Here is a 72,089-nt window from a genome sequence, read left to right as displayed (position 1 = left end):
ACCCCCAAACTTAAACTAAACATTGTCCTCAATGTTTCAAAATATGAACAAAATTATAATACAACATGTGAAGAGGATCATGTTGAGTAGAGAAAAAGGAAAGAGAATACCCGATTTCGGTGAAAGCAAGATTAGAACTCCGTTATTCAAGGAAAGAATCCAACATATGTCAGCCGAGATCATATTGGATTAGCAAAATATATACAAAAAGAACAAAAGGATTTTTAAAAATTTTATCTACTGGATTATATACAAGAAAATTTGGTTTTTAATGGGATTGGACTTTTTGGGAAAAATTTGGTTTTGTCGGGAGACATTTGGTTTTTAATGGGTTTTGAAAAGAAAAATTTGGTTTTAAAATCGGGAGCAAGGCCTTTTGGTTTTAATGGGTTGCTGGAATAAAATTTGGTTTTTTAGGGAAAAGGAAAATTTTTGGTTTTTAATGGGATAAGGAGACCAAGCCCACTGTTGGGTTTTGCAAAGCCCAGCTACGTTTTTGAAAAAAAAAAGGCCCACTGCTGGTGAGTAAAGCTCACTGTTGGTTTTTGGAATTTTGAAATTTTGGCCCACTCGAACTTTGGTTCAGGCCCACAGTTCAGAAACAAGCCCAGGTAACAATTTGAAATTTGGGCTCTTAAATAGCCAAAGGTCGAGGCCCAACTGGGCTTTGAAAACGTTTTCTGTTTTTGGGTCAAGCCCACAGTGCAAATGTTTAGTTTTCAAATGGATGTTAAGCCCACAGTCCCAAAAATTCAGTTGGGCTTTGGCTAGCTACTAACTAAAATATGAGGCCCAACTTCAAAAGTTCAGTTTTTTTTTTAATTAAAACAACAGGCCCAAATCAATCTAAAACCACAAGCCCACAAGAAATTAAACAAACAAGCCCACAAGAAATTAATTACAAACCCAACAGAAAATATAAGCCCAAATGTTGGGTTTAATATTACAAGCCCACAAGAAAAATGGAAGCCCACAGTTTGGGTTCTTTTAATGGGTTTAGGCTTACCTGTGAAGCACAGCCCAGCTGTTCAGTTTGGTTGCAAAAGCCCATCCTAAGCTCTTGTTGAAGCCCAGTTGGGCTTTGGTCTTTCTTCTTTGGCTTGTATTACAGACCAGTTTGGCTTGGGTTCTAGCTGCAGCTTTGGTTCAGCAAGTTTCAGCCTTAGCAGCACAGCAACAGGTGCAGAAGGCAGCAACAACAGGCAACAACAGGGGAAAGTAACAGCCTCAGTTCCACCAGTTCACCAGCAACAGCAGAGGCAGTGCAAGCAGCAGCAGCACCAGGAGGGGCAACAGCTTCAGCAACATCAGGGAGAAGAAGAAAGTAGAAGCACAGCTGCAGCAACAACAACAAGAGCACCAGAGGCTCAGCACCAATTAGTAGCACCAATTAGTAGCAACAACAGCAAGAGCACCAGAGGCTCAGCACCAATTAGCATCAGCACCAGCAGCAGCACAGGTTCAGCAGTACCTGTCACTCAACCAAGTTCTTAGTTCCAGAAGTTTCAATAACTTGAGACCAAGATATGCAACTGCTACAAGATAAACATGGCCAGAGATGCTTTCACTACACAACAGGTTACAGAGCTACTAAGATGCAAGAAAACAGATGATGCAGGATGAATATGCAAATGCAAGATGAAAATGCTCATAAGTTATGCAAATTATGCAATGATATGCAAGTATGACATGACAGTATGCAATGCATCTAAGTTACACTAAGTTACACTACACAACAACTAAGTTACACAAAAAAAAAAAACAGCAAAGTAAGATAAAAAGAACAACAACCACACAACGCCAAGTCCCCGGCAACGGCGCCAAAAACTTGGTGGCTCTCTAAAAGAGTCACAGAAATGATACCTGCAAGTGCACAGGGTCTGTTGTAGTGAGTGTGCAAGGCAGGGTCGAACCACAGAGACTTGGGTGTGAATTGAAGTAATGAAGCAAGTGACAGTTAACAAGAAAAATGAAATTCAGTGGCAGTGAATAAGAAACATTGAAACAAAGATAAACAAACCAAGGCTGTTAGCCAAGGGCAGTGATAAAGAAACAAAGGCAGGTCCTCCAGCTATGTTCTTGTCCCTTGTTAGTTATCAGTCAGCTTCTAGGCTTTCTGAATAACTAGATGACAGTTACGGTTCAAAGCTGGCTGTTCATCTAAGGGTTGGTCTAGAAAGGAGGCTAAAGGCACTAAGATGAATTCTAAACCTTGTGATAGTTGGGGCTCTCACACTGCAACTACCCGCAGATAAGCTTGCTTAGTGTTTTAACAACCTATAAGGATATTCAATCCTAGAAAATTCAAGCACAACAAGATCAAAGCATGGATAGGATAAAAACAATTGAAATGCACAACATCATTTAAAACAAAAACTAACCCTTGAGGCACTGGCTATTCCAGTACTCTTGGGTGAAGCACTGGCTAGTCCAGGCCTACCCCAATTACATCACCAAGACATCTATTTATAGTTACAATCAATTCCCCCAAAACAGGACCAAAACAGTCCCCATTAGGGTTTGGTGAAAATCAAAATTAAATCACAATAATCCTACCTAATGTTGATAACAACCCTAATAGACTATCCCATACTTCAATTTAACATTCAATTGATTTCCCCCAAAAATTTCCCAAATCAGAAAAATTAGGGTTTTAGAAATTAAAATTAGAAATTTACCTAATCTCTGACTCCAATCAAACTTCGACCCATGCTTAGAATTAGTCTTCTCTTGCTTCCCATACCTTCAATTTGCCTCTAGATCGACCTAATTTACCTATTTCACACTTTAGGGTTTCGGTTGAAAATGTGTGGAATAAGTAAAGTAGACGGACTAGGGAGAGGGGAACAATGATGGGTTATCATTGTTTGACACTATGGTAATTATGGTGGTGATGGCGGAGCAGTTGGGATAGCAGGTGCAGGAGATGGTGGCGGACATGGAGGTTGCAGAGGAGGTGAGGGGAGAAAGAGAAGATGGAGTCGATGGAAAAGAGTGAGGGGGGTGTTTGGTTGGGTAGGAATAGGGTTAGGTACTAGGATGTTGAGCGGATGTATCAGAATTCGATGTCCAGTGAGTTAAAGCGTTGGATCGACACATCTGGATCGAATCTATCGGCTGAGATGGCAATGCTTGCAGCGACCGTAGGATTGTAAGACACAACAAAACTGATGGCTCCAGATGGAGTTAGGTGCTGTAGTGTTAGACAGGAGCTTCAAAGTTTGATGCACTGTGATGAAGCGACCGTTGGATGATGGAATGGATCCAATCTGACGGTTAAGAGGGGAAACGGGTTTGGGTATTGATTTTAGGCTTAGAAAATGGTTTTGGGTTTAGGAAATGTGTTTGGGCTTAAACAATCTTGAGCCCACTTCTTCTTTAAGAACAATTTCTTCCTTTGTGAGCCCATTTTCATCCTTCCGGTCTTGTACACAACATTCTTTGCGGTTTCCTTGTGTAATTCCTCCCGGCTTTTCACCACTTTTCTGCTCTTTTCCGCTCCGCTATTCATCCAAACTTTATTTATTACCTAAAAATGCAAAATTAGTTAATAAAAATATTTATTCTTGAAAACAAAGAAAATACAGAATATGGGATAAAATGTAGAATTAATGCACAAAAGATGAGTTAAATGCCAAGAAAAATATATAGAAATATGCACTTTTTAGGACTCATCACTAAACTTACAACCTTTGGGATCATTTGAGTACTTGGAAGTGACGAAGATTTCGAGGAATGTTGAAGATTAGATATGTGGAATAGGAGCTACTAAAGTTTCATTATCCTTTTTGTATTCCATATGTATTGATAGTTTTGTCACTAAAATTGACAAGGGGGAGATTGTTAGAGCACTGCTCGGTCAAACTCGCATGCGTTGCTATCTCAAGCATGTTTGTCAATATTAGTGATCAAAACTATAAGTCTTGATTTCTAGTCTCTTATAGCTAAGTCTCGGACTAGGATAGTAAGTGTAGTTGAGCTCAAGGACTTCATGACGATTCATCATACAAGAAGAAGATATACTCAAGGAACCGGTGGAACTTCTCGACAAAAAGGTATGTGGAGACTTGAACTTATCTGTCACTCAAAAGTCTATCTATTCTATCTCCTACTCTTTGAGACAAAAGTCATATGCTATATATATAGACTAGATCATACACATTTGGTATTTCGAGCCGAGTATACCTCGCCTATCTATATCTCGAAATATGTGTTGGTAAGCTTTTCGCTTCGACCAAGTTTATCTTTACCTAGTGACGAAAGTCATGAATGTTTCAATCACTTTGAAAAAAATTTTGACGAGAAATAGTGTAACAACTATATAATGGCCTCTAAGAATGTTTCAATGATTGGAATGAGAGTTTAGATTACATAACCAATGGATTCCTTGAACCGAAGTTTTCGAACTTTGTTGATCAAGAGAACCGGAAGTATGGCAAGTGCCAAGTCCACAAACTCAGTCCGCGAACTGCCGAAGTTCTCAAACCCGAGAATTTCTGCTGGAGTTGACAAACTACTTGCATGAGCCAATTCCGCAAACCGGCGTAGTTCTCGAACCCGAGAATTTCTGCTGGAGTTTGTAAACTCTATCCGATGTCTTAAGTCCGCGAACCTAGTCTGCGAACTTGGGAAGGTTATATATCTAAAGATGATTTCTAAACTTAATCTTAAAAGACTAAGGAATGCATTTGCAAACCGTGGCTATTAAAGTTCATGAACCGATTCAAGTGAATCAAATCATCTTTGCTTCAATTGTGTCTTGTGTAGTTAAATAAGATTTCCCTGCAATTGAACAACTCTCTTAACTAGTTCATTTGAGTCAATTGAACTAGTTATGGTGAAGACGAACATGGTTGGTATGAAACACTATATGGTTAACAAACCTAGAAGCGTACAATCATTTGTGTATGACAAGCTAAGTTTTTAATCTAACGGTTGAGAAATATTAGCTTGAATCTAAATCAGGTTTTCATCTAACGGTGAATATTGATTGTTTTGTAACTAAGGCAAAACCCATATTTGAAAGGCTATATAAAGGAGACATCTAGTATTGTGCAAAACTAACCCCCACACCTTACCTGTGATACTAGTTTTCGTGCTAGAGTCGTTTCTCCTTTAACCTTTGGTTTTCTTCTTCTAAAACCAGGTTAACGACTTAAATACTTCATTGGGATTGTGAAGCCAGACCGATACTACTTTTATCGTAGTTGTGTGATCTGATCTTGCATCTTCTATCGTAACAGTACAATCATATTGATTGGTTTGAGATCATGAGATTTCTCCGATAGGAAAGATATAAAAAGTAATCACAAACACCTTCGTCTCATCGTTTGTGATTCCACGACATCTCGTTTCGCTACCATACGATTAAAATTGTTTTGAAGTGATTGATTAATCTAGGTTGTTCTTCGGGAATATAAGACCGGAATATTAATTGGTTCATGTTCACCTTGATTATTATCAAAAGACGAAACAAAAACTTTTAGGGTTTTTATGTGGGAGACAGATTGATCCTTTGATAGACTTGTCTGTGTGAGACAGATTTGTTTATTGTTAAAGCCTGCGATTTCGGGTCGTCGCAACTCTTAGTTGTGGGTGAGATCATCTAAGGGAATCAAGTGCACAGTATCCTGCTGGGATCAGAGGCGTAGGGAGTACAAATGTACCTTGGATCAGTGGGAGACTGATTGGGGTTCAACTATAGTCCAATACGAAGTTAGCTTGGAGTAGGCTAGTGTATGTAGCGGCTTAATACAGTGTGTATTCAATCTGGAATAGGTCCCGGGTTTTTTTTTGCATTTGCGGTTTCCTCGTTAACAAAATTCTGGTGTCTATGTTATTTCTATTTCCGCATTATATTTGTTTATATAATTGAAATAATACGGGTTGTGCGTTTGAATCAATCAATTGGAAATCCGACCTTTGGTTGTTGATTGATATTGATTGATCCTTGGACATTGGTCTTTGGTACCTTCCAAGTTGTTCCTTGTGTTTGATTATAGACTCGCTGATTTCTATTATCTTAAGTGAATCAAAACAAGAGAGAGATATTAACTCCTTGAGATACTTTTACCTAGATTGAGTCTGACTGTCTAGTTGATTATCTAGAAAGTGTTTCGGAGTTAGTCCATACAGATTGCTAAGCGAAATATTGGGTGGTGTTGTTAGACCCCCGCTTTTTCACCGATCCTAGTAAGAGGTGCAACCGATCACAAAAGTGGAATCGATCCTTGTAAGAGGTGCAACAAGTTTTTAGTAATTGGGGAACCGATCCTATGAACATGTGCAACAAATACAAGTTAGATACCATATATATGTGGGAACCGATCCTAGTACCTATTCAACCAAGTTTTGGTAACTAGCGTGACTAATTCTAGTACCCACATGGAGGTAAAACCGAAATTTGTTTTGATAGAACCGTGAAACCCAGATTTGTGATTTGATAGGATAATCAAGCACATAGTTCTTGGAAGTCAGATGAACCAATTCTAAACTTGTTTGGAAGTGTGGTAAATCGGTTCCAAGATTATAAATATGAAAAAATATTTACAAAGTAAAGATGTCGACATACTTTGAACATGTGAAGTAACGCTTATCTTTTATTGTTCAAAGATATTCCTTAATAGCTAAAAGAGAATCCCGGATCAAAATAAATTGAGAATCTTTTAATTAAGGTTTTTAGTTTTATATGCTTTTAATTTCCAGCAATTAAAATGCATATCTTTAGAAAATAGAAATTGGTAATGTGCATTTACTAATTGGAGATTTCTACTGAGATTTCGGTCAATATTTGCACAAAGCAATTCCAGGAATTATGGAAACCGAATTTGGAAATATATTGCATATATCTTAAGAATATTTTCGGTTTTGTAAATTCCTTGGTGTCCAAACTTCCTTGGTCTATAAATATTGAAGTTTGCATTTCGAGCAAACTAATCCTGAGAGCCAGCAAAAAACCTTGTTGTGTTGATACTGGTGGAGCCGTCTATTCGGAGAGGAAAGTAACCTAATTAGGCGAAATCTCTTACAACCGCTCATTTTAAAGACTTCTTTGGGATTGGGAACCTCTAAGAGTACCGTTGGTGGGAAACTAGATAATTGCAGTTTATTATTAGTTTTCGATTGATTTGATTGACTAACGTTTGTTGAACTTTGATTGCACCTAGTTTTTGTATGCTTGAGAATCTTCTCTTATGATATAAGATTCACTCAAACTAGATCGAAGTTTCGACGGGGATCTTTAGACTGTTTGTAGTTCTAAAGACGTCTTGTGATGATCCATTGTTAACAGACTTTCGTTCTGTGTGTGATTGATCATAAGAGATTCAAGTTGATTGTGTGCAGGTGTTTATTGAAGATTTAACAAGATTTGAAGACAAAGAAGATTTCTGATTTGGGTTCATAATCTGTGGTGTGAACAAAACTTGATCGGCTGGGGATCCAACTATAATCGGTTTATCTTTTTGATAACCTTGATTGATTAGTTGAGTAGATCGGAATCAATACAAGTCGTTGGGATTCAAAGTATTGATTGCAAAATATTGAAAATTGCTTTGGTAGTTGTTATTGGATATATGGAGGAGACTTTTGTCATACTCATATCACGTTGTCTGAAAAGAGTTGTTACCGAACATATTTGTTGTTCCTTTACTGTTTGGAATACGAACCAAAGGAATTGTTCCAAGTGCGTGACTTATTGCAAGTTGGAGGCGCAGGGATACAAAAGGAACTAGGTGAACTATAAGTTTAGTTGCTTGGTCTCAACTATACGAAGTTGGTTTAGATTTTGTATAGCGGCTTAATCCTGAGAGTATTCAATTCTGGACAATGTCCGGGGATTTTTCTGCATTTGTGGTTTCCTCGTTAACAAAATCTTGATGTGTCTTTTACTTTTCTATTACCGCAATTATAATTGTTTTATTATAATTAGAAGTAAAATACACAAACTTTAATTCCTATTTACTTGATAGCATTCTTATTGTGTTTGGTTAAGTCCGAACCTTTTATCAAGTAAACATACTTCGTTGTTGTATTGTCTCGATCTTGTATCCATAGTCAATCACACAAGTTATCTTATTGTCGTATTGTCTCGAACTCGTATCCATAGACGATCACACGAAGTGTGAACCGATTAGTTGTATTGTCTCGACTCTGTCCATAGGCAATCACTTTTGGAGAAAGGAATTATAGGGGGAAAAGTTTTAGATTGAGGTATATTTGGGTACCCTCGTCTTTTCAGTGTGAGATCAATGGTGATCAAGGATTGTGAATCTGTTGTGGGTTTCTGCAAGTTTTCTGTGAATTGTTGAGTTCTAATAAGTTCTGGTCGATTGATGAAATTCTTGAGAGTGATTGCTCGAAAAATTGTCTTGTTTCAATCGTCGATTCAGAGACTTATTTATATTGTCATAATAGTAGACACATTGATCTCCAGTAAGTGTGACAGTTGCTCGAGTGAAAGAGTGGGAAAGTGGGAAATCGTGGTTTAACCAGTTCCAGGTCGTGCGGAGAATTGGTTGATTGTCCACCCACTACTTTGCTAACTCCCTCAATTGCTTGCACGATTTTGTCACATTTCTCATCGTGGATGAACACATGTGTTGTAGGCCGCCAGACCAAAACCCTAATTGATATCCCCCATGTGACGTGATGGATGTCTCACGAACGTGGGAACTGCAAGGCAGACGTGTATTTGATTAGTCAGTCATTGACTTGATTAGACGATGGGTCTAGGTATTGTTCAGTCGAGCATGATTGCTGAATGCTATAGGATTCATGAATTGAACATGTCTACTGAGACGTATAGTTCTTGAATGAATGATGTTGATAGTATGAGTAATTGCTCTGAGCAAATATTGATCGTATGATGAATTGTTGAATATTGATAGTTGGATCAATATTCAAGCAACTGAGCAAGTATTGCTCACGCGATAAATTATTGAATATTGATAGTTATATCAATATTCAAGAAATTGAGCAAGTATTTCTCATTCGATAAATTACTGAATATTTATAGTTGGATCAATATTCGAGAAATTGAGCAAGTATTGCTCTTTCGATGAATTATTGGTAGCGTGACCAAATAATATATTAATTAAAATATTGTTAGCTGACCGAATATTGTATAATTAATTCAGACGTTGATTGCTGGATCAATATAAAATTATTAGTGTTTGAATTTTCTTAGAATTATGATTTACATAGAAATTGTTCGAAACCCTAATTTTTGACCAATTACTGGTCGATTGATGATTTACTGAAAAATGGGTCATTGAGTGAAGGAGGGACCGACCACTTGGGATGATGGTCGACCAATTAGCGCCCCAAGTGCTCGTGTGAGCGTGCACTGAAGTCCTCTGTTGACCAGTTGGTGAAAGAACGATCAAACGCTGGTTTAATTATTTATTAGAATAGTGCTCGTATGAGAATTAGGTAATAAAACCTAGTTATGAAGAGATGAGGGACCAACCAAGAGGGCATGAAACCGACCTTTGGTGGTGGTGGGACAAGCTGACGGTCGTTTGAGCGAGCCCCAAGTTGGTTGGAAAGAGTTTGGACCCAATATGAGCAATTAGCAAATTAGGTCAAAATTATGAAGATGTGTGGGACCGGATCATTGTAAGCCTTAGGGCCGTCCTTGGTCGGTCATGATAGCATTCCCATGTCACCATATTGTCCGTGTCTCAGTCGTGAGAGTTTTGGTATTTTCTGGTGAGCGTTTGAACAATATTTTGGATTTTCAGAAGAGTTTGATCTTGACTGAAACTCTCAATTTTGCTCGAATGAGCGAGCAGAACTTCGCTCGTGCGACCGGTATTTTGAGAATACTAAAATAACAATGTTTTAATATTTCACATGAGTATCCTAGTCGGTCAAGTGACTATTTGAATTTTTGTATTTTCCAGGGTTTGAGCAATATTTGAGAAAATATTGAAAAACTAGGGTTTTCGCTCAAACGATGGAGTTTCATGAGATGATGGAAATAATAATATTAGAAAATAAGGGATCATGAGGTGTGGGACCGGCCACGACTAGGGCATGGCAGGCCGGCTAGATGGCCCGTTCCCGTGACACCTTTCCCTATTGTTTTCGATGAAAGTATGGAAAAACTAAGAGTTTCGCTCAAACGAGGAAGTTTCGATCAAATGAGGGAGTTTGCTCAAATGAAAGAGTCTCCATGAGATGAGGGAAATAAATTAAAACAAAATAAAATAATGAGAGAGGAGACCGGCCACGGCGGCATGGCCGACCGGCCGGTGGGCCCGGTCCCACGCCTCTTGCTTATTTTATTTAACATTATTTTTCTCCATAAGTTGCTCGTTTGTCCATGTTTTCGATCGTTTGTTCGTGCGTTCATTCGTGCAATATTGTCAAGTACACTTGCACCATTTTCTCGGGACTTACTCGAAGGTGGCTCAGACGCCCGGACAGTGGATATTTATTACTAATTCATGGAATTTAGTCTGGAAGAATCCATGAAACGGGGTAATAAAATAGATTGATTATCTATTACTAATTCATGGAATTTAGTCGGGAATAATCCATGAAACGGAGTAATGAGAAAAAAAAATTGTTATCTATTACTAATCTATGGAATCAGTCGGGGATCAGCCATGGAATGGAGTAATGAGATAAAATAGATTATTTTCTAAGAATTCAGTTGGCGAATGACACTAGAATTAATCTATTTGTAGAATCGAGATATGAGATAGTGGAAGAATCATATTCGTTCTGAGGGGGTGTCTAGTCAGGGAACAAAGAACGGCGTGACGTCCTGAAGGTGTTAAGCTCTCTAACAAACATATGTCTAGAGAACCTCCCAATTATCAAGATTTTATACACGGTCTCTCTACGTAGTCAGGGAACAACGTGCGGCATGACGTCTTGAAGGCGTTAAGCTCTCTAACAATCATTATGTCTAGAGAAACGCCTAATCATTTTGATTCTATGTAGAGGTGGGTTTCTCTATGTAGTCAGGGAACAACGTGCGACGTGACCTCCTGAAGGCGTTAAGATCTCTAACAAACATTATGTATAGGGAACCGCCAATCATTAAGATTATACGTAGAGGTGATGATGAAATGTGTGAAGCATCGAACGCTCCGCCGGGGAGGCCTTACGAGAAACATATTCATCATAACTTTGAGAGGAGCGCTCACTCAGTCAGATATCGTGAAACGATTCACGGATCATAAAATATGAATCGTCACATGCGTTCCTGAAGCCGGGTCATAAACATGCAGTATCATAATTTTATAATTTTAGCCCTTTCCGAAAATCCACCATCAACATGGGTATAAACAAACAAAGTAACGACTCTAAGTGACCTAGCTAGATGGAGTCGTCAATGTTTATGACACCACCCTGACGATTTTTTATAACCTGGAAAAGTTGCAGGTTTGCGTCGTCATTGGTGGTTTTAATAAAATGACGACTCTGTCGAGTCTTTTGGGTATACACCCCCGACAATAACAACCCTTACACTGAGTTGTTCCATAATGTGGATGATTCGACCACTTAGAGCAACAAACAGACAAATCGAAGAGTATAAGATGTTTACCTAATTGTTTTGAGCTTCGGGTTCTTCATTTTGAGGGTTGGTTCCTTCATTTTGAGCAACAGGATCTTCATTTACACCATTATTCAAGGCTTCCTCTACTAACATATCTTCATCATATATCCAATCCATAAGAGAATATAAGATTCTCTTGTCATCAATACAGTCATGTTTTTTATTTGAACCTTCACCAACATCATTTCCTCCACTTGAATCACTCATTTCTAAAAACCTTAAGTTTTACCCCTAAAACTCCTCTTCTTTTTCACAACACACAAAAAACACAACTTTTTCCCCCAAATTTTAATTCTTAAATCTGATTTTAACCTAACCAAAAATTAACTTAACTTAACTAATTATTAACACTTATCACTTAGGGGTAGTTTAGCCGTTAAAAAAAATTGGATAAGAGGTAACAAAATTTAGGTTTGGGTGTGTTGATGGGGAAAGACGATTCGTTGATTTTTTAGGGAACGGAGAGACGACCGTGTGAAGGAGGCTCCTCAACCGAGCGAACTGCCTAACCTCAAACAGATGCACTCCATGGGAGTGCTTTGAGTTCGAGAGATCAATCTGTATGACTCCGGCCTAAACCAAGATAATGGCCATTCCAGAGTCAATTCGGTCACAAAGAGGGAAGAGGGTTGATCTGCATGAGGGAAGCTGAGAAGTGTGTGAGATCAATAGTGATCAAGGATTATGAATGTGTTTAAGGTTTCTGCAATTTTTCTGTGAACTGTTGAGTTCGAATAAGTTCTGGTCGATTGATGAAATTCTTGAGAGTGATTGCTCGAAAAATTGTCTTGTTTCAATCGTGGATTCAGAAACTTATTTATATTGCTAGAATAGTATACACGTTGATCTCCAGTAAGTGTGACGGTTGCTCGAGTGAAAGAGTGGAAAAGTGGGAAATCGTGGTTTAACCAGTTTTAGGTCGTGCGGAGACTTGGTTGATTGTCCACCCACTACTTTGCTAACTCCTTAAACTGCTTGCACGACTTACTCACATTTCTCATCGTGGATGAACACACGTGTTGTAGGCCGCCAAACCAAAACCCTAATTGATATCTCCCATGTGACGTGATTGATGTCTCACGAACGTGGAGTCTGCAAAGCAGACGTGTATTTGATTAGTCAGTCATTGACTTGATTAGACGTTGGGTCTAAGTATTGTTTAGTAGAGCATGATTGCTGAATGCTCTAGGATTCATGAATTGAACATGTCTGTTGGGACATATAGTTCTCGAATGAATGAAATGAATGATGTTGATATTACTCATCTGAGAAAATGTTGTCGGATGAATTATTGAATATTGATAGTTGAATCAGTGTTCGAGCATCGGTAAATTAGTGAATATTGATAGCTGGATCAATATTCGAGCAATTGAGCAAGTATTGCTCATTCGATAAATTACTGAATATTGATAGTTGGATCAATATTCGAACAATTGAGCAAGTATTGCTCAGTCGATAAATTACTGAATATTGTTAGTTTGATCAATATTCGAACAATTGAGCAAGTACTGCTCATTCGATAAATTACTGAATATTGATATCTGGATCAATATTCGAGCAATTGAGCAATTATTGCTCATTCGATGAATTATTGGTAGCGTGACCAGAAAATATATTAATTAAAATATTGGTAGATGGACCGAATATTGTATAATTAATTCAGACATTGATTGCTGGATCAACATAAATCTATTAGTTTTTGAATTTGCTCAGAATTATGATTTACAGAGCAATTGTTCGAAACCCTAATTTTTGATCAATTGTTGGTCAATTGATGATTTACGGAAAAATGGGTCATTGAGTGAAGGAGGGACCGACCACATGGGATGATGGTCAACCATATGACGGCCAAGTGCTCGAGTGAGCGTGCACCAAAGTCCTTTGTTGACCAGTTGGTGAAAGAACGATCAAACGCTGGTTTAATCATTTATTAGAATAGTGCTCGTGTGAGCGTTAGGTAATAAAACCTAGTTATGGAGAGATGAGGTACCGACCAAGAGGGCATGAAACCGGCCCTTGGTGGTCGTGGGACCAGCTGACGGTCGTTTGAGCGAGCCCCAAGTTGGTTGGAAAGAGTTTGGACCCAATATGAGCTACTGATAGCAAATTAGGTCAAAATTATGAAAATGTGGCACATTTTAAGCCTCAGGGCCGGCCTTGGTCGGTCAGGGCAACATGCCCGTATTACCATATTGTATGTGTCTCAGTCGTGAGAGTTCTGGTATTTTCTGGTGTGCGTTTGAGCAATATGTTGGATTTTCAGAAGAGTTTGATCTATGACTGAAATTCTTGATTTTGCTCGAATGAGCAAGTAGAACTTTGCTCGTTTGATCAATATTTTGAGAATATTAAAATAACAATGTTTTAATATTTTTTCATGAGTAGCCTAGTCGGTCATGTGACCATTTGACTTTTGGATTTTTCATGGTTTGACCAATATTTGAGAAAATATGTAAAAAACCGGGGTTTTTTGCTCAAACAGAGGAGTTTCATGAGATGAGGGAAATAATAATCATGAAAACAAGGGATTCCAAAGTGTGGGACCGGACACGGATAGGTAGCCCGGTCCCGTGACACCTTCCCCTCTTTTTTATTATTTTTCATCATTTAATGGAAAATATGGAGAAACCGTGAGTTTTGCTCAAACAAGGAAATTTGCTCGAATGAAGGAGTCTTTATGGGATCATGAAAATAACAAAATAAGGAAAACTAAAGGAAGAGGCGTGGGGGACCGGCCATGGAGGCATGACCAGCCATCCGGTGGGCCCGGTCCCTAGGCGCGTCTTTTTATTTTTTAATATTATCTTCTCTCTCCGATTTTGCGCAGGTTTCCTCGTTTGTCCATATTTTGAATGCTCGTTCGTGCATCATAGTTGAGTACACTTGCACCATTTTCTTGGGGCTTACTCGGTGATAGTACAGACGCCCGATTGTTGAGTATTTATTACTAATTCACGAAATTTAATTGGGAATGACTCATGAAACAGAGTGATAAATTGAATTGAGTATCCATTACAAATCCATGGAGTTCAGCCGGGGAATTCAAGGAACGGAGTAATGAGATATAATAGATTATTTTTCTAGGAATTCAGTTGGCGAATGACACTAGAATTAATCTATTTGCAGAATCGAGATATGAGATAATTGAAGCATCATATTCGTTCTGAGGAGTGTATAGCTAGGGAACAACGAACGGCATGACATCCTGAAGGAGTTAAGCTCTCTAACAAACAATTATGTCTAGAGAACCGCCCAATCACCAAGATTCCATACACGGTCTCTCTACGTAGTCAGGGAACAACGTACAGCGTGACGTCCTGAAGGCGTTAAGCTCTCTAATAAACAATTATGTCTAGAGAACCACCCAATCATTTGATTCTTTGTAGAGGTGGGTCTCAATACGTAATCAGGGAACAACGTGCATGGTGACGTCCTGAAGGCGTTAAGCTCTCTAACAAACAATTATGTCTAGGGAACCGCCCAATCATTAAGATTCTACGTAGAGGTGATGATGAAATGTGTGAAGCATCGAACGCTAAGTCGGGGAGGCCTTTCGAGAAACATATTCATCATATCTCTAAGAGGAATGTTCACTCAGTCAGAGATCGTGAAACGGTTCACGGATCATAAAATATGAATTGTCACATACATTCCTGAGTCAGGAACATGCAGTATCATGATTTTACGATTTTAACCCCTGTCGAAAATCCACCATCTATATTAAGTCCCCTGCTTAATAAGGGACAGTCATGTTCCATAGTAAGCATTGGATGGTGATTTCCAGTGGACGAGATAAGTAGTCGGAACTTAGTCGTACAAAGGCATCTTAGAATCCCTTATTAGCTCCAATGGTGTCATGTACGAGCAAATGCCTGAATGAGGGACCTGGAAGTATGATAGATAGAGCGTCATCCCGTTATCACGGAGTGATGAAGCAATGCTGATTTGGACGATCAGACATCCGGTTTTGGCCGGTTTAGCATTTACGGGCCTGGCCCAAAAGGAAATCCTTGTTTTAGGAACAGACGTTCGTTAGTTTAAGAAACAAACAAAATAGACCTGAGTCTAATGATAAAAAATTTGTCTATGAGCTTTTACGAAAACCAAAATTCTTATTTTTAAATATGTGAGATTTCAAAAAATAGAATAAACTCTAGTTTCAAAGGTGGATGCTCGTACGAGAGAAAAGTTTTTTTTTTTTTGAATAGACGTGCGTATGTTAGTAATAAAATATTTGTTTATGAGGTTTCATGATATTTTTTTATCTTCGAGCTTTCAGAAATCTTTGAAAATATACTCTCGTTTCAAAGACAGATGCTCGCGCGAGGGAGCAAATTTACGTGAGTTTAACGTTAAATACATATATTTTGTAAAACCAATGTTTTGATTTTGAGCAACTGTTGAAAATAAAAAATTACACATGGTGAAATAATGCTTGTATGTGAGTTTTCACAATTGTAGAATGGACATCTGTCCGATTTTTGAAAAAACAGTGGATGTTAAAATTCACGTGGGTTCACGGTTTTATGAAAATCAAGTCATGATTTTGAATAATAAATTTTGCTTATCTTTGCAGGTTTGAGGGAACGAGCAAGTTTTCAAAATTCTGACGTTATAATCACTACATCTAGTGAAATTGTAAATAGGTAAGAGTTGGATTGTTACCATTTTTGTTACACGTTTGTTATTGGTATATCCATGACTCCATGTCTTTCTCCTCAGATAGTGGTGACTTCTGGTTACAACCACTCTTCTGGCTCTTCCGGGGAACGCTCCAACAATATCAAGTTGAAGATGAAGACTTCTACAGATGCTCATGCCAAGGTGAATCAACCTTTCAGAGACGTTGGAAAGCTGACAAATTGTATGTCTCTCGATCATATGGGAGTCGTCCATGCTAATATATATGCTTTCTTGGTATTAGCAGATGCGGAGGAAAAGCAGAGACGTGATGAAATATCACAGAAGAAATTAGCTGAAGATGAAAAGCTCATATCTCATCAGCAGAAGCATCGCCAACTTCAGAAAGTGAGGCTCTCGGCTGAAGATGAAGTTCGTCTTTCCGTTGATGGTGTAGCTCCCGATTCAGATGTGGATGAATGAAGAATTTGTCATAATTCGTCATCAGAAATTCAGAAGTTAGGTCTTCATTGAAATTGCTGTAGAATCTTCGTCCGATGTCGGATATTTGTGATCTACCCATGTTTCATCAACCTCAGAAAGTTTCCAAGATTTATCAAAGAATATTTTTGGCTTTTGACCACGTTTAAGGGCCGAAATTGACGAAACAGTAAACTTTCAGGAGGTTTTCAGAAAATTTTCAACTGTCATGTAGTCCAAGGTTTTGGCCACATCTTTTTGCTCGTTCATCCAATTGTTGTCAATTTTGGATATGTTGTAGAGGACATCCATACGAAGAGAATGACACATTACTCGACCTTATATTCTTCATCAATTTCTCCCATCTCGCTTCTTTGTGCAGGATAGTGTAAAATCGTCTCAGACGAGCTTGTTGTAAAACTCCCTTGTTGTGTCTTAGATCATTTGCTTGTGTCTTGAACGCTCGATGAAGGATTTCAATGCCATTGCTTAATTTGAAATCTGAAACCCTTGGTTGATACATGAGACCGGTGATTTTAGTACCATTTTTTGTTTCTATCAGTCGTAGAAACTCACTTCTGAAACCTTGGTCACGGGACCATAACTGAGGTTGCTCTCAAGAGAGGATGATGTAATGACCATGGTTGTATGTCTCGGTTATAGCATTCGTCTAATGATGAATGATTAGCATAAGCAAGCTTGGTGTCAGTCACGAATTGGACTGTGAAACTGACCGTGATGATCAGTGGATCGTCAGTCCCCAGTATTTAGTTAAATCTCTTTTTTCGTTTTCCCTTCTTTTGGCAGGACCTAGATAGAGGACCCAGGTACAAAAACTTTATGTAAGGACCTAGGTGATCGAAGTTGGAGGTACCTTGATGAAGTACTTAGCGGAACCTGGTGGACATCGATCGACTGTGGAGGTTATGAATCCCATCTAAGAGTTGCTTCTTGCATGTTGTATGCTTTGGAAACTGTAGGAACCCCATACGACGTCGGAATTCAATGCTTGCCCCAACATTTGAAGCTAAGAGACTGATTCATCATATGAGAAAAGAATAACTCAATTTGGAGGTGCATAGGTCAGCCAACGAAGTGTGCACATCTGTAATTTCTAATCCCGTACAAGACTTTCAGATTTCAAAGACCTGACAGTAAAGGCCATATCTTTCATCTCATATGTTGTAGTGATCTACACTACAAATGAATAATCAGGCTCAATCTATAGGATCTACACTGTCAGATTGAAGGTTAAAACCCCCAAAGAAGAACACAAAACCAAACAACAATTTCTATTTTGATAATCTCCAAGAGAAGTACAGTCTCAATACATATTAGGGCGATAGAATGACACATGTGCCAGATGCATATGAACATTACTAACTACACCTAGGGTGCCCATATATATGGTTGCCCTATAGACATGGGACATGAAAAATACCAACCCCTCAAAGACATCCTTGTCCTCAAGGATGAGACTAGAGTTGAATTGATTTTCTCCAATTGCGTTGCACTTGTCGATCCCCATCTGTTGAATAAAGCTCCTAGTAATATGGAAAAAGCCCGCTGAAGAGTGCATATCACCTTTGCCTGTATACGTACAGTCATACACCAGAGAAACTCCACAAAAGTTAGTTGATTTAGTCGATTCCTGGTTTCCTACTAACACATAGCACACATTCTTCTCTGTTGGAGGTATATTACTGTCGGCTTCATACTTGTACTTAATAACCCAGGTGATGCAGACAATTGCACAAGAACCAAATATCTGAAACAAAACTTCGCTCCTTTTTGCGGATATGTTGATATCAGTAGTGCAGCTTTTCAGCAGCTTGTAGTGTTGATTGTGAACTACAGAGAATTGCAAATACAGTTGTAGACAATGGAAAATCCAGATTCTCATGTTCAAATTTCTGTCAACACCCTTACTTTGCATACGTAAGCATAATTTCCTAGCACTGCAAGCACTAACTAAGATATATGACCACTTCACAATAACTGAATATAAGCTGATTGATCCTGTGAATCTTTTATCAGAGAAAACTCTTGCAACGGAATACACAAGCTCCTTTAATTCAATCTCCATTTGCAATATGCAAACCTTACTTAGACAATCCAAAACAACCCCAGCAGTCCTTGTAGGAATAATTGCCATTTGCGCTATCCTTCCACATAATAACACTTTCTTAGAACGTCATTTGTGTCGAAATACGAAACCTAGCAACTGACTGCAACATAGAAAGCATTGAAAACTATTTAGATTATAGTTCAGAAATGTTGTACTCATCTTTTCCTTGACCTGCAATGGCCCAACATAGAAAACTCCCCCTTGGGTCGAGTTGTTGCAGGCTTATTGAAAAAGTATGTATCCCCTTTCGGTTGCATGATGACCTGCCTAGTCAGTGTAATCAGCATAGTTACAGCCCCTCGCTTGCTAATTGACCTGATCGCACTTACATCTCTAGTTGTTGTCACTTGCAGCACCCACATCCTACTTTTCTTAGTATCGAAAACCTTTAGCAGAATGCATTCAACTACCACAAGAACTGATATGTTCTCACCGACAGTTCCCATAACCCATGGACCTGTAGAAAACAACTGGAATTCCCACTTCAAGTAGATCATCAACTTTAATTCAAAATTTTCTTCAGCAGTAGCACTTGGAATTCCCCACCACTGACTGTGACAAGCTAGATAATGGACAAAATAAAAGTTGGGAAAGACAAGCCCAAGTGGGTACTGAACTTCCTTTACATTTTTTTGTTGAACTTGAGTGATCTGACAAAGATATTTCAACTCCTACAAGAGAAAATGTAGAACATCACTTTCACCATGCCTATCAACTGTAATCCTTAATGACTTCATATCTAGAGTCTTCCAATATGCAAGTAACCCACATCTCAGCTGCACAATAACCATCAACCTTGCTATCTCAGCAATGAATGACTTACAATATTCATGATAGTTTTGAGGAATCTTCGCAAAAACTGTAGTTGCATCTACTACATTACTACCTGCAATCACACAGACTAACCCATAATCAATTCTTAACAATCTTCCTCGATCAAATAGTGTCCTAGTAAGAACCCGGCTACCACGACAATATTCCACTCTTCTTTCACAGATTTCCACTCCTCTAAATTCCCTCTTGAACTTCAAGAGGTAACGATATATCTTGGAAACTAAGGAAAGCGCTACAAGAGAATAGACATGGAACTCTACAGGATCACTATCTGAAATTAAGACTTTAAGCAACTTGGTAGAAAATCGATAAAAACAAACATCACCGCCAGGCCCTAGCTGCAGCAGTTGATAAACATAAGCATCAAGATACACATGAGAGAAAACAACTGAAATATTCAATGAAAGTGGCTTTATGCATTGAACCCTGAGATCGAGAATGCAGCAGCAAGGATAACAGAGAAAATTTTCGCTCTTTGGTTTCCACTTCCATACGAGGAGCATAGTAAGGCTGACATTATTCTCGAGCTCGTAAGCATCACTACTGTCCCCATTGGCAACCAACAAATTCGAAGACGCAATTATCGAACTTGAATAGGACTTAAGCTCCGAAATCCGCTCATACAAAGATTCATCACTGTATCCATCCATCCAATTTGACATAAAAATAACAGTGACCTGAGAAGTAGTCGTATCAACCCAAGATTCAAAAGCATCAGCAAAATAAAAATACCTTGTATTATCCAACACCTTTCCTCGATCAAATATGTTGATAATGAATAGTTATTCATCACTGTATTCATTATCACCTTGAGATATTTTTACAAGCATTGCAGCCGCACCAATTACAGATCTACTTGCATTCAATTGAAACAGCTCATAATTATTGCTTTCCCTGAAGTTCAGTAATCTCTGAGATAAATCTGAACTTGCTGCAACTAACACTTCCGAATAGGAATTCCATAAACCAGTCCCATACATGTTACCACAATCAAACAATATACAACCATAATCAAAACTAGGTAAAATAGCACACAAAAACGCACTTGAATTCGTACTCAACAGTTTCAAACAGTACTCATGAGTTGAATTTAACTTTGAAACAAGGTCATCAGTGTATTTATCCTGTAAGTTAGACCTATCCAACTCTCTTCCTCTATCAAATATCATTCGAGTATAATTAGCACTAGATGAAACATCACCAATAGTTAGTATACAAGGAATTGCTTCACTGAACATCAATTCTGAGTATCCATGTTCATAACCCAACTCATTAACATATTTGCCACCATAATCATCCATTAGAATTAAAAATGACCCATGAATTTGAACTAAACAAGAAGTAAGCATATCAACAATGAACTTAGAACTGCTTCTAACATAATAAGGATACCTTTCAACAGATAAACAATCTTTACCATGATCAAATAGAACTCGAGAATAATCAGAAAGAAGAGAAAAACATCCCTTACAGTTCAGTTTGTTGTGGTGGCTACTGAGTTTTTTCAAGTGCTCGAAAAAACCCACCTCAATTCCAATTTGAGAATCCTTAATAATAATCCAATTACCTAATTCATTTATGCGATTAGCTTCTTCTGGCTCTAAACTTATTAAATCCTCTTTTTCTTCAAAGAAAAACGAAGGAATCAACTTGCAGTCGACATAATCATTTTCTTCTTCTGCTGCTGATGGAAATGAAGAGCTCTATGTCAGATCCTTTACTGAATCTGAATCATCGGAAGTTACTTCTACAACATCATCAATTTCTTCCTCCATTGTCTTCAATTCTTCATCTGAACTTGAATCAATTGGAGCTCCTTCAAGCTTTTCATCAATTAATTTCTCAATCAGCGTCACGTTCTTCAACACAGATACAATTAATTCAAAGTTTTCCCAATAATTTGATTTTGAATTCTCATCAACAGATTGACTCAAATATATCTCACGCTCCAGCAATAGCAGGTTCTTTGTTTCTGCTGCTAAATTTTTCTTGTATCTGGCTAGAAGCACATGAGATGGTTTATTTTTAAAGCCCTTGTAATTACTTCTTGAATTTGAATTTGAAGAACAATAGATAATTGCTCAGTTAAAGCCTTAAATTTATTTCCATCATCCATGATCAATCCAAGGAAAGACCGTCTCTGATACCACTTGTAGTGATCTACACTACAAATGAATAATCAGGCTCAATCTACAGGATTTACACTGTGAGATTGAAGGGTAAAACCCCAAAAGAAGAACACAAAACCAAACAAAAATTTATATTTCGATAATCTCCAAGAGAAGTACAGTCTCAATACATATTAGGGCGATAGAATGGCACATGTGCCAGATGCATATGAACATTACTAACTACATCCAGGGTGCCCTTATATATGGGTGCCCTATAGACATGGGACATGACATATGTCCATTTGATGCGCCCTTTTGGTATGTTGTATAAGAGACATATAAGAACATCTTTTGTTGAGGAAGCATCGTCCCATTCCTCATCGATTGGTACGTTTTTGTAAACCCATGGCCTGAAGTGTGTTGTATCTCATTTGTAGAGGTGATAAGAACGTCTTGTAGAAGACTTTGGCTTGTACCCTCCCATCGTGCAAGCTTTGGGAAGACTTTCGTGTGAACATGTTATCATGTCTACACAACTTCATATGAATCAATCATTAGTGCTTGGAGAAGTCTTCTTCATCGGTAACACTTCAGAGAATGGCTAGTTGATGAAGCCATGTCATGAGGATGTTGCTCATGAGACCATTGTTGATTCTGAGACCATGGACGGAGTTGCTCCAGAGACCGAAAAGGATAGAACCGTGATTATCGACATAGCCTGTTGAAAAGACGAGGGTACCCAAATGTACCTCAATCTATAACTTTTCACCTATAAGTCCTTTCTCCGAAAGTGATTGTCTATGGACTGAGTCGAGACAATACAACTAATCGGTTCACACTTCGTGTGATTGTCTATGGATACGAGATCAAGAAAATACGAAAACAAGATAACTTGTCTGATTGACTATGGATACAAGATCGAGACAATACAACAACGAAGTATGTTTGCTTGATAATAGGTTCGGACTTAACCAAACACAATAGGATTGCTATCAAGTAAATAGGAATTAACGTTTGTGTAATTTACTTTAAATTATAATAACAACAATTATAATTGCGTAAAATAAAAGTAAATGCCACAGCAAGATTTTGTTAACGAGGAAACCGCAAATGCAGAAAACCCCCGGGACCTTGTCCAGAATTGAATACTCTCAGGATTAAGCCTCTATACAAAATCAAACAAACTTCGTATAGTTGAGACCAAGCAACTAAACCTATAGTTCACCTAGTTCCGTATGTATCCATGCGCCTCCAACTTGCAATAAGTCACGCACTTGGAACAATTCCTTTGGTTTGTATTCCAAACAGTAAAGGAACAAAAAATATGTTCGGTAAAAACTCTTTTCAAACAACGCGATATGAGTTTGACAAAAGGCTCTTCCGTTTATCCCAATAAACTCCTTTGTCAGGTCCTTAGATCTATCTTTTCAACAACTACCAAAGTAATTGTTAAGACTATGCAATCAATACTTTGAATCACAAAGAATTGTATTGATACCGATCTAATCAACTAATCAATCAAATCTATCACAAAGATAAACCGATTATAGTTGGATCCCTTTCCAGCCGAAACAAGTTTTGTGCACACCAAAGATTATGAACCCAAATATCTTCTTTGATCTTTAATAAACACCTGCACACAATCAACTTGAATCTCTTATGATCAATCACACACAGAACGGAGTCTGTTAACAATGGATTATCACAAGACGTCTTTAGATCTACAAACAGTCTAAAGATCCCCGTCGAAACTTCGATCTAGTTTGAGTGAATCTTATATCAAAAGAGAAGATTCTCAAGCATAAACAAACTAGGTGCAATCAAAGTTCAACCGCTGTTAGTCAATCAAATCAATCGAAAACTAATAATAAATTACAATTATCTAGTTTCCCACCAACGGTACTCGTAGAGCTTCCCAATCCCAAAAAAGTCTTTAAAACGAGCGGTTGTAAGAGATTTCGCCTAATTAGGGTACTTTCCTCTCCAAATAGAAGGCTCCACCAGTAAGAACACAACTACGTAATTTTACTGGCTTTGAGGATTAGTTTGCTTGAAATGCAAACTTCAGTATTTATAGAAAAGGAAGTTTGGACACCAAGGAATTTCCAAAACCGAATATTCTCAAAGATATGCAATAAGGGAAAAAACGATTTTCATAATTCCTGGAAATGCTTTGTCCAAATGTTGACCGAAATATCAGTAGAAAATCTCCAACTAATATATGCACATTACTAATTTTTATTTTCTAAAGATATGCATTTTAATTGCTGGAAATTAAAAGCATATAAAATTAAAAACCTTAATTAAAAGATTCTCAATTTATTTCGATCCGGGATTCTCCTTTAGCTATTAAGGAATATCTTTGAACAATAAAAGATAAGAGTTACTGCACATGTTCAAAGTATGTCGACATCTTCACTTTGTAAATCCTTTTTGATATTTACAATCTTGGAACCGATTTGCCACACTTCCAAACAAGTTTAGAATTGGTTCATCCGATTTCCAAGAACTATGTGATTGATTATCCTATCAAATCACCATTAATGGGTTTCAAGGTTCTACCTCGACATAGAGTTTCGGTTCTACCTCCAAGTGGGTACCAGGATCGGTTACACTAGTTACCATAAAATGGCTAACTAAGTACTAGGATCAGTTACACTAGTTACCATAAAATGGCTAGTATTTAGTCACACCAATTTCAATATATCGAGCTTACCATCTCAGGTGATTACTAAAGATCGGTTTCACTAATAAAAGTCATACCAATACAAAAGTCAGGCCTTATACTAACTAGTTACCATAAAATGGCTAGTATTTAGTTTTACCAAGATACATAAACAAGTTATGAGCGGTTATACTAAACACACATATTGGTAATTCAAAAGATTTGAAATGAATAACAATACCAATAAGCCTAGCGATTTCCCTTTCGATTCACAAAACAAGTTTATGAATTTACTTCCTTTAAACGAATGTAAAAAATTATTTCCTAGGACAAAATCTTCACCCATACCCATACATAATCACAATAGCATTCATACGATTATGTCGATGTCTTATATACGAAGTTGAAAAGATAGACGTTATACTTCGTATTGTAATTCTAAAAACTATGTCTAACTAGAGTACAATATTCATAGCTTCGCAGTTATGTTTTCAATATGCACGACTTCAAAGATACGTTAGGAATGAAACAGTTCAAGTCAAATATTACGAACCTCAAGAGGAAGGATAATGTTGTCGTTGTAGCTCTTTACTTCTTCACATTCTTCAAGTCTTCACGCAATACTTGTATGTCTCATATACTAGTAACTTTCTAGCTGACCTATACGAAGTTGACTCTAGCATATAATCAAACGACTCTTTAAATGAGTTTTGGTTCACTAAAATATGACAACCAAACTTGACATACCAACGCTTGGTGGGTTCAACCGATCTATGCTCTAACAATCTCCCCCTTTGTTAATTCTAGTGACAAAACTCTTACATCATATGTGTTAGAGCATTGCTCGGTCGAACTCGCATGCGTTGCTATCTCAAGCATGTTTATCAAGTTTAGTTGTCAAAACTATATGTCTTAATTTCTAGACTACTTATAGCTAAGTCTCGGTTTATGACAGTTTAGTGTAGTTGAGCTCTAGAACTACTCAAGGAACCAGCGGAACTTCGTCCGACTAAAAGGTATGTGGAGACTTGAACTTATCTATCACTCAAAATTCTATCTATTCTATCTCCTACTCTTGAGACAAAGTCGTATAAGTATGATAGTTTTCATACATACACATTTGCTATTTAGAGACGAGTTTACTCGCCTATCTTTTTCTCGAAATATGTGTTGGTAAGCTTTGGCTTTAACCACTTTTCATCTTAACCCGTGACGAAAGTCATGATGAAATTTCAATCTTGAAAATATCTTTGATGACGATAATTGTGAATAACGACTATTATAACGTTATAGAAGAATGTTTCAATGATTGAAATGTAGAGTTGAGATTACGTAACCAACTATGGATATAAGCATATATCGTGTGTTCGCACATTAGTGTATAAATCCACGTGCCGGAAACCAAGTGTGTGCATACGGTATTGGTGGAGGAGACAGGTTGGGTACGCGTACCAGCGGAAGTTTTCGAACCGAAAATTTCTGTTGAGTTTGTAAGTTTGCAAACTGTTAAACCAGTCACCTTAGGTACGCAGACCCGTACGCGTACCCGCGGAAGTTTTCGACCGAAAATTTCTACTGAGTTTCTAAACTCAAATCCAGTACTATGGTACACGTAACCGTACGCCTACCCAAGCTGGTTATATTTCTCAAATCGGAAGTTCATGAACTTAAACAATAAATCAATAAGGAATGCAATCTTTGTAAACTGTGGCTATATTGTTCATGAATTGATTCACGTGAATCAAACCGATGTTGTTTCAATTGTGTATATTCATAAAGACCTAAGCAACTGAACAACTCTTCAACTAGTTCTTATGAGTCATTTCAACTAGTTATGTGAAGAAGATGAATACGGTTAATATGAAAGTACTCATATGGCTAACCATTGGTTAACTATTTGTGAACCAACTAAGTGTACACGTTTAGGTACGGTTACTCAAACCTAAATGAAATACACTTCATTTGTGTGTGACAAGCTAAATTTTTATCTAACGGTTGAAAGATATTAGCTTGGTTAAATCAAGTTTTTCATCTAACGGTGAATATTGAATGCTTTGTTACCAAGGTAACTAAGATTTCAAACCCTGATTTGAAAACTATATAAAGGAGACATCTAGCAATTGAAAAAACTAATCCCCACACCTCCTGTGTGATACTAGTTGGTTTTGCTAGAGTCGGTTCTCCTTTAACATTAGGTTTCTTCTCGAGACCTTGTAGGTTAACGACTAAAAGACTTCATTGGGATTGTGAAGCCAGACGAAACTACTTCTCTTGTAGTTGAGCGATCTGATTTTGCCATTTTATATCGTACGAGTTCAATTGAATAATTGACTAGAGATTATATCTCTGATAGGGCAAGATAAAAAGAAATCACAAACATCTTCGTCTCATCGTTTGTGATTCCACAATATCTAGTTTCGCTACCATACGATTTAGATTATTGTGAGCTGATTGATAATCCTAGGATGTTCTTCGGGAATATAATTCCGGGTTATCGATTGGTTCCTGTTCACCTTGATTTTATCAAAAGACGGAACAAAACTCTTAGGTTTATCTGTGGGAGACAGATTTATCTATCATCACAGAGTTTTCTGTATGATAAAGATTTGTTTATTAAAGTCTTCGACTTTGGGTCGTGGCAACTCTTGGTTGTGGGTGAGATCATCTAAGGGAATCAAGTGTGTAGTATCCTGCTGGGATCAGAGACGTAAGGAGCACAATTGTACCTTGAATCAGTGTGATATTGATTAGGGTTAAACTACAGTCCAGAACGAAGTTAGTTTGTAGTAGGCTAGTGTCTGTAGCGGCTTAATACAGTGTGGTGTTCAGTCTGGACTAGGTCCCGGGGTTTTTCTGCATTTGCGGTTTCCTCGTTAACAAAATTTATGGTGTCTGTGTTATTTCTATTCCGCATTATATTTTGTTATATAATTGAAATATCACAGGTTGTGCATTAAGATCATTCAATTAGAATATCCAACCTTTGGTTGTTGATTTAAATTGATTGACACTTGGATATTGGTCTTTGGTGCCATCCAAGTTTATCTCTCTAGTATTTGATAAAGACTCGCAGATTTCCATTTGCTTGAGTAAAGATCAAATCGAGAGATTGAGATATTAACTCTTTGATATACTTTTATCTGGATTGAGTCTGACCATCTAATTGATTCTCTAGAAAGTATATTGGAGTTAGTCCATACAGATTGTTAATCGAAATATTGGGTGAGGTTGTTAGACCCCCACTTTTTCAATTGGTATCAGAGCAGGCAAACACATTTAAGACCTGAAAAGTCTGTGTTTGTAGCGATCTGACTCTATGGACAGAGGTGCTATCTGTATTAACGTACCACCAGTCTTCGATGGCTCAAACTACTTATGGTGGAAAATTGTTATGCGAGCTTTTCTTCAAGCACGTGATTTTCAATTATGGGTATATGTAGTTAATGGCTATGATGCTCCCGTTGTGGCAATAGGTAACGCTACTGTTCCAAAGAATATTGGCGAATACGATGTTGCTGAGATACTTGCTGCAAAGCAAAACTCCGACGGTTTGAATTCCATCATACATGCCATTACCCCAAATCTTCAGCACCATGTGTCAAATTGCACTAGGTCTAAAGATGGGTGGGATATCTTAGAAACCGTATTCGAAGGAAATACCAGCGAAAAGGAAGCCAGGCTTCAAAACCTAAATTCTGATTGGGAAAACCTTCGTATGGCAGATGAAGATTCATTTGATGAGTTTAATCACAAAGTGTCTGAAATTGTTAATGCATCTTTTGCATTGGGTAAGACTATTCCTGAAAAGGACATTGTGATGAAAATTCTCAGACTGCCATCTAGATACGATTCTAAGAAGCATGTCATCGTTGAAGGAAATAACCTTGATACTCTCTCCAAAAATACTCTAGTTGGGAAGTTAAAGATCTTTGATCATGAACACTCGTCCAAATCCAAGGATGTTGCGTTCAAAGCACTAAAAGACACAAAATTACTTGATAAGAGTAAAACTATGTATATCTCTGAAGATGATCACTCTGAGACGGATTCATCAGATGAAGATCTTGACATCAATCTCGATGATCACAAGACAGTTTAGGGATCTTCCGTTGAAGAGAAGTAAACGGTTCTCCAGAGATAAGCCAAAGGCATCAATCAAACCTCATAATCGTATTCCTCCTAAAAACAGGGACGCTGATGAAACTGATGACGAGGATATGCCTCAGTGCTTTAAGTATAAGGGTTTTGGTCATTTTGCAAACGAATGCCCAAATTGTAGAACATACACAGGGAACAAAGGTCTTGCTGCGATGCTTGATGAGATGTCTGACAATTATGATTCTGATGAAGACAAAAAATCAAGTGTTGCTCTTCTATGTGAAAACATTGATTTTGATAATTGTATCAATACATACATCAATCTTGATAATCTTTTAGAAAAGAACCCAATCAAGATAGAAGAATCAATTGACCCTTCTTTTGGAAACTCTATGTTTAATGTTTCAGGATCTACTTTGTGCCTAGCAGCTTGCACTTTACAGGCGCCTGAATCATCTTATGCTTTGACATGCTACTATTGTTCTCTAAAGGGTCATGAACTTTCAAAATGTTTCAAGTACAAACACAAGATGATATATGTCAACAAGCTTCAACAAAGAGCAGATCGTCTAGCTACCAAGCTTAAATTAGCGGAGAAAACAACTGAGGTATGTAAGATCTTATCTTCATCGAAGAAATTAGTTTCCAAAGATATATTTAGACCAATAGAGAAGAAAACATGGTCTAAACATAAGGAAAAGCAGGGTTCCATGAATTCCAACCAAAAGGGTCATGGTGGACAAATTGTTGTTCACCACAACAAAACTTGATTGTGTTGTCATGTGCATCTTGTCTCATGTGCATGTTCAAAAGAGACAAGATCTTGCACACCATGGGCTTTAAAAATTTAGTTTTGTTTTTAGCTTTGTGTTGTTTGGTTTTTGGAATTCCTCCATACCACTGTTGATATCGGAAAGGACCGTTTTTCCAAAAGAAGAGGGTTATTATCGACAATTCTACTCTTTATAGGGTTGTGAGTTGGACGTTTACAAACCTGTTTAAAGGTTTCGAAACCCTACATTCCTTTTTCCTTCTCTGATACTCTTTATATCTTAAGACTGCTTGTTGAGATTGTGAATTCCTCTCACAAAAAATCGATTGCATAAGGGTACTCCAAGCATCATGTCTTATGATGGAAAAGATATCAATATGATTGTTAAGCCATCAATCACCAAGGAAAAAGAGAAATCTCCTTTGTCTCCAAATTTGAAAAGAAAAAAAAGGAATGAGAGGAAGCTAAGAGCAGTTCCTTCTAATTCTCAGAAGTTTTCTGATGTTCTTGAAGAGTTGAAGCTGGCAAGAAAAGAGATTCAACAAATAAAGGCTTGTGTTTTAAGATCGTTAGAAATTCAGAAGGCCTTGGTTCGACATCATCATCCAAGACGGTTTATTGGTATTGAATCCTTCCTCCATGAACCATACGTACCAATGGCTGTTGACGACAAGGAGTTCGGGGACGATAAGGAATTTTTCAAAGATCTTAATGTCTAGTAAAACTTCTTAAGAGAATTTTTATTCTTGTTTTGTTTAAGAAGGATAACTAGGGTTTGGAATAACCATTATTGTGAGTACACATAGTTATGCCCAACGTTTTCATCTTGCAATGTTTTTAGATTTATTTATTTAAATTCTAAAGTGATTTGGAAAATGATGTTTGCAGTATTAATCTTTATGATTTTATATATTGCAATATGTTATGGGATATGTGTGTCCGTGAACTATTATTGTCCCATACGATGTCAAAAGTTATCTCTTTCATATGTCGATATGCATGTATTGATACAAGATCGATGAACTTTTGACAAACAAAAGTTAAGCCTATTATGTCAATTCTTTGATGGAAGATAGGTTAAAATCTTTTGTTTACAAAGATTATGTCTATTATATGTCTATTATATGTCGTTATGCAAATAGTGATGAAGATAGAATGGATAACACTCGATCTTTAATCTTTTGTCCACTTCAACTCACTTTAGCGACTTAAACCGGTTTTTATTTCCTTCTCCATGAGCGGCTAAATCTTGAAGTTTACCGGAGCTATGCAGGCCTTAGGGCCGCTAATCCATTGTTAGTTACCGGAATCTCTCTTGTAATGGATATGGGTACAGTTCGTGTTTGATTTGAAGATGAATCTTTCCCAATCGTTTGTCGGTGCTTGCTCTATTGGTTCCATCTATCTTTAGATCTGGCCTTCATCCCTTTGCATCTGCTGGTTATTGTTTTGAACCCCCTTCGGTATCAATCTTTTCTATCCCTGTTTAATTGATTCATCCCCTATTCTGATTCTCATCCTTAATTCTTAATTTAAAAAAAAATAAAAAAAAAATATCAGTAACGAAAAATTCTTATTGTTGGCCAGTTTGTTCCGTTGTTTACCATATCCTCAATTTCATATGGTGAGTTTTTGCTTGTTGGCCGTATGATTAATATCATGTTTACCCTTTATCAATTCTTAACCTCTTTGTCTTGATTTCAAGCTTTAAATCCATTTTTAATTCCATCCAAATACATCTTCCTTTTTTTGTTTGTAGTGAACATATTTGTGGTAAAGTCAGTTGGTTGTGTTTCTCCGGTATCACCATGTTTCTCTGGGTGATGGTTCTATGTTGACTTTTCCTACAACATCTCATCAAATTTTATCATTGTTATTTAATTTTTGTGCTTTTTGCATCATCCTAGTATATTCCTTGCTTTTGAATTTTACCAAGGGGGTTGTGGGTGTTGAGATGGTTGGGAATATTGTGCTGTTTTTAGGGTCTGTAGTCTATTGAACCAATTTCTTTGAGTGTTGTTCATTTCTTATATCTATTGCAAGCATTGGGATCAAAATCTCTTCGATTCATGGTTGCTTATTTCCTTGCTTTTTATACCCATGTCCATTTCCCTATCTTCCGGTTAACTACTATGTTTTGGTGGTTACTAATGGTTTTGCATAGCCCTGGTAAGCATTTCCATTTAAATTCTGTTAGCAGTTAGCTTTTCGATTATTTTTCTTAATTTTCAAAGTTAGAAATTCCAATTTGTGTTGATCTGCTCATATTATAAACTCCATGTCTTGATATATATCCCAGTCACTCCCTTGTTTGTTTTAGTTTATTTATGTTTCTCTCTCAGTCCAAGAACTGTTTACCCGATCCTAGTGTAGATTTCAATCTATTTTTTAATTTTTTCTCTTGTGATCTCTAACTGTTTTTTGAGAGTTTTTAGATGTTTCTATCTTAGCTGTTTCTATCTCTCTGTCCTGCTTGTCATTCTTTGGTTCTGTTTTGGTGGTTGGTTGATCTTTTTCTTTCCACTCCAACCTGGTTCTAAAATAGTGTCTTATATCTTCCTATTTTCTTCAGTTTTCCCTGACTTTTTCGACTGGTTTTCACAATAAAACTTCTTTCATGGAATGTCCAAGGAATTGAAACTCCATTGACTAGAGATCATCTAACCCAACTATGCCAGGATCATAAATCAGACGTAATTTTTCTTTTTGAAACAAAGGCCCAACTAGACAAAATGGAATTTTTCTTAAAGAATTCCAATTTTCATGACTGGTTTATTGTTCCATCTGTGGGATTAGCCAAGGGGTTAGTCATTGCTTGGCATAATAACTTGCAAATGAAATTATTATCTGAAAATTTCAATGTTTGCCATTTAGAATAAAAAATAGGAGATACATTTATAGAAATGGTTTGTGTATATGGCGCAGTGGAAGCTGATGAAAAACTTTACCAGTGGTCTTATATTTCAGATTTAGCGAAAGCAATTAAAAATCCATGGTTTTTAATTGGAGACCTAAATATCATCCTAGACCCGGGCGAGAAGCAAGGTGGAAACAACACAAGCTCGGGTAATAAAGCTTTTGTGACAAACGTAATAGACTCGATGGGTTTACAAGATGCGGGTTATGAAGGTGCACCATTCACTTGGTCAAATAATAGGAGTGGAAAAGCAAACATTTGCGAGAGAATTGACAGAGCACTTGAATCTTTCCAGTGGATTCAATTATTCCCGGATACAAAGGTAAGACATCTATCCAGAGTAGGGTCAGATCACACACCAATTTTATTTGACTCAAATCCGGAACCCAAGAAACTACAAAAGCCTTTTAGATGTATGCGATCCTGGTTAAAACACCCTACGTTAACTTTAGTTGTTGAGGCTTCTTGGAAACTAAAATCCAGTACCTCCTCAAACTTAACCCAACAACTAAAATCCTTATCCTCGGATTTAGCCCATTGGAATTATGAAGTTTTCGGTAATATCCACAAAAATATAAAAAGATTGATTACCAGGATAGAGAATATTCACAATTCGGGAAATATTTCTACCAAAATAACAATTCTCAAGGATTTACAAGCGGAGCTTGGGAAATGGTATGAAATCAAAAATGATTATTACCACCGGCTCTCTCGTGATAAGTTTTTCAAGGAATATGATCAAAATACTGAGTATTTCCATGCTTCAGCTCCCAGTAGGAAAAAAATCAATGCAATCCACACCCTCAGAGAACCCTCAGGTCTTTGGATCTCAAATAGAGAACAACTAAATTCCGTTCTTATAAACCATTTCACCCAGATTGGAACCTCAAATATGAGTAATTATAATGTCGATTTGTCGGAAATAATTACACCTTATATCTCCAATGAAGAAAACATTACCTTAACTCACATTCCATCTCGAGAAGAAATTTGGTCTACCCTATCCAATATGAATCCTTGGGGTGCTCCTGGCCCGTATGGTTTTCAACCGGGCTTCTTAAAAGCAAATTGGGAAATTTCAGAGCCTGATATCACCTACACGATCCAGGAGGAGTTTTTTAAAACGGGAGTTTTGTACCAGGATTTAAATCACTCTTTCATTATCCTTATCCCAAAAACCACCACTCCTCAAACTCCGGGCGATTTTAGATCCATCAGCCTCAGTAATACAGTCTACAAACTTATCTCAAAAATTCTCGCAAATAGACTAAAGCCCATTTTAAACAAAATCATTTCCCCAAACCAATCCTCTTTTCTACCAAGAAGACAAATCAACATCATCATTGCTAATGAGTTAATTCACTCGATGAAAACATCAAAGAAAAAGAAAGGTTTCTTACCGCTAAAATTAGATCTTTCTAAAGCGTTTGATAGGGTTGAGTGGACATTTATAAAAAAGGCGTTATCCTCGTTCGGTTTTAGCGATACCTGGGTCAACCTAATTTCTCACTGCATCTCCACTACTTCGTTCTCAATCCTCCTAAATGGCTCCCCAGGTCCAATTTTCACTACCTCAAGAGGTCTCAGACAAGGAGACCCTCTATCCCCCTATCTTTTCCTCATTAGCATGGAGATCCTTTCCAGACTTTCAGAAAAAGCTACCTTAGAGAAAAAAAATTCTGGGCTAAAAATAAACAAAAATGCCCCAACCATCTCGCACCTTTTCTTTGCCGATGATTGTTTCTTATTCACCAAAGCCGACCTGGGAGAAGCAAAAAATCTTCTAGATATCCTATCCTCATTCGGGGAGATCACTGGCCAAATGGTAAACCTCTAAAAATCCGGAATTTACTTCATCCCAAAAATCCATCCCAAACATGGGAAAATAATAACAAAAATTCTAAAAGTTCCCTTGATGACAAAAAAAGATAGATATCTTGGAACACCTCTTTTCTTCGACAGAAATAGAAAAGAAAATTTTGAACCTCTCCTACAAAGATATTACAACATCCTTCAGGGTTGGAAGGAAAAATTGCTATCTCAAGCGGGAAGAACAGTTTTAATACAAGCTACTCTTCAATCTTACCCCACTTACCAAATGCAAATGTTAGCTCTTCCCAAAGAAACTTTGGATAAACTAGACAGAATTCAGAGAGATTTTTGATGGAAAAAAGACGATTCCAAGAAGAAAGGTAGATATATAAGGGCGTGGAATAATATGTGTCAACCTAAATCTCAAGGAGGATTGGGCATCAAGAACCCACACAAGTTTAATATAGCTCTGCTCACAAAGCTATCTAGTAGATTAATAATTGAAAAAGAACAATTATGGGTAAAACTTTTAGAAGCGAAATACTTCGATAACGGAAACCCAATGGAACCAACTAGAAACTATGAGCTTTCTTGGATATGGACAAGCATTTAAAAAGGTCTGAATATTATCAAAGGAAATTACACTTGGCAAGTGAAAAATGGAGATCAGGTGAAGATTTGGGAAGATAATTGGATACCCAATGAAGGTATCTTGAACCAACCAATTGATAAAGAAGAACCCTTACCACAGAAAGTCAAAGAGCTATTAAATGCAAAAGGAGAGAGGAACTGTGATTTAGTAACTAACTTATTCACCCCCGAAATAAAGGAAAAGATTCTGACAATTCACCCTAGAATAGAAGATTCGGATAAAATTAGATGGAAACACCATGATTCGGGGGTCTTCTCGGCAAAAAATATATACAATTTTTTGATAAATCAAGGCCAGGATAATGAGAACGACAAGGATTTACCCTGGAGATCTTTATGGAAAATACAAATTATCCCAAGAATTAGACTATTCATATGGAAGTTAATTCAAAATGCCTTACCCACAAAAAGTAGACTGGCAGCACACAATTCGGAAATCTCGCCAATTTTCCCCATGTGCAATTCTCAAGAGGTGGAAACGGAAATATATCTTTTCAAAAATTTCCCCTTCGCGAGGGCCATATGCTTTGGGTGTTCTCTATATACAGCAAATACGTAAATTTTCACAGCTTCGATTGAGGAATGGGTTAAAACTTGGATTGAAGACCCAAATTTCTCACAATTCAAGGAAAAATTGCTACTATTACGTGGTTTATTTGGAAATACAGGTGTGAGGTAGTTTTTCAACAAACAAACCCAGATCCCATAAGACTGATTGAACAAATCAAGAATTATATGAAAGAGGCAAGCACAAACGACAGTCTTTTAACTAAAAAAGGAAATAAGACTACTAGATCCTCTTGGTCGGACTTCAATTCAGATTGGATAATATTTTTTGATGCTGCTTTTCAAAAGGAGGATTTTTCTATGGGGTACGCTTTCATACTTTACTCAACTGACCAAGAAGCGTTCATGCATATATCAGTGGGTTCAGAGTTGGCTTTCACAGCCGTTCATGTAGAAGCAAAGGCGCTCCTAAGAGCTTTGAAATGGTTAGAATAAAATCTCCTCTCAAGTGTTACAATAGCTATAAATTGCAAAATCTTGGCTGATTCTATCAACAAATCTAGTGAGGTCACTTCTTGGGTCACTGAGAATACTGTTGAAGACATTATGCAAATTCTAAAAAGACTTTCTCAAGCAAAAATCAGGCACATAATTAGGGACCATAATGCAGCGGCGGACTCAATAGCTAAAGAAGCGAGGATTTCTAGATCCCAACACATGACTAGCCACATTCACCAGAAGGTCAAAAAGGAGAGTATCATCTCTAATATATTTGCAAAAAATGAAATTGTAGAGTTATTGTACAATATCTTTTAGTCTTAGTATAATTTCATTTTCCATCAAAAAAAAAAAAAGATGAAGATAGAATGAATCTTTGTATATTCCGCAGTATTGATCTTCCCTGATCCATATTTTATGTATATATTGTGCGGCTCCATAAGTCTTCTTATGTGAGCATTTCCAACTAAACAAATCATAGATTCGTTTATGATTAATTTGGTTGTGTATCCCGATTAAATTAATCATGGGTTTTCTTGTGATTAGTTTAATTAAGAATCTTTGGATACAAAATCATTTTGTGGTTTTTTTGGTATTCAAAGAAATCCTTCTTTTCTTGTAAAAGTAAGGTCGCTCTTGTTGTTCTTTCGGGAATGACATCAAATGGGGGAGAGTTCTTTTGAACTTGCGCTTAATTTCCATATCTTTTTGGGGAGTGCGGCTGTGAAATATTTTAGGGGTTATCTTGTATCTTTATAAACTCCTTGATGAATGCATTTAGCTTTGGCTTTATGATTGCATCTAAACAAGTTGATATGTACCTTTCTTTGGTCTTGAAGCATCTCCGTGGAAATTTTATTAGGATCATGTTTTCGTACCTTTGCCAATTTTATTGACAAAAAGGGGGTGAATTAATATGTAGTTCACACTACAAATACATATGGTTTACGTGTTTTACGGATCATTATGTAAGGGGAAGTGGTTTTCATGTTGAGATGAAATTATTGACTAAGGGGGAGTGATACATATAACCATAGTATTGTTGTCGAAGTTGTGATATAAGAACTTTGACACTGTGTGATAATACTATGACACTATATAACAATGATCGAGAGCTTTTGTTTTCTCATTGTTATGGATACGGATCTTCAACAACTATGATGTTGAATTGAACATCTATGGAATCATGGGAGTACTTGGAAAAGACGAAGTTTTCGGGTAATGTTAAAGCACCAAGGAGATCAAGCATGTGGACGAGAAGCTACAAAGTTTTATTTATTTTGTAATCCATATGTATTGATAGTTTTGCCACTAAAATTGACAAAGAGGGAGATTGTTAGAGCATTGCTCGGTCGAACTCGCATGCGTTGCTATCTCAAGCATGTTTGTCAAGTTTAGTTGTCAAAACTATATGTCTTGATTTCTAGACTACTTATAAATAAGTCTCGTTTTAGGACAATTTAGTATAGTTGATCTCCAGAATCCATGGCGATCATCTTACGAAGACGAAGAACTACTCAAGGAACCAGTGGAACTTCATCCCACTAAAAGGTATGTGGAGACTTGAACATATCTATCACTCAAAAGTCTATCTACTCTATCTCCTACTCTTGAGACAAAGTCGTATAAGTATGATAATTTTCATGCATACACATTTGTTATTTCGATCCGAGTTTACTCGCCAATCTTTTTCTCGAAATATGTGTTGGTAAGATTTCTCTTTAACCACTTTTCATCTTAACCCGTGACGAAAGTCATGATGACGTTTCAATCTTGAAAATAGCTTTGATGACGATAGTTGTGAATAACGACTATTATAACATTATAGAAGAATGTTTCAATGATTGAAATGTAGAGTTGAGATTATGTAATCAACTATAGATATAAGCATATATCGTGTGTTCGCACATTAGCGTATAAATCCATGTGCCGGAAACCAAGTGTGTCCATATGTGTGCATACGATATTGGTGAAGGAGACAGGTTGGGTACGCGTACCAGCGGAAGTTTTCGAACCGAAAATTTCTGCTGTGTTTGTAAATTTGCAGACTGTTAAACCAGTCATCTTAGGTACGCATACCCGTACGCGTACCTATGGAAGTTTTCGATCAAAAATTTCTACTGAGTTTCTAAACTCAAATCCGGTAGCTATGGTACACGTAACCGTACGCGTACACAAGCTGGTTATATTTCTCAAATCGGAATTTCATGAACTTAAACAATAAATCAATAAGAAATGCAATCTTTGCAAACCGTGGCTATATTTTTCATGAATTGATTCAAGTGAATCAAACCGATTTTGTTTCAATTGTGTCTATTCATAAAGACCTAAGCAATTGAACTACTCTTCAACTAGTTCTTATGAGTCATTTCAACTAGTTATGTGAAGAATATGAATAAGGTTAATATGAAAGTACTCATATGGATAACCATTGGTTAACTATTTGTGAACCAACTAAGTGTACACGTTTAGGTACGGTTACTCAAACCTAAATGAAATACATTTCATTTGTGTGTGACAAGCTAAGTTTTGATCTAATGGTTGAAAGATATTAGCTTGGTTAAATCAGGTTTTTCATCTAACAGTGAATATTGAATGCTTTGTTACCAAGGTAACTAAGATTACAAACTCTGATTTGAAAACTATATAAAGGAGACATCTAGCAACTGGAAAAACTAATCCCCACACCTCCTGTGTGATACTAGCTGGTTTTGATAGAGTCGGTTCTCCTTTAACCTTAGGCTTCTTCTCGAGACCTTGTAGGTTAGCAACTAAAAGACTTCATTGGAATTGTGAAGCCAGCCGAAACTACTTCTCTTGTAGTTGAGCGATCTGATCTTGCCATTTTCTATCGTACGATTTCAATTGAATAATTGACTTGAGATTATATCTCCGATAGGGCAAGATAAAAAGAAATCAGAAACATCTTCGTCTCATCGTTTTGTGATTCCACAATATCTAGTTTCGCTACCATATGATTTAGATTACTGTGAGGTGATTGATAATTCTAGGATTTTCTTCGGGAATATAAGTTCGGGTTATCAATTGGTTCCTGTTCACCTTGATTTTATCAAAAGACAAAACAAAACTCTTAGATTTATCTGTGGGAGACAGATTTATCTATCATCATAGACTTTTCTGTGTGATACAAATTTGTTTATTAAAGTCTTCGACTTTGGGTCGTAACAACTCTTGGTTGTGGGTGAGATCATCTAAGGGAATCAAGTGTGTAGTATCCTGCTGGGATCAGAGACGTAAGGAGCACAACTGTACCTTGAATCAGTGTGATATTGATTAGGGTTCAACTACAGTCCAGACCGAAGTTAGTTTGTAGTAGGCTAGTGTCTGTAGCGGCTTAATACAGTGTGGTGTTCAATCTGGACTAGGTCCCGGGGTTTTTCTGCATTTGCGGTTTCCTCGTTAACAAAATTTCTGGTGTCTGTGTTATTTATATTCCGCATTATATTTTGTTATATAATTGAAATATCACAGGTTGTGTGTTAAGATCAATCAATTAGAATATCCAACCTTTGGTTATTGATTTAAATTGATTGACATTTGGATATTGGTCTTTGGTACCATCCAAGTTTATCTCTCTAGTATTTGATAAAGACTCGCAGATTTCCATTTGCTTGAGTAAAGATCAAATCGAGAGATTGAGATATTAACTCTTTGATATACTTTTATATAGATTGAGTCTGACTGTCTAGTTGATTCTCTAGAAAGTATATTGGAGTTAGTCCATACAGATTGCTAATCGAAATATTGGATGATGTTTTTAGACCCCCGCTTTTTCAATATGTATAAAAAAATTACAAGAATTCATTACACATACGCTTGATTCCCAAATTCAACAGCACAATAACCTGTATACATTCAATCCTTAAATGTCGTTGTTGACATTATAATAACAAAGCTTATACTCCCCCTAAAGGTAAGATAGGTAGATTTTCAATCTGCACGTCTTTTTTATTCCATTTGTAGTTAAGATAACCACAAGTATCAATATGATATGCTACTCCCCCTTAGTCTATGCTTTACTCTTTCGTTAGATATAACGTTTAAGCACCATTGTCCTTTCCCTTAGTTATACCAAATCAATATCAAATCACTTGTTTACTCCATATATTTCTCCCCCTTTTTGTCACAAAATGACAAAGATACGATAAAATAAATGACAAACCGAAAGGATCTTACAAATTTCAAAAGACTTGCAACCTATAAGAGTTAAGCACGAGGGTTCCACACACCATTTTAGATAATCAATATCATAACCGAAACTACAAGTAATTTTGTTTTGATATGTTACCAAGGAAACAATTTCCCGAAGCAATTTTCCCTAATAGTTTAGCAAATCAAAAATTTACTAAGCACCTTAGTTCTTTTGCTAAACCGATTGTACAAATACAATCGCTTATCCGATAAGACCAAAATAAAGATCAGAATTAACTCTATTTTTCTTATCAGGCTCTAGTTATTCTCATCAATAACTTAGACCTTTCACTTTTAAACAAGAAAAGTACTAGGTTAGTTAACTAGCATTTCTTGTTAAGGCATTCGATTAGTCTTGAATAACTGAAACCTTCACTTTGATAAGTCTAACTAAGTTCAGAATTAACTTAGTTTCTCTTATCAGGAATCCAATTGGACTAAACAATTGATCCCGAAAAATCTTTTGTTAAGCCATAAACAATCCATACAAACCAAATAAATTAACTTGCATAATTATTTACCTCAACCGGAAGCAATTGAAACAACATAGACATTAAAGCACCGTAATTGCACCGAAATTTTGTAAGCCTAAACAATTGATACCAAACATTAAAGTAAGATAATAATAGTTTTTCTTAACCGGAAACAATTGAATCACACACACATCCATACACAAATAATGGAATAAACATCAATTGTACCGAAATTTCGTTAAGCAAAAGCAATAAATATATGCAATAAAATCAGGCTTTTCTTAAACAGGAAAACGATTAACTAACAAATTCGTTACTTCAAATTCAGCATCCTCTTCACCCAGAATGATATATCATTAAGCGCAAGTTCATGTTAGAACTCTCCCACGTTTTGTTGTCATTCTCTCGCAAAACAAAAGAACAACAACAAAGAGCAACCTTTATCAGAGAAAACCATTTTTGACTATTGCAATGCAAAATTTGAAACCCCGAAACACATATGCTTTTATGATAAACCAAATGATTCAACATATTGTGACTTTTTCACATATTGTTTCAAGCAGAACCCCTCATGATCCTTTGATAAAGCTGTTGATGGTGGATTTTAGTTCAGGGCTAAAATTGTAAAAGCCAAAATTATGCGCTGACATCCTGCAAAGGATAGAGCCAATGATAAGTGATGAATACTTCTCCACTTTACTAATTCACCTAAAATGGAGCATGTAGCAACAATCCCATATACCTTGTGAATTTATAACATTATTAATGTATGACCAGCCTTGTATTTCCTGTACTGTTCCACTCTCATCATTGGTGCGGCATGACGACTGAGTGTGGCTCTCAGCAGAGCAACATGAATCTCCAAGCATTAAATAAGGAGGCATGTACGAAATACACGTACAGGATATAACTCTCGGAGTGTTATACTATCCCGATCGAGCATCTGGACTGTCCGTATCAGTCTCAGAAACGATCACGACCATCCAACTTCACCAGCATGATTGGATGGCTTAGATCGGATCTATAACCCCCAGGAAGGTATTGGAGTATTCACCACCGACCCAATGCGGACCCTGCATGGTCGGCCTCCCCAAAAGGGTAGCATAGCTTGCTAATACGTCCAGCCAAATCAGCGTGGACGTGAAACCCTAATTTAGGGTTTTCGGCACATTACATGTGTCGCAAAACAGTCTCAACCATCCATCTTCGCAGGCATAGACGGAGGGTGTAGATGTAGATTCAAAGGGCCCAGAGCATGTTAACACAAACACCGTGCGCCCTCCTACATACATGACCGACCGGTCAGGACCAAAGATGGTTGGTCGTCTCAATTCGTGCGCCCAAACAAGGCATGACGCACGACCGGCAAAACCCTAATTAGGGTTTGTATCGATCACGAGCGTCCATTTTCACCTGATCGAATGAAGGGTCTAGGAGTCGATTAAGCAGGTCCAGTGAGTATGAACACGATCACTGTGGGCCCACCTATCTCCACACCCGATCGGCCAAGGCATACCATGCCCAGTCATCTCGATTCGCACGCCCAAACTAGGCGTGGTCACACCTGCCAATTGCAAACTAATCTCGACCACTCAACTTTGTCGGACAAATTGAGTGGCTTAGATCACGTTTCTATGGGATAGTAAGGTATAGGCGTGTACACCAGCCCGTCGTCTACATACCAGACTAATCGGCCAAGACCGACCAGGCTTGGTTGCCTCGAAACGTGCGCCCAAAGTTGGCATGACGCGCGGCCTTTGCGGCACAAAATATATGTCGCAAATCAATCCTAGCCGATCCTCTTTGCTGGAAAAATTGAGCGATCTAGATTACACTTTCACGAGACAATGAGGTATGGGCATGTACGTCGGCATGCCGTCTACAAGCATGCCCAATCGGCCTTGCCAAAATCGTGTCCCAAGCTTGGATTCGACCAAGCTGAAGAGTGATGCTTGCTCACCTCTTCATAAAACCTAATTCCCCCAACGGTCGCAGATGAGTGTCTAAAAGATCATCTCGTCCGTTCAACTTCATCTGCTTGGTTATACAGCCCTGGTCAGGAGTTAGCTAGTTAATGAGGTGTCGTGGTGATTACCATCCACCACTCTACCACACCATGTGGTCGGCCAAGGGAGGACTTGCTTGCGTAGCCTCCAAACCATCACATGAAGTAGGCTGGACATGAAGCTATTTTAAGACGCTCAAACATCGATGCTTCATACATGCTGAGTATATTCGATGCATTACTTGCATAGAATACACACGATACTTCACAAGTATCGACTTCCTAAATAACTTAGTTATTTAATCTAGCATCACATGCTGCTTTCTGTGGGTCCCACGCCACACACTCGAGACATTAATCATGTCACAAACTGGGGGATACGTACTGGGGTATTGGTCTGGCGGTTTACAGCATGCAGCGCACAACGCGCCATCACAAGGACGTGTCAGGAAGTCATGGACGGTTAGTGATGATGGGATAAGTGGGCAAGACTGATCGTGTAACACTAACACACGCAACTCCACTACTCCATCACTCCACTTTCTCCACTTCCCATGAGAGACGTGGGTTAGGATCAATGACTTGTATAAATAGGTTCTCCTCCCTATTTTCAAACAGGAAGACAAGACAACAGAAACAAGTGTTGATACAACCGTATTCAAACACCGGAACTGATAGCTTACATTCTACAAGCCAGATCAGCTTTCTAATACAAGTCATACACAGCCAACACCTTCACAATCTCAACACCTTCTTCTCTTCCCTCCCTAAGATCAACCCCATCTCCTTCACTTTGTGACCGAAGCAAGTCTGGAACGACCATTTCTTGGTTTAGGCCGGAGTTGTACAGATTGATTTCTCGAATCACAAGCACTCCCGTGCAGTGCATTTGTTTAGGGTTTAGATTCATTTCTCATCCACACACCCCAAATTACCAAAACCGGCAGAAATAGTTTTCACCCATAAACAAAAGCCTACCAACATGGGCTAGAACTCAATCCCGCTAAATCAAAAAGTCACCCAAACCATAAGGGTTCACACCATATGAGATCGAATAAGGTTATGAAAACCGAAATTAGACATCCCATAAACTCAAATGCAATACACCATAAATATTCAACAGAAAATCAAGTATTTCAATTACCTCAATCTTGTAGGAAATTGAATTACGAAACCAACACAAAAGAATGAGGTTATTCCGAGTTCGGACGAAGAAGTTATGGGCAAAACAGTTTTACACTCTTTCGTATGAACCAATCATAGCACCAAATTGTTTTTGACATAACTTTTGCACACAATGTCCGAATTTAGTGATTTTTGGCTCGTTTCAACCGTAAAAACAAGAGCTACACATATATGATCGGTAGATATCAACATCATAAACTCAAAATTACCGTTTCTATAACAAGCTCAAATATAGATAGATAAGATATGAGTATAGAAGAAAAGCAATCTTCCTAAAGATGTTAATTAGTCATATAATAACCGAGAGATCATGTGCTCAGTTTTTCATGTGCTTCCTCACCTTTCAAAAGATTGAGCACCAAGGTGAGCATGCACATTCTAACACAACTAGGTTGTATTGAGTTGAGCCTTGTCTTGTTCTTCACGAGTGACTAAGACAGAATCATCATTCTTGACCTCTTGCTTGGTTTGTTTTTTCTTGTTCCATCTCTTGTTTTTCTTATTTGACTTGTGATGAGGAGTGTCATTATCACAGCGTTCACTAGTACAAGAGATTTAAGACATGATGTCTCTCTTTAGTCTTTCAAGAAAACTCTTGTAATTATTGTCACCAACAATTAACAACAGAGAGTCATTCTTGTGACTAAATTTTGGTCCCTTTTTGGCTATGGAGGATTGTGGGACCCATTTAGAGGAGGGTTTCGCAGGAGCAGCTTTGTCCTTTATACCATTAGGATGATTGTCATTTTGAATACTTTGCGAAACAACTTTTCTCCAATTTGGAACATCAGATATTGTCTTAGCATTGACAAAATCATCTCTCTTTCTATATTATGGTCTTTTATAAGATGACCTTGTCGAGCGATAGGAAGAATTTGAACTATCATTATAATAATTCTTTTTCCTAAACTTTGGACAATATCTATCCGAGTTCCTTTGGGGAGCAATCTTTGCCAATTCGTTTGATACAAAAGAAAGTATATCTTCCATCTTACGAATCTTGCATCCCCATTCCACATTCCCTTTATTACCACAATAACAACAAAGCTTAGTAACATACGAAGTACGAGTTTTAATGTTACCTTTTTGTGGATCCACTTGCTTTGGAGCTTGACGATTTTTCTTTTTCTTCTTCTTCTTATTTTTGTTCAACATTGTTGCTTTCTTAATATTAGCAGAAGTGCCTTCTTTGGTTTCCGCACTTGAAGAGTCTGGTTGAATATGATTCTTAGGCTTGACTGGTTTCACTTCTTTACAAGAAATATGAGCATCTTTTACATCAGTGGAAGCCTCTGGTTGAGAAGAACTAGTAGCTTTAACAAATTTTACCTCTTGCTAATATTTGAAGCATCTATTCTCTTATATCCCAATCCTCGTGTATCACGATGGTTTCTACTTGCTTCTAACATTGAGGTTAAATTACTTGAGCTATCATTGAACTTTTTAAGGTCCAAATTTTCTTCTTCCAACGTCTTGATTTTATCAAGAGCACCGGCTAGATCAGCCTCAAGGTGTTTTTCTCGAGAGAGATATGCACATTATTTCTCTTCAAAATTTACTTGTTGAGAGTTAATCCTTGCTTCAGATTCAGCAAGTTTCTTTTCCAACAAATAGACTTTTACAATAGCAGCATTACGATCTTTCTCTGAAAGTTCCGTTCGAGAAAGACTAGCACTTAATTTGTCCTCAAGATTTTATATATTTTGAGAATTATTTTCAACATTTGAGGAGGAAAGATCAATAACAAGTTGATCATTCTTGGCTTGCAGACATCTTACATCGTCTAGAAGCTTTCCTTCTCTTTCTAATACATGAATTAGTTCGGTTGAACACGAAAGAAATTTTTCGTATAATTCTTTTGACTGAGATGTTTCTATATTCGAAGAAACAATGTTTTTCTTGTCATCAAGAGTTAATACAGAACTCTTAGTATCTTGTATTACGTTAACAGAATCAGTCATTAGATTCAATTCTTATAGGTTGGATCGCACCAAACACAGATTGTTAGATCTTTTCGTGTTTTCCTTCTCTGATACCAATTGAAAAGACGAGGGTACCCAAATATACCTCAATCTAAAACTTTTCCACCTATAAGTCCTTTCTCCGAAAGTGATTGTGAAAAAGTGGGGGTACAACAACCACACCCAATATCTCGCTTAGCAATCTGTATGGAAAAACTCCAATATACTTTCAAGAGAATCAATTACACTCAATCTTAATAAAGTATATCAAAGAGTTATATCTCTATTTCTTGATTCAATTATTTCTCAAGAAAATAGAAATCTGCGAGTCTAATTGAATATAAGAGAAATCACTTAAACGGTACCAAAGACCAATGTTCAAGTATCGATCAACAACCAGAGGCCATATTTCCAATTGATTGATTCAAACGCACAACCTGTGATATTTCAATTATATAACAAAATATAATGCGGAATAGAAATAACACAGACACCAGAATTTTTTTAACGAGGAAACCGCAAATGTAGAAAACCCCAGGGACCTAGTCTAGATTGAACACACACTGTATTAAGCCGTTACAGACACTAGCCTACTACAAACTAACTTCGGTCTGGACTGTAGTTGAAACCCAATCAATCTCACACTGATCCAAGGTACAGTTATGCTCCTACGTCTCTGATCCCAGCAGGATACTATGCACTTGATTCTCTTAGCTGATCTCACCCACAACTAAGAGTTTCTACGACCCAAGGTCGAATACTTTAATAAACAAATCTGTATCACACAGAAAAGTCTACAGGAATACATAAATCTGTCTCCCACAAAAATACCTACAAATTTTTGTTCCGTCTTTTGATAAATCAAGGTGAATAGGAACCAATTGATAAACCGGACTTATATTCCCGAAGAACAACCTAGTATTATCAATCACCTCACAATAATATTAATCGACGCGGTGAAAGAAGATATTGTGGAATCACAAACGATGAGACGAATATGTTTGTGATTACTTTTATATCTTGCCTATCGGAGATATAAATCTCAAGCCAATCGTTATGATTGTACTCAAAACGATAGAAGATGCAACATCAGATCACACAACTACAAGAAACTAGTATCGGTCTGGATTCACATTCCCAATGAAATCTTTAAGTTGTTAGCCTGGTTTACAAGAAGAAACCTAAGGTTAAAGGAGAATCGACTCTAGCTAATACAACTAGTATCACACAGGAGGTGTGGGGATTATGTTTCCCGGTTTCTAGAGTTCTCCCTTATATAGTCTTTCAAATCAGGGTTTGCAATCAATGTTAGCTTGGTAACAAAGCATTCAATATTCACCGTTAGATGAAAACCTGATTTAGATTCAAGCTAATATCTTTCAACCGTTGGATCGAAAACTTAGCTTGTTACACACAAATGAAATGCACGATTTTAGGTTTGTGTAACCGTACCCAAACATGTACATTTTTTGGTTCAACAATAGTTAACCAAATGGTTAGCCATATGAGCACTTTCATATCAACCATATTCTTCTTCACCATAACTAGTTCAAATGACTCAAATGAACTAGTTAGAGAGTTGTTCAATTGCAAGGAAATATTATGTAACTATACAAGACACAATCGAAGCAAAAAAGATTTGATTCACTCGAATCGGTTCATGAAATTTACAGCCACGGTTTGCATTTAGCATTCCTTAGTTAATATAAATAAGTTCCCAAACAATCGTCTTTAGATATAACCAACTTAAGTTCGCAGACTTAGTTCGCGGACTTAAGTTCCCGGAAGAAGTTCTCAAACTCCATCAGATATTCTCGGGTCGAGAACTTCCGCCAGTTCGCGTACTGGGTTCACAGACTGAGTTCGCGGACTGAGTTCACGGCTCTTGTTCCGGTTCTCTTGATCAACAAAGTTCGCAAACTTCGGTTTAAGGAAAAGGAACTTATACATATATGTGTTGCCACACAATGCTTATATCCGACATTGGTTATACAATCTAAACTCTCATTTCAATCATTGAAACATTGTTAGAGGACGTTATATAGTTGTTATTCACAAACCATTTTTCGTCAAAGTAATTTTCAAAGTGATTGAAACATATCATGACTTTCTTCACTAGGTAAAGATGAACTTGGCCAAAGCGAAAGCTTACCAACACATATTTCGAGAAATAGATAGGCGAGATAAACTCGGCTCGAAATAGCAAATGTGTATAATAAAAGTCTATATATCTAAACGACTTTTGTCTCAAGATAGGAGATAGAGTAGATAGACTTTTGAGTGATAGATAAGTTCAAGTCTCCATATACCTTTTAGTCGATGAAGTTCCACCAGTTCCTTGAGTAGTCCTTCGTCTTGTATGATGATTTCCATGGAGTTCTTGAGCTCAACTACACTTTTTATCCTAATCCGAGACTTAGCTATAGTAGACTAGAAATCAAGACTTATAGTTTTGATCACTAACATTGACAAACATGCTTGAGATTGCAACGCATGCGAGTTCGACCGAGCAATGCTCTAACAATCTCCCCCTTTGTCAATTTTAGTGACAAAACTATCAATACATATGAAATACAAAAATAAATGAATTAACTTTTGTACCTCTTATTCCACATGCCTAATCTTCAACATTACTCGAAATCTTCGTCACTTCCAAGTACTCCAATGATTCCAAAGGTTGTAAGTTCAGCATCATCGTTGTTGAAAATCAGTAGCTATAACAACGAGAAAACAAGAGTTCTCAATCATTGTTATACAGTGTCATAGTATCATTATATAGCATCAAAGTTCAATTGTATCACAACTTCAACAACAATACTACGGTGATATGTATCACTCCCCCTTAGTCAATACTCCATCTCACATGGAAACCACTCCCCCTTACATAATGATCCGAAAACCATATGTATTTGTAGTGTGAACTACATATTAATTCTCCCCCTTTTTGTCAATAAAATTGGCAAAAAGGTACGAAAACGGGATCCTAATGCAATATCATGACCAAAAGAAAGCATATATCATCTTGTTTAGATGCAATCATAAAGCCGAAGCTAAATGCATTCATCAAGGAGTTTATAAAGATACAAGATAATCCCTATAATATTCCACAGCCGCACTCCCCACAAAGATTTGGCAATTAAGCACAAGTTCAATTAAGAACTCTCCCCCATAATATGTCATTCCCGAAAGAACAACAGGAGCGACTTTAATTTGAAAAGAAAAGAAGGATTTCTTTAGACATGACAAATTACATACAAGTATGAATTTGAATCCAAAAATACTCAATTAAATTAACCACAAGAGAACCCATGATTAATTTAATCGGAAATGCTCAACATTAGTGAACTTATGGAGACTCAAAAATACTCAATTATATTAATCACAAGTGAACCCATAATTAATCTAATCGGAATACACAACTAAATTAACCACAAAAATTAATTAATTTAATTGGTCATGCTCGACATAAGAAAACTTACGGAGCAACAACTAAATAACCAAACGAGGATGATTAATTTAGTTGATCATGCTCGACATAAAATACCTCACGGAGCAACAACTAAGCTAAGAATAACTTTGTCGATTGTGCTCAACATAAGACACTTTATGGAACAACATAGTATATGCACAAAAATTGTAGACCGGAGGTCGACCAAATACTGTGGAATAATCAAGGATTCATTCTATTTTCCATCACCATTTGCACAATGACATACAATAGACATAATCCTTGTAAACAAAAGATTTTAACCTATCATCCATCAATAATTGACATAATAGGCTTAACTTTTGTATTTTTCAAAAGTTCATTCCTTCTTTTATCAACACATGCATATCGACATATAAAGGACTCAACTTTTGACAAGGTATGGGACAAACACAATTCACGGATGCAAACATTCATATCCCATAAGAAATTGCAATATATAAAACCATAAAGATTAATACTGCATAAAAAAATCATCTTCCAAACAATTTTAGAATTTAAACCAATAAATCTAAAAACATGAAGATGAAAACGTTGGACATAGCTATGTGTAATCACAATAATGGTTATTCCAAACTCTAGTTATTCTTCTAATCAAAACAAGAAAAATAGAAGATTTACTAGGCATTATAGAGCTTTCTCAAAGCATCTATAGAGAATTCCTTCTCATTATTGAAGATACTATTGATTACAGGATCATTCAATTCCTCTAGGTCTTCAGAAATGTCAGTTAACTCACTAAGTTCTCTTTTTAGTTCACCCAAGGTGTTCTTGGTTAGAGACAACATTTGTTCATAGTGAGTTATCTTTTCCAAAGAGGAAGCGATTTGAGATTTTAAATCATTTCTCTTGTTGATGAAATCTTTCACCATGCCTCTAAAATCATTAATATAACAAACAGACAAGAGACAGTTAGAGGAAGAACCTTCTTCAATGATTGATGTCTTCGCTTTCTTTACTCTTGAGGAAGAGATTCCTTCACAAAGATACACATTAACTGCTTCAACTGCATCCTTTTCTGAGATTCCTCTAGTCACAGGAGCCATGAGATTGTATCTTTTGAACAGAAATGAGAAAGAGAGGACACAAAAAGAAAATGGATTTATGAATCCTAAACCCTAGAAAACATTGAATAAGTCTTTCAGGATTAGTTACCCACCTTCCATCCATTTAGGAGAATATTTTCTTAACAAATATAAGAAAAGGATTTACAAAAACAACAATTTGAGCCATTTTTAGTGCAAACCTCATTTTTCCCAAGATAAAAATGAGGATGCGGACGTCACCAGCATTAGTTGGTGACAGAGTGAGCCATATGCTCACACCTCTTATTTTTTCGTGGCTTATCACTGGTTGTCGTGTAAACAGATTTCTTACCTCTTCTAGATCTGGATTTTTTTAAAAGGAGCTTGGTTATCCTGATCCAGATTCATTTTCTGCATGTTCTTTTGAAGTTCGGTGATTCTCAAATTGCTCCTTTTGAATCTCCAATAAGTATTCTGATCATGCTTCGAATGTCCACAAAAGGAACAAGTTAATGAGGATTTTTCGTCTTTGTGTGACTCTTCCTGTTTAACACAACAATCAACAGTCGTTGTTTCTTAATTAGTCGGAGTGGACAACTTGAACTTTGAGTTTTGCTTTTGAACCCCAAACCATTTAGTGTTTCCAAAGGATCTCTTACCAAATAACATTGTTGCAATTTTGTCAGAGCTTCCAGATAACCTTTGCAGGTCATACTTGAGAGTGTTAATCTCTTCTTCCTTTAGAGACATGGTTTTGGCGAACTTTTCATTAAGACGCTCTATCTCAATATTTTTCGCCTGGAGTGATGATTCAATTTTCTTCAATGAGGCCTTTAAGTGAAGGTTCTCTTGAAGAATCTCTTTATTCAAGATATCAAGAAACTCTGTGTCATACTCAAGTTCTGAATCCGAAATTGAAGTGGAGAGAGAATCTGTAGTAGACTCATCTGAGACATCCAAAGTAGACTTGTCTCCCATTGAATCATCTGAAGCATTAACTGAAGATGGATATTCATCACATCTATTTCTTATCTTTATCAAATCCTTGACCTTTCTGATTATCAGTGATTTATCAAAATCAACATGATTGGAGCAACATTCATCAGCCCAAGACAAGTGAGAGGATGCACTTGTTTTGGTCACAGCACTGAACGTGAACGTTCTTCCTGTGTCAAGATCAAGAACTTTTAACTTTCCTATCAGAGTGTTTCTGGAAAGTGTATCAAGGTTATTTCCCTCAACGATGGCATGCTTCTTAGAATCGTATCTAAATGGCAGCGATATGAGAATTTTCATTACAAAGTCCTTTTCAGGAATAGTCTTACCCAATGCAAAAGATGCATTAACAATTTCATACATTTTGTGATTAAACTCATCAAATGTTTCTTCATCTGCCATACGAAGGTTTTTCCAATTGGAATTAAGGTTTTGAAGCCTAGCTTCCATTTCACTGGTATTACCTTCGAATACGGTTTCTAATATATCCCACGCTTCTTTAGACTTAGTGCAATTTGACACATGGTGCTGAAGATTCGGGGTAATGGCATGTATAATGGCATTCAAACCGTCGGAATTTTTCTTTGTAGCAAGTATCTCGGCAGGGTTGTATTCACCAATATCCTTGGGAACGTTTACATTTCCAAATGCCACAACGGGAGCATTATAGCCATTAAAAACATATACCCATGATTGAAAATCACGTGCTTGAAGAAAAGATCGCATATCAATTTTCCACCATAAGTAATTAGAGCCATCGAAGACTGGTGGTACATTGATGAGGATTTTTCGTCTTTGTGTGACTCTTCCTGTTTAACACAACAATCAACAGTCGTTGTTTCTTAATTAGTCGGAGTGGACAACTTTGAACTTTGAGTTTTGCTTTTGAACCCCAAACCATTTAGTGTTTCCAAAGGATCTCTGACCAAATAACATTGTTGCAATTTTTTCAGAGCTTCCAGATAACCTTTGCAGGTCATACTTGAGAGTGTTAATCTCTTCTTCCTTTAGAGACATGGTTTTGGCGAACTTTTCATTAAGACGCTCTATCTCAATATTTTTCGCCTGGAGTGATGATTCAATTTTCTTTAATGAGGCCTTTAAGTGAAGGTTCTCTTGAAGAATCTCTTTATTCAAGAGATCAAGAAACTCTGTGTCATACTCAAGTTCTGAATCCGAAATTGAAGTGGAGAGAGAATCTGTAGTAGACTCATCTGGGACATCCAAAGTAGACTTGTCTTCCATTGAATCATCTGAAGCATTAACTGAAGATGGATATTCATCACACCTATTTATTATCTTTATCAAATCCTTGACCTTTCTGATTATCAGTGATTTATCAAAATCAACATGATTGGAGCAACATTCATCATCCCAAGACAAGTGAGAGGATGCACTTGTTTTGGTCACAGCATTGAACGTGATCGTTCTTCCTGTGTCAAGATCAAGAATTTTTAACTTTCCTATCAGAGTGTTTCTGGAAAGTGTATCAAGGTTATTTCCCTCAACGATGGCATGCTTGTTAGAATCGTATCTAAATGGCAGCGATATGAGAATTTTCATTACAAAGTCCTTTTCAGGAATAGTCTTACCCAATGCAAAAGATGCATTAACAATTTCATACATTTTGTGATTAAACTCATCAAATGTTTCTTCATCTGCCATACGAAGGTTTTTCCAATTGGAATTAAGGTTTTGAAGCCTAGCTTCCATTTCACTGGTATTACCTTCGAATACGGTTTCTAATATATCCCACGCTTCTTTAGACTTAGTGCAATTTGACACATGGTGCTGAAGATTCGGGGTAATGGCATGTATAATGGCATTCAAACCGTCGGAATTTTTCTTTGTAGCAAGTATCTCGGCAGGGCTGTATTCACCAATATCCTTGGGAACGTTTACATTTCCAACTGCCACAACGGGAGCATTATAGCCATTAAAAACATATACCCATGATTGAAAATCACGTTCTTGAAGAAAAGATCGCATATCAATTTTCCACCATAAGTAATTAGAGCCATCGAAGACTGGTGGTACATTGATAGAGATAGCATCTCTGTCCATAGAGTCAGATCGCTACAAACACAGACTTATAAGGTCTTGAACGTGTTTGCCTGCTCTAATACCAATTAAAAAAGTGGGGGTACAACAACTACACCAAATATTTCGCTTAGAAATATGTATGGACAAACTCCAATATACTTTCAAGAGAATCAACTAAACTCAATCTTAATAAAGTATATCAAAGAGTTATATCTCTATTTCTTGATTCAATTCTTTCTCAAACAAATAGAAATCTGCGAGTATAATTAAATACAAGAGAAATCACTTGAATGGTATCAAAGACCAATGTTCAAGTATCAATCAATTTCAATCAACAACCAAAGGTCGGGATTCCAATTGATTGATTCAAACGCACAACCTGTGATATTTCAATTATATAACAAAATATAATGTGGAATATAAATAACACAGACACCAGAATTTTGTTAACGAGGAAACCCCAAATGCAGAAAAACCCCGGGACCAAGTCCAGATTGAACACACCTTGTATTAAGCCGCTACAGACACTAGCCTACTACAAACTATCTTCGGTCTAGACTGTAGTTGAACCCCAATAAATCTCACACTGATCCAAGGTACAATTATGCTCCTACGTCTCTAATCCTAGCAGGATATTACGCAATTGATTCCCTTAGCTGATCTCACCCACAACTAAGAGTTGCTACGACCCAAAGTCGAAGACTTTAATAAACAAATCTGTATCACATGGAAAAGTCTACAGGAATAGATAAATCTGTCTCCCACATAAATACCTACAAGTTTTTGTTCCGTCTTTTGATAAATCAAGGTGAACAGGAACCAATTGATAAACCAGACTTATATTCCCGAAGAACAGCCTAGTATTATCAATCACCTCAATGAAGTCTTTAAGTCGTTAACCTGGTTTACAAGAAGAAACCTAAGGTTAAAGGAGAATCGACTCTAGCTAATACAACTAGTATCACACAGGAGGTGTGGGGATTAGGTTTCCCAGTTGCTAGAGTTCTCCCTTATATAGTCTTTCAAATCAGGGTTTGCAATCAGTGTTAGCTTGGTAACAAAGCATTCAATATTCACCGTTAGATGAAAACCTGATTTAGATTCAAACTAATATCTTTCAACCGTTGGATCGAAAACTTATCTTGTTACACACAAATGAAATGCACGATTTTAGGTTTGTGTAACCGTACCCAAACATGTACATTTGTTGGTTCAACAATAGTTAACCAAATGGTTAGCCATATGAGCACTTTCATATCAACCATATTCTTCTTCACCATAACTAGTTCAAATGACCCAGATGAACTAGTTAGAGAGTTGTTCAATTGCAAGGAAATATTATGTAACTATATAAGACACAATCGAAGCAAAAACGATTTGATTCACTCGAATCGGTTCATGAACTTTATAGCCACGGTTTGCATTTAGCATTCCTTTGTTAATATAAATAAGTTCCCAAACAATCGTCTTTAGATATAACCAACTTAAGTTCGCAGACTTAGTTCGTGGACCTAAGTTCCCAGAAGGAGTTCTCAAACTCCAGCAGATATTCTCAGGTCGAGAACTTCCGCCAGTTCGCGGACTGGGTTCGCGGACTGAGTTCACGGCTCTTGTTCCGGTTCTCTTGATCAACAAAGTTCGCAAACTTCGGTTCAGTAAAAAGGACTTATGCATATATGTGTTTCCACACAATGTTTATATCCAACATTGGTTATATAATCTAAACTCTCGTTTCAATCATCAAAACATTCTTAGAGGACGTTATATTGTTGTTATTCACAAACCATTTTTCGTCAAAGCAATTTTCAAAGTGATTGAAACATATCATGACTTTCGTCACTAGGTAAAGATGAACTTGGCCAAAGCGAAAGCTTACCAACACATATTTTTCGAGAAATATATAGGCGAGATAAACTTGGCTCGAAATAGCAAATGTGTATAATCAAAGTATATATAAGAAAACGACTTTTATCTCAAGATAAGAGATAAAGTAGATAGACTTTTGAGTGATAGATAAGTTCAAGTCTCCACATACCTTTTAGTTGATGATGTTCCACCAGTTCCTTGAGTAGTCCTTCGTCTTGTATGATGATTTCCATGGAGTTATTGAGCTCAACTACACTTTATATCCTAGTCCAAGACTTGGCTATAGTAGACTAGAAATCAAGACTTATAATTTTGATCACTAACATTGACAAACATTCTTGAGATAGCAACTCATGCTAGTTCGACCGAGCAATGCTTTAACAAATTGTCTAAGGACTGAGTCGAGACAATACAACTAATCGGTTCACACTTCGTATGATCGTCTATGGATACGAGATCGAGACAATACGACAACAAGATAACTTGCGTGATTGACTATGGATACAAGATCAAGACAATACAACAATGAAGTATGATTACTTGATAATAGGTTCGGAGTTAACCAAACACAATAGGATTGCTATCAAGTAATTAGGAATTAAAGTTTGTGTATTTTACTTCTAATTATAATAAAAAACAATTATAATTGCGGAAATAGAAAAGTAAAAGACACAGCAAGATTTTGTTAACGAGAAAACCGCAAATGCAGAAAAACCGCGGGACCTTGTACAGAATTGAATACTCTCAGGATTAAGCCGTTATACAAAATCTAAACCAACTTCTTATAGTTGAGACCAAACAACTAAACCTATAGTTCATCTAGTTCCGTTTGTATCCCTGCGCCTCCAACTTGCAATAAGTCACGCACTTGAAACAATTCCTTTGGTTCGTATTCCAAACAGTAAAGGAACAACAAATCTGTTCGGTAACAACTCTTTTCAAACAACGTGATATGAGTTTGAAAAAAGGCTCTTCTGTTCATCTCAATAAACTCATTTGTCAGGTTCTTAGATCAATCTATTTAACAACTACCGAAGTAATTGTCTAGACTCTTCAATCAATACTTTGAATCACAAAGAACTGTATTGATGCCGATCTACTCAACTAATCAATCAAGGTTATCACAAAGATAAACCGATTATAGTTGGATCCCCAGCCGATCAAGTTTTGTGCACACCAAAGATTATGAACTCAAATAAGAAATCTTCCTTATCTTCAAATCTTCTTAGATCTTCAATAAACACCTGCACACAATCAACTTGAATATCTTGTGATCAATCACACACAGAACGGAGTCTGTTAACAATGGATTATCACTAGACGTCTTTAGATCTATAGTCTAAAGATCCACGTCGAAACTTTGATCTAGTTTGAGTGAATATTATATCAGAAAAGAAGATTCTCAAGCATAAACAAATTAGGTGTAATCAAAGTTCAACAACTGTTAGTCAATTAAATCAATCGAAAACTAATAATAAACTGCAATTATCTAGTTTTCCACCAACGATACTCGTAGAGCTTCCCAATCCCAAAGAAATCTTTAAAATGAACGGTCGTAAGAGATTTCGCCTAATTAGGGTACTTTCCTCTCCGAATAGACGACTCCACCAGTAACAACACAACTAAGTAGTTTTGCTAGCTCTGAGAATTAGTTTGCTCGAAATGCAAACTTCAATATTTATAAATCAAGGAAGTTTGGACACTAAGGAATTTCCATAACCGAATATTCTCAAAGATATGCAATAAAAACAAAAACGGTTTTCATAATTCCTGGAAATGCACTGTCCAAATATTGACTGAAATCTCAACAGAAAATCTCCAATTAATAAATGCACATTACCAATTTTTATTTCTAAAGACATGCATTTAATTGCTGGAAATTAAAAGCATATAAAACTAAAAGCCTTAATTAAAAGATTCCCAATTTATTTCGATCCGGGATTCTCCTTTAGTTATTAAGGAATATATTTGAATAATAAAAGATAAGAATTATTGCACATGTTCAAAGTATGTCGACATCTTTACTTTGTATATCCTTTTTCATATTTACAATCTTGGAACCGATTTGCCACACTTCCAAACGAGTTTAGAATTGATTCATCTGACTTCCAAGAACTATGTGATTGATTATCCTATCAAATCACCATTAATGGGTTTCACGGTTCTACCAAAACAAGTATCGGTTCTACCTCCTTGTGGGTACTAGGATCGGTCACACTAGCTTTCCAAAAATTGGTTGACTAGGTATTAGGATCGGTTACCACATAATTATGGTATTTATTTGTAATCTGTTGCACAAGTCATAGGATCGATTACCAATTAGTAAGACTTGTTGTACCTCTTATAAGGATCGATTCCACATACTTATTATCGGTTGCACCTCTTACTAGGATCGATCCCCCAATGTTTAGAGTTGGTCATACCAATTACAATATATCGATCATACCATCTCGGGTGATTACTTAATATCGGTTTCACTAATAAAAGTCATACCAATACAAAATTCAGGCCTTGTGAATAGTTTTACCAAGATACATTAACAAGTTATGAGCGGTTATACCAAACACATATATTGGTAATCCAAAGATTTGTAATGAATAACAATACCAATAAACCTAGTGATTTCCCGTTCGATTCATAAAACAAGTTTATGAATTGTACTTCCTTTAAACGAATGTAAAACATTGTTTCCTATGACGAAATCTTCAGCCATACCCATACATAATCATAATAGCATTCATACGATTATGTCGACGTCTTATATACGAAGTTCAAAAGATAGACGTTATACTTCGTATTGTGATTCCTTAATATTATGTCTAACTAGAGTATAATCATTCACAACTTCGCAGTTATGTTTTCAATATGCACGACTTAAAAGATACGTTAGGAATGAAACAGTTCAAGTCAAATATTACTAACCTCAAGAGGAAGGATGATGTCGTCGACGTAGCTCTTTACTTCTTCACATTCTTCAAGTCTTCACGTAATACTTGTAAGTCTCATATCCTGGTAACTTTCTAGCTAACCTATACGAAGTTTACTCTAGTGAATAATCAAGCGACTCTTTAAATGAGTTTTGATTCATTAAAATATGACAACCAAACTTGACATACCAATGCTTGGTGGGTTTAACCGAGCTATGCTCTAACAAAACTAACCCCACCCACTTAATAGACCTGCGGTAAAATGAACTAACACTTCATAATGGTTCACCTGAAAGCAAAAAAAGTTACACAAAAAAGGATTCAGTAGGCACTTAAGTCGCGAAGTTACTGAAAAATACTCCACATACAGTCTAGTAGCATATTCAAGGATATCTATACTGTAGTTCATTGGTAATTCACATACCACAAGAATTAAAAAACATTAATTGGAGCCTCCTCTAGCTAAACCATCAACTATGGTTGTCTAGACATAATGCACTACCTGAGGAAAAATACTCATAATCTCATCACTTTCTTTCTTAATCACTTCAAATAGATCCGACACTGCTATATATATCATTACTGGATTTCACAAATTACACCATTTATGAATCATAATACGAAAAGTGTCTCATACTAGATGATGTATATAACCATTTTTTTCATGAAGTATTAGTAACAAGCAATCCAAAGTGCTGCATGAACTAAACCTATAAAGCTGGGACATTATTCGAGACTTCAAACTGATAACTAAATTGTTTATAACAAAGCTACTAAACTAGTATAAGTTTCCAAGTCATTCAAGTTAGTTTTCAAACCAAGAACCAAGACAAGAAGATGCCATCGAAACCATCCGGATTACACAATAGAAGTTAATAAATCTGAAATATATAAAGAAAGCAATAGAGAACGGTTATTCCATTTCGTTTTCTTTCAGGCTTTTTAAGCAATTGATGTGCAGTATCTGATGCTTCGGTAGATGATCTTACACATTTCAAGTTGATAATATCGAAGAAGCACCTTTCTCAGATTGAGCTTCGTGATTAGCGACCTTAATAATTTGAACAACAAGGATTGAAACCCATACAAATCATAGAAGTCCAAGTTCCTCCTATTGGACATTCTGAAGCATCGGTACATGTATAACACGAAAGCTTAGTTATCCATTTTTAATACCAGTACAAATTTAAAATACAAGATTCCTTGTATATGCTACTAACCTCTGCGTCACCAGATTCATTTGACTGCTTTTCCGTGCCATTGGTTGGGCCACTTGGTAGAGGCTTGTATTCAACTGAATCGTTGTCGTTTCCTTTATCAAACAAAGAAGGTTACATGAATCAATTAATTAAGAACTAAATGCCCAAATATTCTTTCATTCATTTTATAAAAACATAGCAATCAGACATCACAACTCACCATATTGATTCCATGCTTCTACACCCTTGAGAAATACTTGGTGGATTGTACCTACAGACCAACAAATTCAATTGAGGAATACTTCCAACCAAACCAATGTAAAGCAACAAAAGATGGTACAAAGCAAACTTTATATATGAAAAGAATAATTAGAAGGACAGTAACTATATCCAGTCGGCAAATACTGCGTTAAAAGATACTCTATGAATTCTGAGCATAAGGAAGTGCCAAGTTGTAATCAATAACAGGCATATCAAGTACGAGATGCGTTAACTTAAGATTGTAGCATACAGTTGACCCAGCTGGACCCATGATCATACCTGAACAAACAACAAAATAATTTTAACTAAACCACTTCAAATCTTAATCAAATAACTTTAGTAAATCATATCCAATATAATAACAAAAACAGAAAAATGACAAAAACAGAAGATGCTTGATCACAATAACAAATCTAAAATTACATAAATTAAGTAACTAAAGTAATACAAACAAGACATATCTTGTGAGGAGGATCATTATCAGGTTCGAATCAAGTTTAATAGCTCAACCATACAGCCCAAGCAACGATATAAAGCCAGTGGTAGGCATATAAGAGTCGAGTTTCGAAGACAATATATCCTTCCCTTGTAAAATATATTGAACTCTGTGTCAGTATTCCACAGAGCCTCCAAGATAGTATATCCTTCAAAACTAGGCAGATCTCCATCCATGCACCTTTGATAGATCAAAACAAGACAAGAAGAAATGTTAACAAAGAGAGTTGTGGTCTTTTGGAAAGCAGGTGCAACCATAATGTTAAAACAGATAGGTTACAGGAAGTTAAGACATTGGACAATGGAGTTTTAGAAACTAAATTACCATATGATCAGCCCATGATCTCAAATGTCTTAATAAAATATCAATTTCCCCATACTTGCTCAACTCCTCAATCGGATCCTCATAAAAATCCTACAGTTTAAATAAAAATCTCTCAACATCAGAATTACAAATCCAAACCCACAAAATAAGCAATCTTAATACATCTATAAATTACAACAACTTATAAATCCTAATAAGCTTATCACATAAACCTTTGTTGTTAACCTCAGGGAACTTAAATCTCTTTTGTACATTAAAAATTCAGTCATCTAACCCTTCGTCCTTTTTCTGCTACAAATTCAAACAACCAAAAAAAAAGAAAAAGATGTATACCAAAAATACTAGTCAAAACACATAACAATTCGAACTCAGGCAAAAAATAATATAACAATAAATCATGATAATGAAAATCTATTCCCCAGATTCGTGAACTTGACCTCTTCTTCGGTTAGAAATTTGAGCTCTCTGGATTAATTGGACTGATGCTAAAAAGGAACACAATCACCAACGAATTCCATAAGATCGGCAAAAGATATTCCTTCCTCCGCCTTCTTCAGTTTTCAAGACCAATGAGTCTAGATGTGAATATTTCAAAGAGGGAAAAGAATTATAAATGAATTCATAATTACCGAAACAAAGGCAGTAGATTTATCGATTGGAAAAACCCAAATACGCAATTTTTTAGGTTATGGACATAAAACCCAAATTGGAAACACAAAATAAAAAAAAAACTAGCATCCAAATTGAAAAAACAAAAATTGAATACAAATGAAACCCTAGATTTCAGCAAACTAACCGGACGAATCATTAAAACGATGTATCGATTCAATAGATTTCAGGATTCAGAACCATTGGAACCTTCACACTGATTCAACTGAGAGAAATACCGCAGTTAGGGTTTGAGGGTTTAATTAGTGGTATGATCTTCTTCTTTCTTACGGTTGGGAATTTTTTTCCGACGAAGACTGGGACGAGTTCAGCTGTGAGGTTTGACTGTGAGTTCGAGAGGCCAAATAGAGATAATGATAAGAAAGAAGAAAAGGCCGTATAAAGATAAGGTTCTTCTTTTATAAAGAGAGAGATGGAGATATATAATCATAGCCATTAAATCCATTAGATGACTATCTCTAGGGAATCCTAGGATCACCGGTCATAAAGGGTCGTGCGAAATCCTAGGGAATCCTAGGAATCATTAAGATCACCGGTCCAGAAAGGGTCGGCGAAATCAGGGCTAAAATTGTAATAAAATTTGTTATTCAACGACCAACTTTAGCTGCTTGTGTATTTTTTTCCACATCTAGGACCGTCTACACCGGTCCACATTCAATTGACCGTCAATGAGGGTCGCAGATGTGGGTCAGAGAAGACCCTTTTCCACTAGTGTGTGGAGTCGTTAATTCTTTTATTTATATACTAACGACCCTTGTTGTGGATTTCAAAAAATCCGACCGTTGGGATTTCCTTCTATATAATACACCCCCTCCTCTTGAGAAAATGGCCCAAAACCATCCATTTTCTACCAAACTACGTAAACTTTCAATGGCAATGGCGGAATGGGAACCATATGAAGATTTGTGTCTCGTTATATCGTTTGCTAATACGTTATGAACGTCTGATTGAAATCTATTCTATGTTTTGGAAGAGAGTTAAAGAGTTCTTTAACGAGCGTACCGCGAATCCCAATAATCGTAAGTGGAGAGACTTGGATTTCGATTCAACTACATAAAAAGTGCAATGCCAGAGTACGTTAAAGTTAGGAATATGGTGTACCAGCATCATTCACAAGCTCCTCTTAGGAAAAAAAACAAGTAATCCGATAATATTCACACTTATGTCATCGTTAAAAATTCGCATACTAACATTTAAGTCGAGACAATATTCATACTTTTCCACCTATAAGTCTTTTCTCCGAAAGTGATTGTCTATGGACTGAGTCTAGACAGTACAACTAATCGGTTCACACTTCATGTGATCTCCTATGGATACGAATTCGAGACAATACAACAACAAGATAACTTGTGTGATTGACTATGGATACAAGATCGATACAATACAACAACGAAGTACGTTTACTTGATAATAGGTTCGGACTTAACCAAACACAATAGGATTGCTATCAAGTAAATAGGAATTAACATTTGTGTAATTTACTTTAAATTATAGTAACAACAATTATAATTGCGGAAAATAAAAGTAAATGACACAGCGAGATTTTGTTAACGAGGAAAGCGCAAATGCAGAAAAACCCCAGGACCTTGTCCAGAATTGAATACTCTCAGGATTAAGCCGCTATACAAAATCAAACCAACTTCGTATAGTTGATACCAAGCAACTAAACCTATAGTTCACCTAGTTTCGTATGTATCCCTTCACCTCCAACTTGCAATAAGTCACGCACTTGGAACAATTCCTTTGGTTCGTATTCCAAACATTAAAGGAACAACAAATTTGTTCGGTAACAACTCTTTTCAAACAACGTGATATGAGTTTGATAAAAGGCTCTTCCGTTTATCCCAATACACTACTTTGTCGGGTCCTTAGATCTATCTTTTCAACAACTACCAAAGTAATTGTTAAGACAATGCAATCAATACTTTGAATCACAAAGAATTGTATTGATGCCGATCTACTCAACTAATCAATCAAATCTATCATAAAGATAAACTGATTATAGTTGGATCCCTTTCCAGCCGAAACAGGTTTTGTGCACACCAAAAGATTATGAACCCAAATATCTTCTTTGTCTTCAAATCTTCTTTGATCTTCAATAAACACCTGCACACTATCAACTTGAATCTCTTGTGATCAATCACACACGGAATGGAGTCTGTTAACAATGGATTATCACAAGACGTCTTTAGATCTACAAACAGTCTAAAGATCTTCGTCGAAACTTCGATCTAGTTTGAGTGAATCTTATATCAGAAGAGAAGATTCTCAAGCATAAACATACTAGGTGTAATCAGAGTTCAACCACTATTAGTCAATCAAATCAATCGAAAACTAATAATAAACTGCAATTATCTAGTTCCCCACCAACGGTACTCGTAGAGCTTCCCAATCCCAAAGATGTCTATAAAACGAGCGGTCGTAAGAGATTTCGCCTAATTAGGGTACTTTCCTCTCCGAATAGGCGACTCCACCATTAACAACACAACTAGGTAGTTTTGTTGTCTCTGAGGATTAGTTTGCTTGAAATGCAAACTTCAATATTTATAGACAAGGAAGTTTGGACACCAAGGAATTTCTAATACCGAATATTCTCAAAGATATGCAATAAGGGCAAAAACAGTTTTCATAATTTCTGGAAATGTTTTGTCCAAATATTGGCCGAAATCTCAGTAGAAAATCTCCAACTAGTAAATGCACATACTAATTTTTATTTTCTAAAGATATACATTTTAATTGATGGAAATTAAAAGCATGTAAAACTAAAAACCTTGATTAAAAGATTCTCAATTTATTTCGATCCGGGATTTTCCTTTAGCTATTAAGGAATATGTTTGAACAATAAAAGATAAGAGTTACTGCACATGTTCAAAGTATGTCGACATCTTTACTTTGTAAATCCTTTTTCATATTTACAATCATGGAACCGATTTGCCACACTTCCAAACAAGTTTAGAATTGGTTCATCTGACTTCCAAGAACTATGTGATTGATTATCCTATCAAATCACCATTAATGGGTTTCACGGTTCTACCTCAACATAAAGTTTCGGTTCTACCTCCAAGTGGATACTAGGATCAGTTACACTAGTTACCATAAAATGGCTAACTAAGTACTAGGATCGGTTACCACTTCTTATGGTAAAACTTGTGATAGGTTGACCAAGTTATAAGATCGGTTACACCAACTTACTAAAACTTGTTAAACCTCTTACAAGGATCGATTACACTCTCTTTTGTGATCGGTCACACCTCTTACTAGGTTCGGTTACCCAATGGATAGTATTTAGTCATACCAATTTCAAGATATCAATCTTACCATCTCAGGTGATTACTTAAGATCGGTTTCACTAATAAAAGTCATACCAATACAAAATTCAGGCCTTGTGAATAGTTTTACCAAGATACATTAACAAGTTATGAGTGGTTATACTAAACACACATATTGGTAATTCAAATGATTTGCAATGAATAACAATACCAATAAGCCTAGAGATTTCCTTTTCGATTCACAAAACAAGTTTATGAATTTACTTCCTTTAATCGAATGTAAAACATTATTTCCTACGACGAAATTTTCACTCATACCCATACGTAATCACAATAGCATTCATATGAATACGTTGATGTCTTATATACGAAGTTCAAAAGATAGACGTTATACTTCGTATTGTAATTCCTTAATACTATGTCTAACTATATTATAATATTCACAGCTTCACAGTTATGTTTTCAATATGCACGACTTCAAAGATACGTTAGGAATGAAACAGTTCAAGTCAAATATTACTAACCTCAAGAGGAAGGATGATGTTGTCGTTGTAGCTCTTTACTTCTTCACATTCTTCAAGTATTCACGTAATACTTGTAAGTCTCATATCCTAGTAACTTTCTAGATAACCTATACGAAATTGACTCTAGCATATAATCAAGCGACTCTTTAAATGAGTTTTGGTTCACTAAAATATGACATACCAATGCTTGGTGGGTTCAACCGATCTATTCTCTAATACCTTTGCTCCTCCATACATTGAGCCTTTTACATTCACGAACTAGTTGGTGGGTTGAGCATTCCTAAGATGAAGGTGTATAGGGAGTTCAACCCGAATTCTCTTGAACAATATGACTTTACTATGAACTGGCTTCGTCAGTGAGTCGACGTTGTTGCGGTGGATAGCAGCAGCAGTCTTCATTCTGGATGTGATTGGTGAAGAGAGGAAGTTCCTCAGTCGTACAGAGGCTTGTGATGTAGAGAGGTCCCGTTTGTGAAGTTTCGTGGAATCACATCAGGTTGCAATAACTTGTTGTGTAGATAACATTTATTGAAATAGATTTGAATCGATTTCTCCAATAAGATCAAGTCCCAATGCATCCCTCATTCACTTAGCAGAGTTGAAGGAGTTTGTAGTATCCGTTGATGAATGATGTTGCATCTTCTTCAGAAGTCTTATCATGGGATAATGAAGACTTATCGATTCTAGTTCACTTTGATCGTACTGGTGTTGAATCAGTGTGTCATCCTCGAGATATTTGTGCTGAAGCAAGATACGCTATTATACTCTTTGATTGGGAGTACAATTTGAAGGCTTCTTAGATGCTTGAGCATTGAAGCGTCATATCCCTTATGCATCGGATGTCTTAGGTTTGATTGTCTCGGCCCTGAGTATCTTCTGTTGATTCAGCATTCCTTTCCTTGCGTTAGTGGGATTCAACACTTGTGCATGCATTAGAGCTTTCTGATTTTGTGGCACACATGGACACTCATGCAAGGCTATGGAGAAACACCCAAAGTGTTCTTTTCCATGGTTGTACATCATCTCAGTAATGAATGTCTCAGTTCTCGATTCGGAGAAATTTCAGATTCAACCACTTGGTAAAATACTAATGTGGTGAAGCTACCATTCATAACGTCTTGCAATAGCAGAGTTGCTAGAATAATTGAGTCCCCATGCTATGATAGCATGTGAGGAAATAAATGACATAGACATGGAATGAGACTTGCTTGAATGCGGAACCTCTTGATGAATGTCTATGCATCTTTTGCAGGTTCTTGCTTCAACCTCGTCAAAGTTCGAAATTCCTCCAAGTGCTCTGATGATGGAATGTCCGCCAAATCTTCTGGATCAGAACTTTCTTCGTTGGAGAGATATGCGCTTTGTCAGTGTCCATCTTTTCAGCATGGATCCACGCTCGTCTGAAGACCATGTCACATCCATATTCCTGATTATGTGAAACTTGGTTTCCGTCCAGGTTGAACTTATGTTCAGTTTGAGAGTGATGTAGCCATAAGTATTTCCGAGCGTTCCTTCAAGGTCTCTGATTGAGGTGGGATCATGAATAGCTTCTTGTCGAGTGATGCCTGCGGCTCTGAGGGTTTTCAGGGAATAATGTTGATAGTGGTGCCGGCATGGATCAACGTTCTCCCAAATTCGTTTCCTTTGAGATTGACTGTGGTAAGCAGTCCCCAGTCGTACATCTTTTTGTATGTGGCTGGAGGCTCAGAAAGTATTTCCGGAATGAACTTCCTGACACGATGTGATTCAGTGTTTGAACATGTCTCTCATTTGTATCTTCGAAAGATAGAGCAATTCACATATATGTTCGACCAAGGATTGAACGGCCTCTTTGATAGGTTGTTCAGAGAGAGTGCAGGTTTTTATTGGGAGAGAGTCATGTGTATTTCTTTAGTCCCCAGTTGAATCTATTGTGGATCAACCTTCTCTTTGAAGATGTGCTGCAAAATATTGCAGTCACTTGTCGGATGATTGATGAATTTATGAAGGTGACTGTAATGACCCGTCCCTCCACCGATACCGTCCCCACTTAGCCACTGCGGTTATCCGGCAGTGTGGGGTTTTCAACGGGCATCGCTGCGGTAATCCAGCAGAAACTTCCCGGATGGTCACCCATCCCTGGATTGCTCCTGCCCGAGCACGCTTAACTGCAGAGTTTTATGCCAACTCTGGAGTCAATTGTGCTGAAAAGACCTCGGTGTTAGGGAAGGACAAATCATTACTTATATTTCATTCGGCCAACCACTACCGAATATCGGGGTATTACAATAGCACCACCTTAAATTGGAGCCCTCCTCGGCTCCAGAATATATATACAAGCCCAGATCTCCGACGTTCCCTACCCCTCATGAGAAGCATCTGGACCAATCCCGCCAGCGTATCTTCTCACCCTCGACAGGTGACCCGACGTCGGCTCTGATACCATTTGTAATGATCCGTCCCTCCACCGATACTGTCCCCACTTAGCCAATGCGGTTATCCGGCAGTGTGGGGTTTTCAACGGGCATCGCTGCGGTAATCCAGCAGAAACTTCCCGGATGGTCACCCATCCCTGGATTACTCCCGCCCGAGCACGCTTAATTGCAGAGTTTTCTGCAAACTCCAGAGCCAATTGTGCTGAAAAGGCCTCGATGTTAGGGAAGGAAAAATCATTACTTATATTCCATTCGGCCAACCACTGTCGAATATCGTGGTATTACAGTGACAATACCTGGGATCTCCATTTTTTCTTCAGTTGGCTCTCTCCTGATGAACATCAGTTTGATTGCATCATCTTGAACCCAGACTTCCAGTAACTCGATCACTTCTTCAATGGGAAGAGGGAAGTTTGAGTCCCCATTTGATCATTTCCCCGTTCGTTGATGTCGGGTCGAGGTTTGTGCATTTCAGGATTGGCTATCTTTTCTTTGCGCCTTCAGAGGATCCTGAGATATTGGAGAAGCGCTCTGATGTTGTTTCTCGACTTTCCTTTCATTCCTTTCAGCAACAATGTTTGTCGAAGGCTGGAGATTTTACTGATTGTTGACTAGGCGTCGGCTGCTTCGAGGTTCCTCGACCTTGCAGACTTTGCTCTTTCAAGTAAAGCAGGTGCAATAGTCGATGATCGTTTGGCTGCTTCATGAAGCTCTGATAAAGTCTGGAACCGGAGATTTTCCAGCAAGGCTCTGTAGACCAGGATCATTCCGTAGATGCACAAGTCCACCAGTTGTTGTTCAGTGACATTCGGGTCATGACAATCCAAAGATTGGACTTTGAACCTCTTCACATAATCGTTAGGATGTTCATTGCTCTTCTGAGATATTCTTCCTAAGTCGGAGAGAGTAATCTGCTCTGAGACGAAGAAATATTTCCGGTAGAAAGCATTAACCATTCTCCCCAGCCAGTGATGCTCCCAGGTGCAATGTTGTTGTACCATGTGTATGCTCGATCTGTCAGAGATTTCGAGAATTCCTTCAGACGGACGACATGGTTGCGTTCATGTTCGCCTAATGCTTCCAGGAATCGAGAGACATGTTCTCGAGCGTTCCTCGTTCCTTTGTACAGTGTGAATGTTGGAGAGGTGTAACCCTTCGGGAGATGAATTCTTTGCGTAGCATCAGGATATGGAGGTTGATGACGGTGAAAAAATGGTGTCTTGTCTTTTCCTCGATCCTCCATGAAGCGTTCTAGCTCCTCACGAGTGATGAAGCCTGCAGGTTCCTTTGTTGGTGGGTTATCTGCAACCTTATGAACTTCATTATCGTCTACTACATGGATTCGAGTGACCTCAGGATCAGCAGTCGATTCTTTGTCCTTTCTCTTCTCCTGAGTTTTCTCTGACATCTTATCAGTGAGAGTTTTGAGATAATTACACAGCTCTTTCTGTATTGCAGCCATGTCAGTCTGGGTTTTGGCGAGAGTCTCTTGCACCTTCATGAGATCATCTATGGTAGGCGGATTTTCTCTGATTTCCTCGGGAAACCGGCCGAAGAGAGTATGGTTGCCGATGTTGGTTTGAGGAGGAGTGGTATCACCAGCACCGTTGTTGGAAGCAGGAGTGGTTTCTGAGGTACCACAGTTGTTTCTAGTGCTAGCGTTGTTTGAGTCAATTCGGTCACAAAGAAGGAAGATGGTTGATATGTAGGAGGGAAGCTGAGAAGTGTGTGAGATCAATGGTGATCAAGGATTGTGAATGTGTTTAAGGTTTCTGCAAGTTTTCTATGAACTGTTGAGTTCGAATAAGTTCTGGTCGATTGATGAAATTCTTGAGAGTGATTACTCGAAAATAGTCTTGTTTCAATCGTGGATTCAGAAACTTATTTATATTGCTAGAATAGTAGACACATTGATCTCCAGTAAGTATGACAGTTGCTCGAGTGAAAGAGTTGAAAAGTGGGAAATCGTGGTTTAACCAGTTCCAGGTCGTGCGAAGACTTGGTTGATTTTCCACCCACTACTTTGATAACTCCCTCAACTGCTTGCACGACTTACTCACATTTATCATCGTGGATGAACACACGTGTTGTAGGACGCTAGACCAAAACCCTAATTAATATCCCCCATATGACGTGATTGATGTCTCATGAACGTGGATTCTTCAAAGCAAACGTGTATTTGATTAGTCAGTCGTTGACTTGATTGGACAATGGGTCTAAGTATTGTTCAGTCGAGCATGATTGTTGAATGCTTTAGGATTAATGAATTGAACATGTCTGCTGGGACGTATAGTTCTCGAATGAATGAAATGAATAATGTTGATGTTGCTCGTCTGAGCAAATATTGTCCGATTAATTGTTGAATATTGATAGTTGAATCAGTGTTCGAGCATCGGTAAATTACTGAATATTGATAGATGGATCAATATTCGAGCAATTGAGCAAGTATTGCTCATTCGATAAATTACTGAATATTGATAGTTGAATCACTATTCGAACAATTGAGCAAGTATTGCTCAGTCGATAAATTACTGAATATTGACAGTTTGATCAATATTCGAACAATTGAGCAAGTATTGCTCATTCGATAAACTACTGAATATTGATAGCTGGATCAGTATTCGAGCAATTGAGCAAGTATCGCTCATTCGGTGAATTATTGGTAGCGTGACCGAATAATATATTAATTAAAATATTAGTAGCTGGACCGAATATTGTATAATTAATTCATACGTTGATTGCTGGATCAACATAAAACTATTAGTGTTTCAATTTGCTAAGAATTATGATTTACAGAGCAATTGTTCGAAACCCTAATTTTTGATCAATTGTTGGTCAATTTATGATTTACTCAAAAATGGGTCATTGAGTGAACGAGGGGCCGACCACATGGGATGATGGTTGACCATGTAGCGCCCAAGTGCTCGAGTGAGCGTGCACCAAAGTCGTTTGTTGACCAGTTGGTGAAAGAACGATCGAACGCTGGTTTAATCATTTATTAGAATAGTGATCGTGTGAGCGTTAGGTAATAAAACCTAGTTACAGAGAGATGAGGGACCGACCAAGAGGGCATGAAACCGGCCCTTGGTGGTCGTGGGACTAGCTGACGGTCGTTTGAGTGGACCCCAAGTTAGTTGGAAAGAGTTTGGACCCAATATGAGCAATTGATAGCAAATTTGGTAAAAATTATGAAAAATGTGGCTCATTGTAAGCCTCGGGGCCGGACTTGGTCGGTCAAGGCAGCATGCACGTGTCACCATATTGTCCGTGTCTCAGTCGTGAGAGTTTTGGTATTTTCTGGAGTGCGTTTCAGCAATATTTTGGATTTTCAGAAGAATTTGATCTTTGACTGAAATTCTTGATTTTGCTCGAATGAGCAAATAGAACTTTGCTCGTTTGATCAATATTTTGAGAATATTAAAATAACCATATTTTAATATTTTTCGTGAGTATCCTAGTCGGTCATGTGACCATTTGACTTTTGCATGGTTTGAGCAATATTTGAGAAAATATAGAAAAAACCAAGGTTTTTTGCTCAAACGGAGGAGTTTCATGAGATGAGGGAAATAATAATTATGAAAACAAGGGATTGCAAAGTGTGGGACCAGCCACGGCCGGCCGGCTAGGTATCCCGGTCCCATGACACCTTCCCCTATTTCTTATTATTTTTCATCATTTGAGGGAAAATATGAAGAAACCGTGAGTTTTTCTCAAACAAGGAAATTTGCTCGAACGAAGGAGTGGGATCATGAAAATAACAAAATAAGGAAAAATAAAAGAAGAGGCGTGGGGGACCGGCTGGCCGGTGGGCCCGGTCCCTAGGCGCCTCTTTTTATTTTTTATTATTATTTTCTCTCTCCTATTTTGCGCAGGTTTCCTTCTTTGTCCATATTTTGAATGCTCGTTCGTGCATTTGGGGTGCTCGTTCATGCATCATAGTTGAGTACACTTGCACCATTTTCTTAGGGCTTACTCAGTGATAGTCAAGACGCCCGATTGTTGAGTATTTATTACTAATTCACGAAATTCGATTGGGAATGACTCATGAAACGGAGTAATAAAATGAATTGAGTATCTATTACAAATCTATGGAATTCATACGGGGAATTCAAGGAACGCTGTAATGAGATATAATAGATTATTTTCTAGAAATTCAGTGGATGAATGTCACGATAGAATTTAATCTATTTGCAGAATCGAGATATAAGATAATTGAAGCATCATATTCGTTCTGAGGGGTATATAGTTAGGGAACAACGAACGGCATGATGTCCTGAAGGCGTTAAGCTCTTTAACAAACAATTATGTCTAGAGAACCGCCCAATTACCAAGATTCTATACACGGTCTCTCTACGTAGTCATGGAACAACGTGTAGGGTGACATCCTAAAGGCGTTAAGCTCTCTAACAAACAATTATGTCTAGAGAACCGCCAAATCATTTGATTCTTCGTAGAGGTTGGTCTCTCTACGTAGTCAGGGAACAACGTGCAGCGTGACGTACTGAAGGCGTTAAGCTCTCTAAAAAACAATTATGTTTAGGAAACCGCCAAATCATTAAGATTCTACGTAGAGGTGATGATGAAATGTGTGAAGCATCGAACGCTCAGCCAGGGAGGCCTTTGGAGAAACATATTCATCATATCTCTGAGAGGAATGTCGCTCAGTCAGAGATCGTGAAACGGTTCACGGATCATAAAATATGCATTGTCATATACATTCCTAATTTAGGAACATGTGGTATTATAATTTTACGATTTTAGCCCTTGTCGAAAATCCACCATCCACAGGGTGAGCTTTTTTGTCCTGTAGTGATAGGCCCCTAATTGTTTTCTGGGACCCCCAATTAAGCGGTGCTACAAAAATGGCCGCATAACTTGTATGCAATCATGAAAATGGATGCATCATGCAGTCATTTTTTTCTTTATCATTGAAATCAACCCAAAAATGGCTGCATAATCTGTTATGCAACAGATTATGTAGCAATAAAAGTGTATGCATAACCTGTTATGCAGTAAAAAAATGGTTGCATGATGCATTGCAACTACTTTTTTGTTAGCGCTAAAATAATAAAATGGTTGCATAATCTG

General features: G+C 37.2%; 2 long non-coding RNA genes across 4 annotated transcripts; both read right to left on the bottom strand.

The window, feature by feature from the left end:
- Positions 1-57,885: 57,885 nt before the first annotated feature.
- On the bottom strand, positions 57,886-59,759 carry LOC113299093. 3 transcript variants are annotated; one of them, XR_003334623.1, is made up of 6 exons: positions 59,430-59,759; positions 59,265-59,315; positions 59,066-59,157; positions 58,835-58,968; positions 58,035-58,134; positions 57,886-57,947 (listed from the first exon to the last, which is right to left on the bottom strand). It is a non-coding gene; the product is annotated as an uncharacterized LOC113299093 (long non-coding RNA). The 3 variants fall into 3 exon arrangements; XR_003334622.1 differs by having other exon boundaries at positions 59,265-59,759; XR_003334624.1 differs by having other exon boundaries at positions 57,888-57,942; positions 59,265-59,759.
- An 8-nt stretch (positions 59,760-59,767) lies between these two features.
- LOC113299094 lies at positions 59,768-61,156 on the bottom strand. Its single transcript, XR_003334625.1, has 4 exons — positions 60,922-61,156; positions 60,338-60,700; positions 60,126-60,215; positions 59,768-59,981 (listed from the first exon to the last, which is right to left on the bottom strand). It is a non-coding gene; the product is annotated as an uncharacterized LOC113299094 (long non-coding RNA).
- Between the last annotated feature and the right edge of the window lie 10,933 nt (positions 61,157-72,089).

This window comes from Papaver somniferum, chromosome 7 (assembly GCF_003573695.1).
Source record: "Papaver somniferum cultivar HN1 chromosome 7, ASM357369v1, whole genome shotgun sequence".
NCBI lineage: Eukaryota > Viridiplantae > Streptophyta > Magnoliopsida > Ranunculales > Papaveraceae > Papaver > Papaver somniferum.
This window is presented reverse-complemented; position numbering and strand designations above follow the sequence as displayed.